At 36.8% G+C, this 72,089-nt stretch overlaps 1 pseudogene; it reads left to right on the forward strand.

Annotated features, from left to right (window-relative positions):
- Positions 1-33,470: 33,470 nt before the first annotated feature.
- LOC145985086 (cytochrome b-like) lies at positions 33,471-44,193 on the forward strand (annotated as a pseudogene).
- The last annotated feature ends 27,896 nt before the right edge of the window (positions 44,194-72,089 follow it).

Below are 72,089 nucleotides of genomic sequence, written 5' to 3' on the forward strand. Positions count from 1 at the left end.
TCCTTTCATCACTCATCCTCATATTCGCAAATTAGCCAAGAGGCACAAAACGCGAAGTAAAATAAACTAAATCAATCAATCAATCAATCCATTTTAGGCTAAATGTCTACGTTGTTAGGTTAGGCAGGCTATCTATGTATGCACTTGCACAAGGTAGCGAAACTGTTGTGCGACAAGAAGGACCCGTGCATTACTCTAGAAATCGAAACTTCTCAGTTCTTTGTTTCGTACCGTTCTACAGGCCCGTAGCTAGAGGGGGGCAACTGCCCCCCCTGAGAGCCTCCTTTGCCCCCCTGTGAAAAATACAGAACACATTCCTACCTGAAATTCTCACTAATGTTTAAAATTATATCATGTGTTACTCTAGCAACATAACAAAGACACTAATTGATTTTGTGATTTATTAGGGTGTATGGGATTCCGTATAATGTCGTATCAGGATTGGGGGGGGGATTCCCTTCCAGATTCAGACTTCGGGAAATGATTTCACAATTTTCAGTTTCTAGAACAGTTGTAACATTTTGAGTAGTCTTGTATTAATGGTGCCGAATTTGTTCAGATGTTTTTTCTTGGATGTGTTGCTATGATCTTCGAACTACTTAAATTTTTGTTTCCCAAGTCTACCTTTTGGTAATAGTGATTCATGTGGTAGAGGGAGGGAGTGGATATTTGAATCTTGTTACTTAGCGTTGCTTATCTGCCACTTCTAGCTAATCGCAATAATGAATGATGACGTGAAATTGATGAAGAGACACTCACAGACAGTGCCGCAACCACAGGGGGCAGGGGCCATATTCCCCCTCTCCCGACCTTGGACGGAAATTCATTCTAGGGGAAGCAAACATTGAAGTAAAAAACAAGACTAGGAGAATCTAAGAATAGTAGGACAATTGGATACTCATGATGGGATTAGTTTTTACTTGTTCCTTGCATTTTCTTCCAGACGGCCAAGGGTACTTGCAAGGGGGACATAGGGGCAATTGCCCCCCCCCCTTCGATTTCAAATTTTATACAAATAAAAATACATTTCGTAAAATTTTCTTGCTCGCTTCGCTCGCAATTTCTTCTGTTCTTATAGTCCAAGTTCAGAGCCAAAGCTACGCGTATATGGGACGGCGGGAGTCGGCCCTGGGAGCCAAACGATCTATATGAAAAAAGAATATTAAGAACAATGCCATAGCGCTCCCGTAAAATTATTTGCGCCCTATTAAAACAATTCCTTTCTATGAAAGTTAATATCAAATATTGATTTTGACTAGAGCACGGAAGTTTGGCAAAATGCCTCTTTTTATCTACTGCATATATTGATAAAATTTTTCCGGATATACGTTTCTTATGTTGTTCCGAATGTTTTGGAAGCCTTTTCATTTTGCCTATTTTGCCTATTTGGGACCCCACTGCCTATTTTTAATTATAATGCCTTTTTTTTGCCTTTTTCAATGAAATTTGACATTTTTTTAAAAAAAGATGTGTATATAAATTATTTTTCTCCCAAAAAACGTTGTTGGCATTTATTTTTCTTCCGTTTATTTTGTGAATAATTTTCGCCTTATTTAAGTAATATTGAACTCACGCATGTTTCAACATTGCTGAAGGAGAAAAGTGTGAGAAAAAAGTATTTCATGCTGAGTCAGGATATTGCCTTTCGGTTAACATTTCTTGTGCATGATTGACTGCTGAAGTGGACAGGTTGATTTCGAACACAAAGAAAATATTTCTGAAATCTCCCTCTCGAACCCGAAAATTTCAGGAAGTTGCGATTGAGCTTAGTTTACCTCAGCAACCAGTCTTGACGAGATAGGGAACCTGGATATCAGCAGCTATATATTATGCTAACAACCTTCAAAAAATCAGTGAGGTGATCGATGCTCTTCCAGAAAATGAAGCGGCTTCAATTCGTGAAGTGAAAAAACTCCTGTGCTATTCAAGTTTACTTTTGCACATTATGGTGCATTGCCAGAGACAATTACAATTATAGCATCCATGAAAATCTTCGAGGAATCTATGCAGCAGATGATGGAAGTGCCAGGAGAAAAGGGGTCAGCTGTTGCGGAAAAGTGCAAACGGCTAGTGAGTGCAAATGAGGACTTGAAACAATTGAAAACAATTTGTGATATTCTAAAAGGTGAAAATGCTGTTACCAAAATGAGTCCAGCTACATTAGCTTGTTATATGTATGCTCCAATAACTTCTGTCGAAGTAGAAAGATCATTTTCTATCATGAAAAACATTCTCTCTGACAGACGACTATCAATGACTGTTGAGAACTTAGAAAGCACCTTGTAGTTATGTGCAATCAAGACGGAGAAAATTGAAATGCTCTTCCCAATTTAGATTTTAACATTTTGCCAGAAATTATAGATAAAAGTAAGCGACTTCTAAATGTGCCTTTTTTCGGTTTATTTTGCCTTTTTTCATTTTTAGTGCCTATTTACCACATTATAAATGCCTTTTTGCCTGCCTATTTTAACGAAAATAAATGCCTGAACTTTCGGGCTCTGATGATGACACTGTAATCCAAGAAGTCATTGATCAATCAAGGGATTCTTATTTGTTTGTCAGGTGTCGAAACATGTATTTCGACTATAATATAATACAATTCACACAATATTTTGCAAAATGGTTAACGTAACCAGTAAGCAAACATTGTCTGTAGGGATGCAAGTGTCTCCCCTTTGAAGGAAATAGAGTCCGTGGTGGACTAAGGGACCCATGTTTTAATGTTTTAGCAAGATCAAAAAAAGTATTACAATTTTTTAGACAATTCATCAAAGTGCAGGTAATATGTAACCATTATTATTTAATTAATTCGATTTTGCTTGTAGAACACAACACAATGGTGTTGTTTGATTATCGTTAGATTCTTTTGTGCGTAAAAATCTTGCATACTGGAAACTAGAGGGAATCATTATGAAGCATGATTTATAAAGGGCTCCCTTAATCAGTTCTGCAGAGAGGCCCAAAGCTGTTGTTAGTCATCAATTAACATTATCGACCTGTAAATATCAAGTAGGGTGGAGGCATATAGTGGTTCGAATCCCACTTTAAACTGTAGGTCGTCCCAACTAGCCTTAGTGTGCATAAAGTGGACTTAAAACACCAAATCAATCAATTACAATATCAAGTAGGTACAGTCCCTATTAGCCTATTTATGTTAAACTTTATATTCTTTGGCAATCTGGAAAGGTCATTATCGAAATATTATTATTTGACGTTGCTCGAAGTTGTTTTTTTTTTTTTGTTCGTTGCAGTTTCAAGATACTATCCCTTTTCTGTTACTTATAGCTTTTGGGGGAAAGGGGGCAAGTGCCTCTGTGTACCCTACCATATCTGCCAATGCGACACAATATATTAAAAATTTGCCTCCCCTAGGAACGACTTCGCCCCCCCTACAAACAATTCCTGGCTATGGGCCTGCCGTCCTATAAGTTTAAGACTGGTGGAAGCTGGAAACTAATATCTAAATACACAATGCGTGATTTTCATCATGACGTGATTTTTTTTTCTCTTGCGATACGATTAATTGGTTTGTATAACTGAATGAAGCGCAGACGCTTACTTTTGGTAACATAATTTTGTACTTTGGAAAGATAAATTGATCTGGAGAATCTATTGTGTTATGAGACTGCAGGTTGTTTTCTGCTATATAAAATGTTCAGGCAGCAGGAAATATTTCACCCTGATTTTTCCAGGACGAGGATTGTAATTCTGTAATATAAAGTTTCTTGAAATTTAGATGAATATGAATCCTAACCCACTTCAGCAGTGCTGGAAAAAGGGGGGCTATTACCCCCAACTTCTGTCCCTGCAGTAGATGTGTGCGGATTGAGAATGTTCCACGTCCCGAATGTCGCGATTTAAAGAATTTCCCGTCCCGACCTAAAAAATTCTGTCCCGTACACCCTTACACAAAGTCGGGACGAAATTTTCCGAAGCTCTGAAAATCTCGAATTCTACACGTCATTTTCAACTTAAGTGATTATTTTTGCAGTTCTGGAATAAAAACAAACAATTTCCGATAAGTTTCAGACACATTCAATGCAGAAAACGTCGAGAATTAACAACATTTAAAAATGACCATTCGGTATTTTCCGACTGCTCGGAATGCATAAAAGTCGGGAAGTCATTTCCCGAAGTTGGGATCGGGACGGGAATTATTTTTCGCGATCCCGGTCCCGACTATTCGAGATCCCGCACACCCCTACTTATCTCCAAAGGGAAATAAACTGTCCTTGCCGCCACTGTATTTCAGTAATATAAGTTTCATAAAAATGAGTATTTTTTCTTTAACGACTTTAACTATAATTTACTGGGAAAAGGTTGTATTTCCTTTGTTTGAAACATGTTTAAAACAAGTTTTTTAAACTCATGTTTAAAACAAGTTTTTTAAACTCATGTTTAAAACAAGTTTTTTAAACTCATGTTTAAAACTATGTTTAAAACAAAAAAAAACATGTTTTAAACAAAAAAACACAGTTTGTTTTGTTCTTTTTTTTTAAAAAAAAACACAAATTTTGCCAACCCTGGCCACAACCCTACCTAGAGGTGTGGAGATCTTCAACTAGTAATGGAGTGACGTGGGGTCAGCACATCGAACCCTCAGCTGCTATAGGAGATTTCCCAGACTGGGTTACGCTACTCACTTGTAGGTCCTCAACTTTCTCAGGATGGTGGGTTGCCACCAGTCGTATACACAGGCTGAAAATCCGGAGACTGAACCCAGGTGAACTCAAGCCCATAAGAAAAAAATGTGTGATGCAAGTCTTGTTAATATATTACATCACATTTAAGTTTGGAAAACAAGTACTGGCTATATGTATACAGGGTGATTGGTAAATCGACCTATTCCTGGAAAGGGGTAATACTAGAGCACATTTGCAACAAATTTGACCCTATGCACTGGGGGTCGGAAATCAATGGGTTTCGAGTAATTGCAGTTTATAAATTTTCGTGACATATTCCGACTTGCGACCAAAAAAAACTATTAATTGTGACAAAACTACTACACCCTGGGCACTTAATCGACATGTTGCTAATAGCTGACGAATGAGTGACTACTGGGAAAAGAATTCATGCTCAAAACTCCCATACCCACAGCGTAAAAATTACGGAAAAAACTTCCTCGTTTCATAAGCTCTCCAAAACGATACAAATATTGTCAACTGGCACACGGGTTGGGAGAAAAATCTGAATAAAAAGCGGAGAAGGCGCGTTGTAGACTCCCATCATCTGACAAGAATTCTGTGGACGGACGAATCCAGATTCGACCGCAATGGTATTACGAATTTTCATAATGCGCATTTTTGGTCATAACCCCAGAAAATCTAAAGAAAAGGCTCACCAGAGAAAATTCTCACTAAATGGGAATCATCCACAATCATGTGATCGGGCCGTTCTATCTGCCACAAAACCTAAACGGCATTATCTACGAAAATTAAGGGAAGAATTGACGACGCTCCTGGATGATGCGCCGCTCGCCACAAAAAGGGTTTACCAACATGATGGCTGCCCAGGTCACTATTTCCAAGGTGTGCGACAGTGGTTGGATGACAATTATCCCATGAGATGGGTTGATTGATCGAGGCAGGCCCGACCCCCTGGCCGGCGAGGAGTCCGGATTTGACGCCAGCAACTTTTACATTTGGGGTCACATGAAAGAGTTAGTCTACAGTACACCAGTGGATTCCCAAGAAGAGTTGAGAGAGAGAATTGTGACAGCCGCCCAATACATAAGAGACTTGAGTGTCAACGCGAGTCACTGTGTCTGAAGTACGCTGATGGCTGCGTGCTTGCATACGTAACAGGGGAGGCAATTTCAACAGGATTTGTAGTTTTCGTAACAGTTAATTCTGACAACCTGGAATCATGAGGATCATTTCACTCATTTTCGTTCCTTTATTTCTCACAACCGACAACTTCTTTTCACTTTACAAAGAGTTCTACAACGCACCTTCTCCGCTTTTTATTCAGATTTTTCCCCCAACTCGTGTGCCAGTTGACAACATTTGTATCGTTTTGGAGAGCTTATGAAACGAGGAAGTTTTTTTCCGTAATTTTTACGCTAAGTGTGTTACCATTTTTTTGAGTAATCCTCTTCGATTTAAACGATAATTTCCATATTTCTTCATGACGTGTGCTCCAATGACTGTTTTTTCTGTGGGTATGGAAGTTTTGGGCATGAATTCTTTTCCCAGTAGTCACTCATTCGTCAGCTGTTAGCAACATGTCGATTAAGTGCCCAGGGTGTAGTAGTTCTTTCACAATTAGTAGTTTTTGGTCGCAAGTTGGAATATGTCACGAAAATCTACAAACTGCAATAACTCGAAACCCATTGATTTCGGACCCCCAGTGCATAGGGTCAAATTTGTTGCAAATGCGCTCTATTATTACCCCTCTCCAGGAATAGGTCGAATTACCAATCACCCTGTATATATATTATTCCAGTATATTTCATACCTACAAGCCCCCAGCAGATTTGTGATGGTTTTGTTAGATGAATAGCGCTAATGTTCCATCAGTAGTTTTTAATAATACATTTTATGTTTTATTCTTATTTCCTGAGACGAAATCTTCCATTCCTGTCTTTTCTTTCCCTGGCATTTTCAGCATCAAATCATCAACCTCTCTGGGTAGTCCACTGATATCAATTGAAGAGAAACTGAATGCATTTGTCTTTCGTTTTATGAGTCCATAGACAGATGACTAGAAATATATTCGATGGTAAATCACAAGTGTTTACATCTTACGATTGAATATGGTACACAAGGGAGAAAATTGCAGCCGATTCTCCTATACTAATACTAGACATTCAGTGACGGCACCAGAAACAGTTGGTGAACTTAATTACTCAACTCCGTACTCAATGTATTTCAACGACATATTTAAAAGAATATATATATGGAGAGTTTCTGATGTGAACCTGCTATGTGTTTGACTCGACATTTAGTCACCAAAGGTTTTTAAGTTTCGTGCGAGTTTCCATTTAATGAATTCCATCTAATCATCATTCATTCTCGCCCTCACCATTAGCCTGAAGCGGCACGAATGCGACGTAAGAAAAGAACAACATGAAATCTCTATTGTTGATACTTATTAATTTGTTGGGCAAAATTAAACTGGCATTTAATGTTATGGTGCGATATATTGTTATTACCAAGTTACAAGCAACAATGCTTGACATTTAGCAATGACGGTCGTTTCTAGGTGAAAGCTATGTGATGTGGAAATAAAAACAACTAAAATGAACACTTTTAAAAATATAAAAATAGCCACAGTACTTCGATAGCACAAGAAGGACAGAGGCGTCACTCCAAAATAGCCATTGTGAAATGGGATCAGCCAACACAAAGATCATGAATAACTTTCAACCATTTATAGTGGAACAAGAACCAACCAAAAGGGCACAAAAAAGTTGGAGGTCGGTGTAGAAAATGATAAAAGAGACAGGGTAAGAAATTACACATTTGAACAGCGGATGGCGGGCGGGTTAATCTTAAAACATTGTAATTCTTAAAAGAAGACAGTTGTTAGGTACTTCGGTCACGGTGTCCCACCGTGGTGTTCCAGCGTGGTGTGTCATAGTGGGACTACCAAAATCCTGCTTGTTGAGCATGTTAAGGAATGCTAGCTTGTAGTAAATTAAAGAAAGTATCATGGGATGGAGGGCGGGACGCGTTGGGAACACCGGGAGGGTTTGCATTCCTTTCTGTGTTCGCTCCACAGAAAGAGGAGGAGCAGTTGCCCTTGCTGAAATTCAGACTCGACGTGATGCTCGGCTCGAAGGGTACACAACCTTGTATTTTGGGTGACCGAACCCTTCTCCTTGTGGTGGGCATAGGATGGTAGAGGCATGGTGGGCATACGGGGGTATGAAATCTGCTTAAGTCAGCGCACACTTCATGTATATGATCATACCATTTCACTAAAATAGTGGAAACGAAAACAACTGCTTTACTAGGTTTTTACTGCAAGACAAACTTTCTTTGGGTAGGAGGGTGGGATTTCGTTCATTTCGTGAAATTTTTGAAAGTTTAAATCGTTTAATATATTCTAAAACAAATTTAATACTTATCTGAATGTTAGCGACAATGTTTTTCTTCTAGCGTGTTATAGCTATAAACTGGACATTGACTATAAAAATAGAAAATAAACACGTCAAATATACAAATTCCATAAAATTCCTCGGTATTTGGATACAGGAAAATCTCAACTCGGACATACATATAGAGCACCTAGCAGGGAAATTAAGCAAAACCATATATGGTATACGAACCTTAAGAGCCATAATACACAGGGAGACAATAAGAATAACATATTTCAGTCTTTTCCAGTCACAACTAACATACGGAATTGTATTTTGGGGGAATGTTAGAAACAGTGCAAAAATTTTTATTTTGCAGAAGAGAGTAGTACGAATTATGGCAGGAAAGAGAATAAATGAACCATGTAGGAAAATCTTCAGGGATCTTGGCATTCTACCATTACCTTGCCTATATATATTACATTTACTGTGCTATGTAAAAGAAGATATGTCTAGTTTCTCCAAACGTATCAAGTATCAAGTAGAGTCCAGCACAGATATTTCTGCCGTGCGATGCGCGATAGAACTAAAGAAGCAGTGTTGCTAATGGAGCAGATAGAAAAATCGCTGCAGTGCGCCGATGCACAGCTGTTACGTACAACAAGGAAATTAGAGAATTCAGGTCTCTCTAACGTTGAGTTTTAAACGTCATGCATTATACCAGGACTAGGATTAATATGTACTAACAAGTGGCTTTGTATGTAGCTACATACATATGGACTAAAAATTCGCAAAATATGAACTAACACATACGTAAAATTACCAAAAATGCTGCAAAGAAGACTTCTTCAAACGATTCCTTATTTGAGTGATTTCAAACAAAATAAAAAAATATTATTTTTCATTGCATTAATGCACTGGTGGCGTTCTAACTGTTCACTCCCAAAACCCGTATACACTGGTACGGAACTGCAACGGCAGATAACAACATGCCAACGTGTTAAACCGCGACAATTGGACCACAACACTCCTCCTCAAGCAGTATTATTATTTCCTCTCTGTGATCGGTGAAAGTCGGTTGCCTTTGTTCTACATTTACAAACGATGCCGGCTTCCACAACAATAACAAGTACATATACTGCCACTAGACGATAAGCTGCGCGGCTTTTTCTTTTGCTATGAACCAGGGCTGGCGCTAGTTATTTTGCCTCCCCGGCAGATGCCGCTCCATTTCGACCCCACCCCGCCATTACGCAGCGACGGGAAATTGAAAATCAATATATTCCTAAGTAAAACATCAAAATATAAAATAAATAATGAGACTTCGGTAACACTTTACTATACCGGAGACGGATTTCTTCAAATTTACAGGAGAAAGTACTTACGCAAATCATTTTTTGTAGCGTTGTTGAAGTTCGGGAATGTAGTTTTGATCCATTTTAATGCGAATGCATGTGGTTTTCTACGAAAATCTATTTCCGACGCGCTATTGCTGCTGCCGCCATTTGCTTTCTGCACAATACGCACTATTGCTGCTGCTACAAGCCGATGTTGTCCGTATATGCTAAATTTAACGAAAGGAGTGCTAATGGAACCTAACCTAACAGGCCTAACCTAACCTAGTAGGCATACTTCGTCCCCGTGATGGTTCGTGGGGCTATCGTGAATTTTTGGGCTAACGTTAGTACCCGTGGATGGTTTGTGGGAAATAAGGAACAACAGTAAGTACTCGTTAATGTAAGAAATATACATTATTTTCGTTAGAAATTCATTATTTCACCTAAAGAAATGTTCCGCAATGCAGAATAGTACGTTAGCAATGTAAAAAATTGCGAAATAAATAATTGATAGGTGTCTCCGGTACAGTAAAGTAGTACCGAATAGTGATGTAACAGCACGTATTCATTATCTATCTTACGTGTACTTAAGGTCCGGAAAATTTGTACAAGAAAAAAACTGTTCTGGCAAGGAAATTAATGTTAAATAGATAAAGAATTGAATATTTATTAAATATATAAAAAAAAGATTGTTAGATCGTTGAAGAAAAAGTAACGTCCCTGGTGATATTTTATGAATGTTACGTTATAAGCAGTGGCGGATCCAGAGGGGGAACAGGGGCACGTGCCCCCCCCCAAAATGCTCGAGCAAATTATACTCGTAATATGTAATTTACAAAATTAATATAAAAAATCCTATTAATTATGTGTACACTTTTAAAAAACACGTTAAAAATTTCTGAGTGCCGAACATCATTTGAAGTTGGTGCCCCCTGTGCATTATTGAAAGTTGGTGCCCTCCATACACCATTGAAAGTTGGTGCCCACTTGCATCGTTGAAAGTTGGTGCCCCCGTATGCCGTTGAAAGTTGATGCCTCTCGAACATCGACTATGTTTCTTTCATAAATCGTTTGTAAAGTTTCTCCCTGTTCTTTGTTCCGTCATGAAAGGATCAAAGGGCGTGAAAGAAAGGTTTAAAGTGCATTATCCTACCCAACACTATAGCAGGTGGTGCGATCAGAACTAAGCTCCCACTTATTTAACAATGTTCTCATCTTTACTTTACATTGTTTACTCATCTTGTAAGGATCCGCCCTGGATCGTACTTGGTTCGATGGGTCTATTGAGCCTCGGCTTCACACTCAGTATCGCTTCGGGGCTTGAGTCTCCTCGGCTCAAGGTTCGGGTTATTCCGGTTTCTTCTATCCTCGATGTAAGGTCCCTCGTAATTCTAGGTCAAAGGTTCTCAATGTACTTATAGATCTTGACCAAGATTCTATAAGCAATCAACAATCCTTTTTCCCACTAGGTTCTGTCGATATCCAGTTAAGTATCCAACTTCCTATTCTCTTTTCAGCCTCTGACCAGAGAACTGAAAATTAATCCGTGACCACAGAATAAGAAAAGGTGTTCCCTGACCAGGGACACAAACGTTGACTACCAACAGTCTATCGACCGATCCCGAATTCTGGTATATCCTAAGACAATCACAATCCTCTCAATTATATCTCCTGACCAGGAGCATAGAACCGAGAGAACATAAGCCTTCTGACCAGAAGAGCTAAGAAATTGTCCTAAGCTAATCCAGAATAAACTAATTCCTAGTAGCGACGTGGAAGTAAGCGCAGAAATACGGGTGTGAAAAGAAAAGACGGTAATACGAGTTCCGTATTTATCTGGAGTTCGAATACAAAAGGCCACGGGCCACCGAGCTTCGCTGCTTATATAGGATTTCTCGGTGCCGTGAAGGATTTACCAACTTTTATCTTTACCTCAATTTTACATTACAATAAAATACATATTAATAAAATATCAAAGAGGAACATAATTAGCTACATACAGAAATTACTATTTTTAACCTTTTGTGAATATTAAATATGCAAAATAATTTTAATTGTTACACTCAGCATTTAATTTGACTAGGGAGTATTGCTTCTTCCAACTCCCCTCTCTCCCTGCAACGGCCACGCGAAAAGACAACAAAGAAAAGAAAGAAAGTTTAGAACGTTAAAATGTTAAGCAATTATTTTTTTTTAAATACAGGTTTTGTCTTGCGCGGGCATAACTTTCGTTTACCTTAACATAACTAAATTCTGATTACACCGTCTTGCAGTAAAAGAATCAGGGATTAATATGATATTAGTTAAATTATTGTCCGCCAAGGGACACGACAGATATAGCGTGGGGAAGACAGCCTAATCTTTCGTTTTTTTCCCGGTTTCAACGTTTACATAAAGTTGAGTCTGCCTGGCTTCTACACAATAGCGATTGCTTTCTCGCATTGTTGTCCCCGATAATGAAATTCCAGCTCAGCTTGCTGGCAGAAAGAAACAAACTCTTTGAACTTATATTTAACATCTGGATGTATACTCTATATACGAGGTGTGTTTCACTTTTCTTGGTAATTAACCATTAACACCCAAAAATTATAAATACCAAACAAAAGAAAATATTAAGTTTATATACATCCTTGTAACGTGAACACTGCTACACGTTGCAATTGCCCCGCTTCCTACGAGAAAATTTGAACAATTTTCTCTTTCACAGAAAAATTGTGAAAATTTTCAAAACTTCACTTAATGTTCATAAACAATTCACTGACAACTCTTGACGTTCCACACTAGTCACAAGAAATCTGGCTTTCTCCGAGTATTTCTCTCCGTCGTTCCTGGGAGCAGGTGAACTTCTTTAGGTTCTGGTAGTTAACCCGATCTACAGGCTCCTTTGTAGACGGCTGCAGGAGAAGTGCGGAGTTGTCCCTCATCTGGGTAGCGATGTATGGACCGACGTACACCTCGAAGAGTTTGGAGATGGTTTGGAGACGACTGGAGCTCAGCTTACGGTTCTTCACTAGGACCAGATCTCCTTCCTTCAAGATCAATGCTTGTCCTTGATTCTTCACTCTTCTCTTCTTCTGTTGGGCTTTTTCTCTCCCTTGAGCTTGATATAATTTAAAGGCCCAAGTCGTCTTCTCATCCTGTGGTACAGGCCAATAAAACCTTTCATGAGGTTCCTCCGGGATGGCTCTATTGAAGAAAAGTTCAGAAGGAGCATATCCCGTAACAGAGGAGACGGAATTGTTTAATAACCAAACCACATCATTGATGAAGGTGGCCCAACGAGTATGCTCTCTGTAGCAAAACAGCCGCAAAAGACGGACGACTTCTTGGTTAATTCTCTCTACCACATTACTGCTGGGATGATAGGCTGTAGTGCAGACATGAGTAATGCCCTTCCTTCTCATATACTCGCTCCAGGTTGTCGAAGTGAACTGGGTACCTCGGTCTGAGAGGATGACTTTTACTCGAGGATAGTGAGCAAAATACGTCTTCTCCAATAAGTTCACGATCTCCTGAGATGTAGCTCTCCTCAGAGGATAGGCCGAAACGAATTTCGTGCCAATGTCAACGACGGTAAAAATGTAGGAGAACCCATGGGAAGTTGGTAGCTGGCCTATAATATCAATAGACAGCATCTCATGAGGATCCTTGGGTGAAATGTGAAGCTTCTCTCTCAGGATTCCTATCTTATCCATTTTTGTCTTGGCACACATCTCACAGTCCTTAACATACCGAATAACATCTCCGGATAGTTTGGGCCAAAAATATCTATATTTTATTTTAGCTTTGGTTTTTGTAATGCCAAAGTGTCCTAGGTTATCGTGATTTTCTCTAAGTATCTGCGAAACAAATATTGCCGGCACACAAAGCTTCCAAATAATGGATTCACCCTGAACTCTTCTGAACAATAAACCTCCATGTAGACAATAATTCTTCCTAGTTCTACCTTGAGTAATGGTATCAGTCTCTTCTGGAGCTTCCAAGATGCTCAAGATGCTTTGAAAAAACAAGTCCTCCCTCTGAGCTTCAATCCACTTCTCCAGTTCCTCAGTTTCTTCCCGTTCTTGCCAAATATAGTTCACCTTAAACAGTGTCTTCGGAATATCTCCTTCTGGTGAATCGGACACAGGATACCGGGAAAGAGTGTCAGCTATCTCATTATCCTTTCCTCTGACGTAAATAATCTGGAATTGGTAAGCCTGTAATTTCAAAGCCCATCTAGTTAACCTGCTATTAAGATCCTGAGAGTTTTTTAACCAGACGAGTCCCTTGTGGTCTGAGTATATTTTAAATGATTGGCCTTTTAGATAAACCGAAAATTTCTCCACACCAAAAATGATGCTCAGACACTCCAGTTCATGGATGGAATAGTGTCTCTCATTGTTTCTCAACTTTCGACTTGCATATTGGATAACATTTACAATTTTCTCGCCACCTTCTGGTTCTTGGAACAATATGCAGCCTAACCCTTTAGCAGAGGCGTCGCACTGTAGACAAAAGCTTAAATTAAAGTCTGGCTGAGACAAGGCACCAGTAGTAACTAACGTAATCTTAATTTTCTGGAACGCCTGTTCTTCCTCTTCACCCCAGCTCCACTTAACATCCTTCCTTAGGAGGTGACTTAAGGGTTCTACATCCTGTGCTAATCCAGGGTAAAATTTTCTTCTCCAATTAGCAAGACCTAAGAACTTCCGGAGGTCTTTCCTACAAGTCGGTCGAGGAAATCTCAAAATGGCTTCATTTCCAGCGGGGTCAGGTTTTACTTCCTCTCCTGATACTATATGCCCTAAAAAGCGAATCTCCTTTTTGACAAAATCACATTTCCTTAATTTAATGGTCATTCCACATTCTCTCAATCGTTCTATGACCAATTGTAAATGCTGTAAATGCTCTAGAAGCGTCTTGGAGTGAACAAGTAAATCATCCAGATACGCGGTCAGATACTCCTCACTCTCTGGACCAAAATATTTGTGCATGACTGAGACAAAAGTGCTGACCGCATTCGAAAGTCCAAAAGGCATCCGAGTAAATTCATATAAGCGACCTCGATAAGAAAAAGCGGTGTATTTTCTGTGGCTAGGGTGTATTTTTACCTGAAGGTAGCCAGACGCGAGATCCAAGCTGGAAAAGTACCTGGATCCTCGGAAACGTTGCAAAGACTCATGGATGGGTTCGACGGAACTTCTTGGAACTATCATTTTGTTGTTGAGCTGGCGAAAATCAATGCACGGGCGTATTTGTCCTTGAGGTTTATCCACTACAATTAAAGGATTCAAGTAGGCAGAATTCGAAGGTTGAATGACTCCCCATTCCTTCCATAGATTTAGTTCCTTTTCTAAAGCTTCACGCTTGGCAACAGGGATCGGATAAGGCTTCCTAAACACTGGCTCTAAATCCTTCAACCATATCTCACACTGAACGTCTCTAGCACAGCCAGGTCTTTCTGAAAATACATGGTGATATTTCATAAGCAAATGGAACAAACTATCCTGTTCACTCTTGGACAAGAACTGACTTTCTTCAACCTTTTCCCTAATTTTATCTTCACTGGCACTCCACTTATCCAACACAGCGACGTTTACTCTGGCTTCCTTGCCTCCGTCGTAATCTATATTAACAGTGAGCGGGGTGCAGCTACTTTGCAGTGTCAACTCGTTCTCCAACAAACAGATATTGGCTCCATAGGGCTTAAGAAACGGCTTGCCCAGTAAAACATCAACACCTAACTTCTTTATCACAAATACTTCAGTGTTCAACTCCTGGTCTCTAAATTTAATGCTAATATTCCTTCTCCCACAAATCCTTATCCGATTCGAACCGGTTACTCCAACTATTCGAATTTCTGGGTCCTTCTGTAGTTTCATTCCCCTGTACTTCTCAAGTAGTTCCATCCAAATGTCGAAATTTAACAACGAAGCCTCGCTCCCAGTGTCGAGTAAGCAAACGACAGGAATGTCTGCAACCTGAGCTTTAACTTTGGGCGTACTATGGAAAGTAGTTAATTCAACAGACCTCTTAATCCCTTCTTCTACAGCTTTCTCTTCTATTTTGGTTAAGGAGTAGCTGTAATGGATTTCGTAAGCCCTGTTAAAAGTTTCGCCATTGGATACTAATCGTTCCTTACTACTTCCTTGCCCAAGCGGAACGGAACTTAAGCAAGATTCCCATTTAAACCTTGGTTAGTGGGAACTACTGGAGCGCTCCAATAGAACTGACGAGTCTGATCAACGGCTTGTTGTTGTTCAAATGTCCTCGGTAACTCTGATTCATATGTCTGAGATCCTGAAGTCACGAATTGCCGGTTAGGAGAATTATAGACTCTTCTTCGAGGAGGAGATGCTGAGTTTCTTCTTCTCTCGACGTAACCTCCTTCTGGTGCTCTCGTCTCGGGATCAGACCTTGGTTCTTGTCTATTAGGACGACTTCTATACCACGTCCTTCCTCTAAACTCCCTAGTTTGACGGTAACCATTATTACCTGTCCTTGGTTCCTCATGGTTACGGACGTTGTTGTTAATATTTCTTCCCGCAGGTCCGTGGTTTTCTCGGATGACTTGTCTCACTGCTGTATTTCTCTGTATTGGTTGCTGATTTCTAAACCTTCCATTATTACTGTTCCCAGCTTCATTTCTCTTGAACCAATCTGCTCTCCAGCTTTCGGCCTCCTCATTCACTTCATATCTCTTCAGGAATGCCGCTAACTCTTCCATTGTCTTTGGTGGGTTAACGAGGCAAAGTTGTCTGACTTTATAAGACATCTGTTTAATTATCAAATTCAAGACCTCACTTTCTATGAGTACTGGAGAAAGATTCTTAAACCCAGCATAGATTCCCCACGCATACTCTTCCATGGTTTGATTGGAGCCTTTAGTGTACTTTCTATTTCTCAAGACGTCCAATTGTCTTTGTTTTGCTTCCTCTGAAGCAAATGTAGCAGTGAACTTTTTACAAAATCCATTGTAGTCCCTAAACTCTTCGTAATGAGCCTGGAACCAATGCTCGGCTTGTCCGGTAAACAATCTGGATAGTAACTGGAGACGATATTTCTCTGGAACTTGCATAAGCTCAAAGTTAACATTTAGTTCCTTCAAGTACTTCTGTGCACTTTGAGCTTCAATGTTACCACTGAACTTAGGGAGTTGATTTAAGTCAGATATTCGAGGTAATTTGACATATCGTCCTCCGATTTTTTTATCTAATTCCGAATCTGAAGATGGAGTTGAGTTCCTTCCAGGTTTCCGCCTCTTCCGACGAATCCTTCCCGGTGGTCTTTCGTCCTCCGAAGATGAATCACAAGAAGGTCTCTTCCGATTTATTTCTGTCTTTGAAGTTTTTCCAAACCTTCCAGCATCAGAGTTTCCAATGGAGGTCACAACTTTACTGTGTTTAATTCTTTCTTCCATACCTCGAACAATTTGATCTTCCACTGTAGGCCTATCATTATTCTTCCTTGAGATCTTTCTCTTTCTCAGAGGTCCACGTGCACCCTCACTCGCAACGTAATCTGACGTCTCTCCAGCTGACTGATGGTTATCAAAGCCATAAGGTGACTTAACAGCGGTTTCCTGTTGAGTTGAATCTACGCGAAGTCCTTGAAGTCTGTCTCTCAAGGAGCTTATGTTTTGTTGCATGTTTAATTTCAGCTGACGTAACTCGGTGGCCACACAAGTGTTATTCTTTGCAATGTTATCAACATCTTCACGAACGCTGGTTATATTGTGGGTTACTTCTTCTCGGAAGCTGGAAATACTAGTATTTATCTCTTCACAAAAAGAGGAAACCTTACTTTCTCCTTGACGTAGTTCTTCACCAAAATTCTCTAACCTCTCGAAGCACTCAGCAACCTTAGAACTTACTTCCTCATTTTTCCCTAGATAAGCAGTCATCTGTTCCTTAATCTCGGTTACACTCACTCCCAGAGTGTCCATGGAACGAGTAATTCCTTCTATTTCACGCTCTCGCTCAACTGTAAGCGTTGTGTGGAGTACCTCCCACTTCTCATTATTTTGGGACAGTTCCTTGCTTAGAGTTTCATGCAGCTGTTTCCACCGTTCTCCATTTTCCGATTTATCAGCATGTCGCTTTCTTTCTTCTTCTGCTTTCTCTTCTTGTCGCTTTCTTTCTTCTTCTACTTTCTCTTCTTGTCGTTTTCTTTCTTCTTCTGCTTTCTCTTCTTGACGTTTTCTTTCTTCTTCTGCTTTCTCTTCTTGTCGTTTTCTTTCTTCTTCTGCTTTCTCTTCTTGTCGTTTTCTTTCTTCTTCTGCTTTCTCTTCTTGTCGTTTTCTTTCTTCTTCTGCTTTTTCTTCTTGTCGTTTTCTTTCTTCTTCTGCTTTTTCTTCTTGTCGTTTTCTTTCTTCTTCTGCTTTCTCTTCTTGTCGTTTTCTTTCTTCTTCTGCTTTCTCTTCTTGTCGTTTTCTTTCTTCTTCTGCTTTCTCTTCTTGTCGTTTTCTTTCTTCTTCTGCTTTTTCTTCTTGTCGTTTTCTTTCTTCTTCTGCTTTCTCTTCTTGTCGTTTTCTTTCTTCTTCTGCTTTCTCTTCTTGTCGTTTTCTTTCTTCTTCTGCTTTCTCTTCTTGTCGTTTTCTTTCTTCTTCTGCTTTTTCTTCTCTTAATATACTCCAGAACTGTTGCCACCTATTCTCTTCAGCAATTTTTTTAGCTTTCTCTTCCGCCTTCCGAGCTTTCACCTCTGCAGTCTTCTCGATTTGACGTTTTCTTTCTTCTTCTGCTTTTTCTTTTTTTCTTTCCTTTTTTTCCATTTCGGACCAAACTGTCAACCACGGAGGAAGTTCAATAGCAGGTTCCTTATTCTCATCTTCATTGCCCTGGCAACCTTTACACAGGACGACATCTAAATTTTGTCCTTCCACGGTTTCAGACTCAAATTCGCAAACGAAATGCTTCCACTGGCTGCAGGAAATGCACCTAAATGCCCCCTTATCTTCATCTTGATCGGAGCAACAATCAAAGTGCAAAATTCCGTGTTCCTCTTCAATCGTCGGCAATGAATTGCGTTTAGACTTTCTTGTTGCCATCTCGATGTTTCGTAATTTCGGAAAAATCACCTAATATATACTTCGAGCCCCAAACGTTGCAGCGCCACTTGTAAGGATCCGCCCTGGATCGTACTTGGTTCGATGGGTCTATTGAGCCTCGGCTTCACACTCAGTATCGCTTCGGGGCTTGAGTCTCCTCGGCTCAAGGTTCGGGTTATTCCGGTTTCTTCTATCCTCGATGTAAGGTCCCTCGTAATTCTAGGTCAAAGGTTCTCAATGTACTTATAGATCTTGACCAAGATTCTATAAGCAATCAACAATCCTTTTTCCCACTAGGTTCTGTCGATATCCAGTTAAGTATCCAACTTCCTATTCTCTTTTCAGCCTCTGACCAGAGAACTGAAAATTAATCCGTGACCACAGAATAAGAAAAGGTGTTCCCTGACCAGGGACACAAACGTTGACTACCAACAGTCTATCGACCGATCCCGAATTCTGGTATATCCTAAGACAATCACAATCCTCTCAATTATATCTCCTGACCAGGAGCATAGAACCGAGAGAACATAAGCCTTCTGACCAGAAGAGCTAAGAAATTGTCCTAAGCTAATCCAGAATAAACTAATTCCTAGTAGCGACGTGGAAGTAAGCGCAGAAATACGGGTGTGAAAAGAAAAGACGGTAATACGAGTTCCGTATTTATCTGGAGTTCGAATACAAAAGGCCACGGGCCACCGAGCTTCGCTGCTTATATAGGATTTCTCGGTGCCGTGAAGGATTTACCAACTTTTATCTTTACCTCAATTTTACATTACAATAAAATACATATTAATAAAATATCAAAGAGGAACATAATTAGCTACATACAGAAATTACTATTTTTAACCTTTTGTGAATATTAAATATGCAAAATAATTTTAATTGTTACACTCAGCATTTAATTTGACTAGGGAGTATTGCTTCTTCCAACTCCCCTCTCTCCCTGCAACGGCCACGCGAAAAGACAACAAAGAAAAGAAAGAAAGTTTAGAACGTTAAAATGTTAAGCAATTATTTTTTTTTAAATACAGGTTTTGTCTTGCGCGGGCATAACTTTCGTTTACCTTAACATAACTAAATTCTGATTACACCGTCTTGCAGTAAAAGAATCAGGGATTAATATGATATTAGTTAAATTATTGTCCGCCAAGGGACACGACAGATATAGCGTGGGGAAGACAGCCTAATCTTTCGTTTTTTTCCCGGTTTCAACGTTTACATAAAGTTGAGTCTGCCTGGCTTCTACACAATAGCGATTGCTTTCTCGCATTGTTGTCCCCGATAATGAAATTCCAGCTCAGCTTGCTGGCAGAAAGAAACAAACTCTTTGAACTTATATTTAACATCTGGATGTATACTCTATATACGAGGTGTGTTTCACTTTTCTTGGTAATTAACCATTAACACCCAAAAATTATAAATACCAAACAAAAGAAAATATTAAGTTTATATACATCCTTGTAACGTGAACACTGCTACACGTTACAATCTCTATTAGATATAAGATAGAACAGTGCTCAAGAGTTTGATAAAGTCATTCAGGAAAGTAAAGCACTTGCTGAAGAGCTGAATGTTGACGTAAAAATCCCAAGAATTGCACAGAATCAAAGACATAGGTCAAATATTCCCTCAAAGCATGTCATTGATTATTTCAGATGTGTTATGTTCATCCCTTTACTGGATTATTTAATATCTGAATTTGATTATAGATTTCAAAGAAACCAGATTGAAGACTTAAGCACTCTACAGAAAGTAATTCCGAAATTCAATGTTAAATAAGATGACCCAGCTAAAGATATAATTGAGGCAGCTAAATTTTATGAAGATGATGTGCAGTCTATTTTAGCATTAGAAGGGGATCTCAAGTTATGGAGACAATTCTGGTTATTGGAAAAATCTACCCCAGATAATCCAGCAGAGGCGTACAAATTTTCTTCCTTGTATCCCAACATTAGAAGTTTGCTTCGCCTGTTGTGTGTGATTCCAGTCAGCTGAGCGTTCATTCTCCAATCTGCGGAAAATCAAGACCTACCTTAGATCTACAATGGGTAATGAACGATTGATTGGTTTGGCTCTCCTGAACATCCATAGAGACAAATACCAAGAGAAACCAGAGGAGGTTATTGACATATTTGCAAGGAACCATTCACAAAAACTGCAGCTACAGTATTTGTAGGGCGAGTTAAATGTCTTTAGTAAGTTCCAATTATTTGACGATTGAAAAGTTAAACTGGTGTCCAAATTACTAGCAGCTTTATCATGTATCATGCATGTTACTGAAAAGGACTCAGGTGCTACATTAAACTAATTATAAAGCAAAAAAGAATTAAGAAATGAAGTAAAACAGACTGTTTATAATATGAAAATACTCCTGTAACTTGTGAGTTTCTGTGTTCGTGAGGAATACGCTATTTTTAATATATTGTCTTTATTTTACAATGTAATTTTTAAATATATTTGTTCTTAATAACTTGGCCGCATCTACAGATGACTGGAATTGGTACTTACAAGAAATATTAAAGTATAAAAGACTTGTTTCACCATGGTATACTTTAATTTAAAGTAGTACTGTAATCTTCATTAGTATTTATGTGTACACTTTTGGAAATTGGTTCCCGCCCCAAAAACTGAGTCCTGGGTCCGCCCCTGGTTATAAGTAGTAATTAATCTTACACAAATCTACTTTGCCACGATCATTCAAAGTAGTAATTACAACATAATCTTTGTCTTCCAATAAGTTTTGCGGAAATAAATAAACATCGTTTAAGGTGCAAGTATATTTTCATTATTTAATTTTAGTTATTTTATTATTTCATTATTTTCATTTTTTGATTTTCGTAAGTCTTTCGGGGGTGGTCCGGACCCCATGGACCCCCCAATAATACGTACTTGATAACATTCGACTCTCAATGTGACGAAGAGACATAATTATGACACTGTAAGACTTAGTGCTTTAGGTTGAACGTGTGTTTTAAAAAGGGGTGTTCAAGCGCCCCTTTGCAGCCCCCTGGCGCCGCACCTGTTCGTATTGCAAATTCCAATATTGATTGATATTCTTCTTTCGATAGTTTGCCGAACACAAAATACATTACATTAAATTTTCATACAGCTTTGCAATTGAATTATTCACTATATGTATGCCACCACTAGGAAGCAGTCAAATAGCTATTTTATTACATTTATTATTCCAGGATGAAGCTGGTGAGATCCCCGGAGAAGATGTACACAGTGGCCTGTGACAGCAAGAGATGGCTCCGAGACTTTCTTCGTGAATTTATGTATTGAGAAATGTTCTCAAACACCCGAGAAAATAAATAAAACTCTCTTCATTGGGATGTATCCTTCTATAATTTAGTTAGACCTTACACTGAAAAAAAAGAAAAGAAAAAAACTGGTGTTATAGTCCCAGGATCACTTATTGCAACCATTTATCTGTGTTACTTTTAACTGAGGTTAAACGTTGGCGAAAATGTTCTGTGGTGTCACTTTAACATCATTTTTTTACAGCGTGTAGAAATAAGCTTAATTACACGGTTATGAGCAGTAGTAAATCTGGTAGACTTGAAAATTGGAAAATTTAGAACTGAGGCTACATGTTATTATTTTGTACACGTTTTTATCCACTGATATAGTCGGTCTGATGTTTCAGATTCACTATTAGGCTAAGAGGTTGTACAGTCGGATGCCTAAGTATTATCAAGCAAATTGTCCATCTTCATGTTAATTCTCTTTGTCTTACGCAATGAAAGTTTAAAGAATATTTAAACAAGATGCCAAACAAGCTGTTGACAACCTTGCACAAGCATACGTAAAAAATCCACTCCTTCAAACGCATAGGATGCAAGATAAAAATTAATTAAAATAGTAAGGGACAATTTGCAAGGCAGTAGTTATGCATCCCACCCTAGTCTATGATCCTACTGTACCCTAGGTCGAACTTCGTTCTCTCTTTTTCTGTTTCAGTTATTTTAAGATGCTTTTCTACCTCTTGAGTTAGACGACGATAATGAACTATGAAATGGATGTAAGGATAAACACAATGATATATTCATACCTTAACCAAGCTTCGAAAGCTAGACACTCTCCCACGCGAAGGCCTCTTGAAGGTGATAATTGATACGAGACTCTCCACCTTAACATTGAATTTCTGCACTCAACTAGATTTTGTGTGCTCAATCCACTTTTGCTTCTGACGGTACGTGGATAATTCGGTGCAGTGGCGCAACCAGGGGCGGAGGCCAGGGCAGGCATTGAACCCCACCCAACATTGGATGGAAAACAGTTCTAGGGGGGGCAAACATTGACGGCTAAGGGTACCTGCAGGAGGCAATTACCGCCCTCAATTTCAAAATTTATGCAAATACAAATTTCATGCAAATAAAAATATTTTTCGCAAATGTTTGTTGCTCGCAATACCTGCTTTTCTGTCTTATCAATTTCAGAGCCGTAGCTAGGGAGCTGCGAGAGTCGGCACTGGGATCCGAACAATCGAAATGAAAACATTGTAAAAGAGAGAATACTATGGCACCCCGTCAAATTATTTGCGCCCTATGCAATCAATATTGATTTCAGTCTGCAAAAAAATTGCATCTAATTTTTTTTTTGCTCACTTCGCACGCAATGTCTCACTTTTTTCTGTAATGCATTGTCAATTACTAGAGAGAGAGAGAGAAGTAGTAAGACCTCTTAATTGAATTCGTCTTAAATACATGAACAATTATTTTGAGGAAAAGAAGCGGTCACATTTGAGGGACAATTTATATAATTTTTGCTTTTGGTTTATTATGAGATGAATGAATTGATTGTGTAATGCATTAAAATAATAGCTATATGTTGTATGTATATGTATCAAAGAAACTTTGCATACGTACAGTCACGGACACTTCTGGCTTGTAACGACCTTATTGAAGAAGCACTGAAGCAAGCCATCCATGTCTGACCACCAAGCGCCTTGTGACTAGACAACCCAACCAGCATTGCAATTCTGCGGCTTGTATACCAGTCACGGGTATACATCTCTGAAAATTGAGTAGTGATGCCAAAGAGAAATACGAGATGAGGATTGTCGATCGTAATGTCTCGTGTTCTCGACATGGAATATTACTTGGTCCACGTTACGTTCCATTATTTAATGTTGTTTGGGAACGAATCTGACGAACTGGGTTTATATTTTCACTCTTTGCATTACAGTAAATTCCATATTTTACAATTATATTAATGCTTTGAACGAAAATAATGCCCAGAAAAACATGGAACACACGTTTACACCATTCTTCTCACACACATGCACGTGAAAACAAACACACAAAGCTAAGTTTTAACTTCCAAGTGAATGTCCAAATAACAGTAAATGGAGAAGCACGATGTGCGAAACATGGGATTTTTCACAGAAAGAATGCGTCTATTTGTGACATAGGTGGTTTCTATTAATAGACAATGAAACAATTATGAGAGAAATTAACATGCATTTTCGTCTTCAGGTGTTGAGGAAGGAAACAGACTGACTGGAAAAAAGAAAACATGGTGCTATGATAGAGTGTTGGTTAGCGTACAGAGCTTTCATCAGTGAGGTATCCCCACCAAGGACAATTTTTTTATTCTTTTCAATTAGTGAAGAAGTATGTAATATTGGTTTCTAGGCATTTTGACGAAAGGATACGCTTCAAATTTGTTAGTTTAATCTGTATTTTCATTCTTCTAATAAGTTATCTTTCGCAATGGGATATAGAGATTCTCTATCTAGGCGATGGATATCTTCTCAATGGTTACGTAGCTACGATTCTCCAGTCCCTTCCACCCACTTGTCTTATTTATTTACTTCATTTCATATCTAACGAAAATACACAGATATAATTAGAACAAGAAACACACCTCTCGTCGAAGGTTCCAGACTCGAGTTCTGGCTTTTTTTTTGCGAGGGTGATTGATTATTCTTGTGTGTCTGTTTATCATCTTTGTCAAAAAAATATTCCTCATTATTGCCGTGATTAACCTAGGGAGAGACCAAAGCGACTGAAATAACAAAAGTACAGAAAATGCAAGACACATCTGCCTAGGCATGTTATACCTTGGGAATTAGCAATCTGAAAATTAACTTGCGTTTCAGTCGACTACTTGCGAAAGAGTTTTGTGTTGTCCCCTTTGGAGTGTTGGTTATCGTGTCGGACTAGCATGCGGGTAACCCGAGTTCGAGCCCCGCGGAATTTTCGGAGTATGATCAGGAATACTTGGAACATCATTAAGTATTTTAATCCGTATGGAATTAGGCCAGCCAGGAAGTTTAATTGGAGATGATCAAATCTACAATGTAATTGTAACTGCACACGCATTTATTATAATTTTTTTCATAGTAATACCCATTATAATTGGGGGATTTGGAAACTGATTAGTGCCTCTAATAATTGGAGCCCCGGACATAGCCTTCCCACGATTAAATAATATAAGATTTTGATTACTACCCCCGTCATTAATTCTACTATTATCAGGAAGAATTGTAGAAAGTGGTGCAGGAACTGGTTGAACAGTGTATCCTCCCCTATCTGCAGGAATTGCACATGCTGGAGCCTCTGTCGATTTATCAATTTTTTCATTACATTTAGCAGGAGTATCCTCTATTCTAGGGGCAGTAAACTTTATTACAACAGTAATTAATATACGAACTATAGGAATATATATAGAACGAGTACCATTATTTGTATGATCAGTAGTAATTACTGCAGTTCTACTGTTATTATCACTACCAGTTCTAGCAGGAGCGATTACTATATTATTAACAGATCGAAATTTAAATACCTCATTTTTTGATCCATCTGCTGGTGGAGACCCAATCTTATATCAACATCTATTCTGATTCTTTGGACACCCAGAAGTATATATCCTAATTTTACCAGGATTTGGAATAATTTCACATATTGTAACTCAAGAAAGAGGTAAAAAAGAAACATTTGGAGTCCTTGGAATAATTTATGCAATAATAGCAATTGGATTCCTAGGATTTATTGTATGGGCACATCATATATTTACTGTAGGAATAGATGTTGATACGCGAGCATATTTTACTGCAGCTACAATAATTATTGCTGTACCAACAGGAATTAAGGTATTTAGATGAATTGCAACACTACATGGAACACAAGTTAATTACTCCCCATCAATATTATGAGCATTAGGATTTATTTTCTTATTTACAATAGGGGGATTAACAGGAGTAGTATTAGCAAATTCATCACTAGATATTGTACTACATGATACATACTATGTTGTAGCACATTTTCACTATGTACTGTCTATAGGAGCAGTATTTGCCATTATAGCAGGACTAGTACATTGATTTCCACTATTTACAGGAGTAATAATAAATCCAGATTGGTTAAAAATTCAATTTATCTCAATATTTATTGGAGTCAACTTAACATTCTTTCCACAACATTTTCTAGGATTAAGAGGAATACCACGACGATATTCGGATTATCCAGATGCATATACAATATGAAATATTGTTTCAAGATTAGGATCAATCTTATCATTTACAGCAGTAATTATTATAATTTTTATTACCTGAGAAGGAATAACAAGCACCCGACCAACATTATTTAATCTACAACAAACATCATCAATTGAATGATATCAAATGTCACCTCCTTCTGAACATACATATTCAGAACTTCCAATACTACTTACTAACAATTAATTTTTAAGGTGGCAGAGAAGTGCATTGAACTTAAGCTTCAAATATAAGGAGTATCCCTTACTTAAAAGTGGCAACCTGAAATCAAATAGGACTACAAGATAGATCCTCCCCATTAATAGAACAAATAATATTTTTCCATGACCACACAATATTAATTTTAATTATAATTACAATATTTGTAGGATATTTAATAGCATCATTATTTAATAACAAATTAACAAATCGAATACTTTTAGAAGGACAAACGTTAGAAACAATATGAACAATTATACCAGCAATTACCCTAGTTTTTATTGCCCTACTCTCTCTACGTTTATTATATTTGTTAGATGAAATTAATCAACCTTCATTAACTCTTAAAACTATTGGGCATCAATGATACTGAAATTATGAATACTCCGATTTTATAAAGGCAGAATTTGATTCATATATAGCCCCAACAAATGAAATATCTTTAAACTCGTTTCGATTATTAGATGTAGATAATCGAACAGTACTACCAATTAATATAGATATTCGAGTACTAACTACATCTGCAGATGTATTGCATTCATGAGCCATGTCATCCATAGGAATTAAGATAGATGCCACTCCAGGACGACTTAACCAGGCAGGGGTAAACATTAGTCGAATTGGTCTATTTTTTGGACAATGTTCAGAAATTTGTGGATCTAATCATAGATTTATACCAATTATTGTTGAAACTACAACTCACAAATCTTTTATTAATTGATTAATAAAAATTATACAAGAATCATTAGATGACTGAAAAGTAAGTAATGGTCTCTTAAACCACAAAATAGTAATATAACAACTACTTCTAATGAAAAGAGTTAGTTAATATATAACATAGGAATGTCAAACCTAAATTATCCTTATAGATACTTTTTTATCCCACAAATATATCCATTAAACTGAATTATTTTATTCACAATATTTATATTAATTTATTTTTTATTTCTAATTATCAACTATTATAATTATAATAAATTATTAAATAATAACAATTTTAAAATAGAAAATAAACCAAAAATTAAATACTGAAAATGATAACAAGATTATTCTCATCATTCGACCCAACATCATCAATTATAAATATACCACTAAATTGAATAAGAACATTCTTGGGATTATTAATAATTCCAACCCCATTTTGATTAATACAATCACGAACCTCTATGTTATATAATATAATAATAGTAAAATTACATGAAGAATTTAAAACATTTTTAGGAATAATTAGTCACCAAGGAAGAACTCTAATATTTATTAGTATATTTTCAATAATCTTATTTAATAATTCAATAGGATTATTACCCTATGTATTTACTAGATCAAGTCACTTAATCTTTACCCTAACTCTAGCCCTACCAATATGATTATCATTTATGCTATTCGGGTGAATTAATAATACAAAATATATATTAGCACACTTAGTACCGGAGGGTGTCCCAGCACTATTAATACCAATTATAGTAGGTATTGAAATGATTAAAAATCTAATTCGTCCAATAACTCTATCAGTACGATTAGCAGCCAACATAATAGTTGGACACTTAATAATATCAATAATTGGAAATACAGGAACAATATTAGAAATTATTGGGCTTTCAATACTAATTTTAGCACAAATTATACTAATTATTATAGAAACAGCCGTAGCATTTATTCAGTCTTATGTATTTGCCTTATTAATTGCTATTTATTCTAGAGAATCAAAATAACTAATGTCAACAAACCAAAATCACCCATATCACTTAGTAGATCAAAGTTCATGACCAGCAACAGGAGCCATTAGAGCAATAATATTAACAACAGGGATAATTAGATGATTTCACCAACAAAATATAGTACTATTATTAATAGGAATAACAACTATACTCCTTACAATAATTCAATGATGACGAGATATTTCACGAGAAGGAACATATCAAGGATTACATACAAATCAAGTTATAATAGGACTACGATGAGGTATAATTTTATTTATTATTTCAGAAGTACTATTTTTTGTATCATTCTTTTGAGCATTTTTCCATAGAAGTCTATCCCCGACAATTGAACTAGGAATATTATGATCACCAAAGGGGATTACTCCATTTAATCCAATACAGGTACCTTTATTAAATACAGCAATTCTGCTAGCCTCAGGAGTAACAGTAACATGAGCCCATCATGGACTATTAGAAAAAAACCATTCACATACAATGCAAGCACTTATATTAACATTAATATTAGGAGTATATTTTACTATTCTTCAAGTATATGAATATTATGAATCCCCATTTACTATTACTGATGCATTATATGGATCCACATTTTTTATAGCAACAGGATTTCACGGACTACATGTTATTATTGGATCAACATTCCTAGGGGTATGCTTAACTCGACATATCTTATGCCATTTTTCACCAACACATCACTTCGGGTTTGAAGCAGCAGCATGATATTGACATTTCGTAGATGTAGTATGATTATTCCTTTATATTTCAATTTATTGATGAGGTAGATAATTTACTTAGTATATTTAAAGTACACTTAACTTCCAATTAAAAAGATTATAATAAAATAAAGTAAATAATTAATGTAATCATAAGTACCTCATTATTAATTATAATAATCACATCAATTGTAATAATATTATCCACACTACTATCAAAAAAAATAATTACAGACCGAGGAAAAAGATCACCGTTTGAATGTGGATTTGACCCAAAATCCTCAGCACGAATTCCATTTTCTATAATTTTCTTTCTAATTGCAGTAATTTTTCTAATTTTTGATGTAGAAATCGTATTACTATTACCAATAACAGTTATTATTACTAATTCAAAATTAATATATTGACTATGTATTAGACTCCTATTCCTATTAATTTTACTTTTAGGTTTATATCATGAATGAACCCAAGGATCACTCGAAAGAGCATGCTGGAGTAATAGTTAATAATAGCATTTGAGTTGCATTCAAAAGGTATTGAATAATTCAATTTACTTTATTAAGCAAGAAGCAAAAGCAATCAGCTTCGACTTGAATAAATTGGTATATATTACCCTTGCTTACTTGACTGAAGCCAAAGAAAGGCGGCATATTAATGTTAATAATAAAATTAGGATTATCTCCTCAGTTAAGGGGTATTTTATTAAGTGGGGGCTGCTAACTTCCATCTTTAGTGGTGAAATTCCATTAATACTCTTCACGTTATTTCTTTAGTATAAAATTACATTATCTTTTCATGATAAAGCTGGACTTTAAATAAGTTCAAGAAGTGCTTACAGAATTATTTTATTCTTCCTAATAACTTCAATATTATGCTTTATTATAAGCTATATAAACACACATAAATTATTAATAAAATTACTATTAAAAATGAAAATATAAAATAAATATTAAAATAGTTAGAATGTATTAGTTGGATATTTAAAGAACCACTCTTTATATATTTATATACTCCCTGCCCCCCCATAAGTTCACTTCATCCATAATCAATAGTCTTAATATATAGATCTCCAGCAATAAATGAACTACCAATTAATCCACCAGAGGATAAATAAGGTAAAAATCATATTCCCCCTAATAAATAGTATATTATTTTATTATTAAAAAATGGATAAACTTCGAACAAGAAAGATGTAATATTATACCCAATTCACCCTCCTAATAAAATACAAATAACTGCCCCTATCTTCAAATTAAGAGGAATAATAACAACAAAAACAGAAGGAAAAACTAATCATATTAATCCAGAACCACCTACAACAGATAATAATAGTAAGCCTAATATACCTTTAAATATACCTCACCCCCCATCATCAGAAAAGAATTGGAATGATGTACCTCTATAAGATTTACCAACTAAATAATAATTTAATCGAAAACTATAAGCTATGGTTATACCCGTAGAAATTCATAATAAAACAAATATTACTAAATTAAAAGAAGATATACTTAATATTTCCAAAATTAAATCCTTAGAATAAAATCCAGCCAAAAATGGTATTCCACATAGGGCAAGGCTAGAAATTATTATACAAGAAATAGTTATTGGTATTTTATTAATTAAGCCCCCCATACAACGAATATCCTGAACATCACCTATAACATGAATTACTACGCCAGCACATAAAAACAATAAAGATTTAAATATAGCGTGCGTCAACAAGTGAAAAAATGATAGCTCCTTTAATCCCATAGATAATGTTAATATTATTAATCCAAGTTGTCTTAATGTAGATAAAGCAATAATTTTCCTTAAATCATATTCAAAATTAGCACCAACCCCAGCTATAAATATAGTTAGCCCCGACAATAATAAAAGTAACCTACCAAGAACAGTATATATCAATATATCTCCAAAACGAATTAATAAATAAACCCCGGCAGTAACCAAAGTAGAAGAATGAACTAATGCAGAAACTGGGGTTGGTGCAGCTATAGCTGCCGGCAATCATGCAGAAAACGGAATTTGTGCACTCCTTGTTATTCCAGCAATAATAATAAATCTAGTAATTAATATTATATCAAAATCAGAAATTAATCATTAATAATAAATATAATTTCATCTACCATAGTTTAATATTCAAGCAATAGATAATAAAATAAATACATCACCAATTCGATTGGACAGAGCAGTTAGTATCCCAGCAGAATAGGAACGAACATTCTGATAATAAATTACTAGACAGTAAGAAACTAATCCTAGGCCATCCCATCCTAAAATAATTCTAATAATATTAGGAGAAATAATTAAAAACATTATAGATCCAACAAATAATAAAACTAAAATAATAAATCGATTTATATTATATTCTCCCTCTATATAAGAACCTCTATAATTAATAACCATAGAAGAAATATATATAACTAAACCTATAAAAATTAAAGATATTCAATCAAATAATATTGTTATAATAATTCTAGAACTATTCAAATTAACAATATTTCATTCAATAAAAATTGTAACATCCTTAATTAAAAATATTATTCCTAATAATAATAAAATTATTCTACTAATCAATAAAATAATTGATATTATACTTGTAATAAAAAAATTAAAAACCATTGATTTAAGAACTTTTAGTTACCACTAAGTCCACAACTTACTATTCTACTTAAACTACTTAAATATTTTAAATTCAATGAAATACTGGAGAACAAAAAATAATTAAAAAATTTAATGGAAATAAATGACAAAATAATAATAAATATTCACGAATATTACTTCTTCAACAAGAAAATACACCAGAATAGTATATTCCATGCTGAGTATAAGAATATAAATATCAAGTATAACCAGCACTTAAAAAAGAAAGTAATGCAACACCCACAAAACTAAAATAGGATCACCCAATAATTCTATTTAATAAACTAATTTCACCCAACAGATTAATAGAAGGAGGGGCAGCCATATTAGTAATTCTTAATATAAATCATCATAAAGATAATCTAGGAATATAATTAATTAATCCCCTATTAATTAATATACTACGACTACCTAATCGTTCATAAGTAATATTTACTAGACAAAATATCCCAGAAGAACAAAGACCATGTGCTACTATTAAAGTAAAACCACCATTTATCCCTCATGCTCCTATAGTTATAATCCCTATTAAAACAAGACCTATGTGTGCTACAGATGAATACGCAACCAAGGCCCTTAAATCAATTTGACGTATACAAACAAGGCTAATTATTCAAATTCCAACAACTCTAATACCAAATCAAAAAATATTATATTTAATAGCTAATCTCTCAATACAAGAAATAATTCGCAAAATCCCATATCCTCCAATCTTTAATAAAATTCCAGCCAAAATTATATATCCGCTAACTGGTGCCTCAACATGAGCCCTAGGTAATCACAAATGAACCAAAAATATAGGTATTTTTACTAAAAAAGCAAACACCATTCTAATATATCAAACAAAATAATTTATATCAATATTAATATATCTAAATATATATATGTATAGACCACCCACCTTATAATTTAACATAAAAATACCAATCAAAAGAGGTAAAGAAGCAAGTAAATATACCCCCGCTTGTACTCGCTCTGGTTGATATCCTCACCCTAAAATTAAAAATAAAGTAGGTACTAATGATCCCTCAAAAAACAAATAAAAAAAAATATTCTTATAAAAGTTAATATTAATAATAATAATAAAATAATTAACAAAAATATAAATCTACAAGGATAAAAATAAATAGATATAATACTATTTCTAGCCACTATTATTAAAAAAATAATTCAAATACTAAGTAAAATTAAAGAATAAGACATCACATCTAATCCAATAAAATAACCAGCCCCCCATACTCCGATACCAAATCACACTATTAATAAAAACAAAAAACAACCAAAAACAATAGAAATTTGAACCACCATTCATAAAGAACTATTAAATCTCAAAAGGATTAAAAATATAAAATAAAAAATATATTTTAACATTTTAATAATACAAAAGAATTAAAATAATCATTACCGTGAGTACGTGTAACTGATACTATAACAGATAGACCAAGAGCTCCCTCACATACACAAAATGAAATAAATAATAAACAAAAATAAGCTTCTTCCTGATTATCAATAAAATAATAAGTTATGTATAAATATAAGGATAACACAATAAATTCAAGTCTTAATAGAGTTACTAATAAATGCCTACGTTGAGAAATAAAACATAAAAATCTAATAAACAAAATAATTAATATAAGTAATACTCTTAACATAAGTTTTTATAGTTTAATAAAAACAATGGTCTTGTAAATCATAAATGAATTAATAATTCTAAAAACATCAAGGAAGATATAATTATATCATCATTAGCTCCCAAAGCCAATATTTTTATTAAACTACTCCTTGATATTAAAATACAATTAATATTAATTATTATTATATTATTATTAGCACTAATAATACTATATATAAAACATCCACTATCTATGGGGATTATACTAATTATACAAACTGTTACTGCATGCCTAACAATATCAACATTCCTAAAATCCACATGACTTTCCTACGTATTATTCCTAGTATTTTTAGGAGGAATACTAGTTCTATTTATTTACACAACAAGACTTACACCAAATGAATTATTCAAAATAAGAACAAAAATAATGACTATGGGCATAACCCTAATGTTATTATGTTTATTTATATTAATAATGATAGATCCATTATTAACCCCCTCAATACTACAAAATGTAGATACATACACAACCTGAAGAAATATACCCCCCCTACCAGGAATAAAATTATATAATGAATCCATCATAATAATAACTACTATAACAGTAGTATATTTATTTATTACGTTAATTGCAATTGTAAAAATTACTAGACTTTCACATGGGCCTCTAAAAATAATTAAATAATTACAAATGACAAAGCCAGCACGGATTTATCACCCCCTACTTAAACTAGCAAATAATGCATTAGTGGACTTACCAGCCCCACTAAATATTTCCTACTGATGAAACTTTGGTTCACTTATAGGAATGTGTCTTTCAATCCAAATCTTAACAGGTCTTTTTTTAGCAATACATTATATTTCAAGAACAGATTTAGCCTTTTCTAGAGTAATACACATCTGCCGAGATGTAAACTATGGATGAATACTACGAACTATTCATGCTAACGGAGCCTCCATGTTCTTTATTTGTATATATTGTTGTAACCCCGTTTTCCTGGGGTTAGAGAGGTACAGGGAAGTTTCATTTAAACATTTAGGTAGAGCTTAATAATGTTTGATGGCTGAACCTGCTCCGTAGGAGGGTAGAGATATGGAAAGTTGGTGAAAAGGTTATTCACGCTTGTTCATACCTGGTAGATGTGTGTGTTGTCTTGTCCTAATGCTTCTCGCAGACCGAATCGTGACAGTTCCAAGGTTCTATCCAGCGACCCTCAGTTCACCAAGCCAAGCGATCCCTTGCGCCTTGTAGCATGCTAGGCAGCGGTAACTCCGTGTTCCATCGTCGTAGTTAGCAGTGTAACGTGTTGTAATCGGACTAGTTATCCATGTAGCGTCGATGAGTGTCAGAATCAAAAGAGAGCTAGCTCCGGGTAGGAGCTTGCTTTTATCATTATAGGCGTCGAAAGGTTGTTAAACCTTTCGAACGCGGTAGATCCTGTTTAGATCCACGCGTTTGCCTTTCCAGTTCCTGGTTTTTACGGAAGTTACAAGCTAGCGCATTCTTGGGATCACTCGCTGGTCGGACAAGTTCAGGAAATAAACAAGTGTGAATATTAACATGACGAGGTTTTCTCGGTTTAATGGTCTCCATATCTCTACATTCCCCTTGTTGAAATAATCGAACCACTCTGTGATGGTCGACTACCTCGGCCGGAGTAGGTTATATTTAAAAATTATGATTTATTAACAAATCAAACTCGTAAAAAAAAAAACCAATACAGTAAATCACTAGAAGAATCGCATCACCATAAAAAAAATGGAAATCACCAGAAGAGTCATATCATATCGTGGCACCAAACACCGTTGAGAAAAAAAATAGAAAAACACGTAGAATAATAAAAAAAAATTAAATTGTAGGTCATAGCCTCGTATATACTCAAAAAGTACGAGCACAACAACTAAGTTCTGAGGCATGGATAAAATAATTACTTAAGTGTAACACTGAACTAGTTTTGATTGAGTGATGACAGCACAATAATAATAAAAAAAAAACACACGTCAGCACAGTGTGAAGAAACGCCGGGAACCGCAAGCGGTTGTATTTACTGTTTGCTGAGTTCAAAGTACACTCGGTGGAACATACACAATGCTGGGCGGAGCCTTGAGGTATGTTACCTATGGCAACTCTGTAAACTGCATGCCGCCATAGGCTGGACGTGCTGTGCAGCTGACGATAATAAAAAAAAACACAAAAGAAAGAGACGTATCTCTAATCCAATATGGGTAGCACCCATGGGCACTAACTTTGGCACTGTAAATGACATATGTTTGTATTAATTGCGTGTGCCTTACGGTACTTGAAGTAGCTGAGCACCGGAACACTTGTAGCCGATGTAAGATAACAATAAGTATCATGTGTCGTCAGTAAACAAGTGCAGGATGCACGGAGTGGGCGTGGCCTGTCGATGAAGATCGCCGTGACGTCAGCGAAGTTGAGTCTGGAAGTCAAATTTGCGATGGCGCTTTGGGTCAAGAGACGTCCTGGGTAAAGCGCTCCACGTCTGGGTCGCGGCGTAGGAGACGGAAAAATCAGCCATGGGTCCAGACGGGAACGGGTCCTTGTTGGTGCTGGAACTCCACAAGATCGTTGTTGGTCTCTGCGATGAGCCTAGGTCTGTCGCTCGATGGTACAAGCCGGTGGTCGTCATGGGTCCAGGAACATCCGTGGCGATGAGATAATGAAACAAGCGTAAAGGGAAAAATTAGGAAAAAGCAAAAGGTAGTGGAGCAGATTTACAATAAGTGATGACGGGTTATAAAATCGATTGAAAAGGGACTTTCAGTTAAAACTGGTGAATTATTTTGGGGGGGAGGGGAGGTAATATCTGATTTGAATGACGGCGAAGGGGCGTTATTACTTATAGGATGTAGAGTTTTTAAGGGGACCTGTTTTTGATTAACAGGTTTACCATGTTGTCGGGAAAGTTCGCCGGGGGGGAATGGGGGGGGAATAGGTGGAATAATCGGCCTAGCCGGATTAGGGGCCGGGGGCGACGGTGGCTTGACCTGAGGTGCCGGAAGTCGGCGTCCTTTCGAAAGAATGGTGGTACATTGAGTGGAAATATTTATTTGTTTCGTACCAGAGATGAAAGGGGTCGGTGGAAGAGGGGGTGGTGTGGGAATGACTGTTGTCTCCGGGGCATGTGAAAGTGATTGTAAGGCAATTGGGGCACTGATGGAAGATTTCGCTAATCGTAGTTGGGGTGTGGTGACAGGTGATTTGGGGGAACGACAGCAAGATATTATTAATAATGCCAATAAAATAAGTATGCCAAGAAGAGCTATTACGATGGATGCGATAATAGCATAATGAGCTGGAGACATCTTGTTTGTAGGGGTCTGAAATGAGAAAAGAAAGGGAGAATTCAGCGATAATAGAACGAACTAAGTGATTACGAGACATTTCCTTCTGTAATATGTGTAAATGTCGTTTATAAAAGCAATTGCAAGAATTTTACGTGTATTGTGGACAAAGGTTTAAGCGCCTTCGATTCGCTGCTAATAAAAAAAAATTGAAAAAGAAGTGAAAAAGAGTAAGTAATAGATTTGGGTAAGAGTTCGTTGAAAAATACAGTAGATTGTAATTTCATGGGATATGAGCTATACCATGTTGTATGCTATCAATATTGGAACTATAATATTAAAGAAGAGAGTGGGAACATTTGCCTATTTTATTATATGCTTTATTAACATATTTAGTGCATTGCAGCTTTCAAAGAAGCAGTTCGCGGTACACCTGAGCGTAAATAAAAAAAATTGCTATGGCCAAAAAGCCAATTGTTCAAGCAAGTTCTACGCAGTTCATTTGTTCTTTAGATCATTGATCTTGTTCTATCTTAGTTCATTCGTTCTTTATTTCTTTATTTCTTTGTACTTTTTTCTTCATTTGAGCGTATATGTACCAGCAAATGGGGAAAAAAAAATATTTGCTAGTTAGGATCATAAACACACTAAGTACTTATTAGTCAAATCAGCTAAGTGATATGTTCTGACTATTACTATGCGTTTAAACGCAAAATATAAAATAACATTAAAATATCTGTAAAAAAAAGATAATTATTAGGCAAGAGATGTATTATAAATGTTCCGACGATTGAGATAGCATTCTATAATCCTGGTCTTGTTAAAAATAAAAATAACCATGTTGTATTAAAAATAAAAATGAGTTCGTTCTAACGCAGAAATGCAGTGCGTGCACGAGAAGTGGAAGGAGGGGGGGAGGTGGATGAGCATGAGAAAATGCTGGATCATGCATGTACAATGTACGCAACGAGGAGCGAGGAGGCTAAAGCGAGTGACAACGGAATGGCGTGTTAATGAATGTTAGTGGGGTTATCATGGCACTAGTCGTAGCGGGCTTTGAGTCTAGAAATAGTAATAGTGTCAGTCTTTTGTTTACTTCTGCCGTCGATGAAAGTTACTTCGTAGGAATTCTCGTTAACTTTGCGAAGAATAGTTCCTTTGTACTTATAAGAGGACGCAAAGGCTTTTGACACGCCTGGAGTTGGAGTGGCATCTAGAATCCATACATGTTGTCCTGGTGAGTACTGTATTTGCCTAGAAGTGCTGTCTGCGTACTTTTTCTGCTGTTCGTAACGCTTGTTCAAGTTGTCATGTGCGGTCTTTCGTATGGAGGTCAGGAGTTCAAGTCTCTGTGCGTTCGTCTGGGAAACATTGTCGGGGTTCGAAGGAAGGACAGCGTCAGCTAAGATCCTTGGGTTGTAGCCAAATAAAGTAAAATACGGGCTCTGGAGGGATCCAGAATGGATTGTAACGTTGTGGCTGAACGCTGCGCTAGCTAAATAGTCACACCACGAAGCCTTCTTCTCTAATACAAAAACTCTCATAACTTTCTTCAAGTAACTAAATGAACTTTCAACTAATCCATTCGTGAAATGGGCACAAGTATCTACATATTTTAGTTGTACGCCTGTAAGATTAGCTAACTCTCGTAAGAGTAAACTTGAATTGGGTGTTGAACGATCTAAATAGATCGTCTCTGGGATGCCATGAACTAAAAAGACTTTCTCAACTAGGGCTGTTGCTATGTTTTGTGCATCGTGATTAGCCAAAGGAGCTGTAATTACATACCTTGTACAACTATCGACTACTGATAGGAAATATTTGTATTTGTGCGTTTTTGAAGAGACTAAAGGACCACATACGTCAATATGAATTCGTTGGAAAGGAATTTGGGCTGGTTGAAATGTTTGCAGCGTATGCGGTTTAGAACCTTGTGGTTTCTTTGAAATCTGACAAGGGATGCAATGTCTAACCTTATCGTACACAAATTTCTTCATATTAGGGAAGAAGTAGCGCATAAGCATTAAATTATATGTCTTTTGAGCACCTTGGTGACTTCCGTTCATTTTGTGTGCATGAATAAGGTCGAAAACTTGATTTCTTACTGCATGAGGAATACAAAGTCTATCCCTATTACCAGTTTTGATTTTATTAGTCCTATATAAGACTCCATTTTTGAGTACATAAGAATACGAAAGCTTTTCTAGTTTAGGGTCACTAGCTTTATCTTTGTTTTCTAATACATCAATAATGTCTCTGAAATAGGGGTCTTTACGTTGTTCTGAACTAATATCAAAATCTGCTGCTTGTGCATGAAATACTTGATGAAAAAATAAGTCATCATCATCATCATCATCATCTTTCTTGTCAGGATTAGTCTTGTCAAGCGGTAAACTTGCACGGGAGAGTGCATCCGCAAGTTCATTTTTACTAGCGCTGACATGCCTTATTTCGAAATCAAAATTCTGAAAATAAAGGGCTCTTCTTCCTAAAATAGAACTATGGTGTTTAGTTGAACGAAGATAGGATAAGGCTTTGTTGTCTGTGAGAACCACAAAATGTTGATTCATAAGAAAAAATTTGAAAGTTTTCAAAACATAATATGCACCTGCAATTTCGAGTGAAAATGTGTCAGCTCTTTTCTCTGTGTCTGTTAAGGCTCGTGAACAATAGGCACATGGATGTAAATTTCCTTCGTCATCAGGCTGTAACAGCGATCCTCCGATGCCAATTCCGCTCGCGTCAATGTATACATATGAGGGGCGTTTAGGGTCATAAGGGCGGAGGATAGGGGCGGACGTGATCATTTCTTTCAGTGTTTCGAAGCTTTTCTGGTGTTCATCAGTCCATTGAAACTTAACATTTTTTTTAAGAAGCTTAAATAAACATTCTGTGGGTCCTGCAAAACCTTGCACAAATCGTCGAATGAAATTGACAAGTCCTAGAAAACTACGAAGCTTGCGTTTGGTGGTAGGGGTGGGATATTCCAAAATAGCTTTAAGAATGTGTTCTGAAATCTTAACTCCCTTTTGAGATACCAAATTACCAAGGACTTTAACTTCGGTAAAAGCTAGCCTACACTTAGAGGGTGATAATTTAAGGGATGCTGTTCGTAACTTTTGAAACACTCTGTCCAGTATGTTAAGCATGTGTGGGAGATTTGAACTGTAAATAATAATATCATCAGTGTAAACAGAAAGTTCTGAACTGTCTATTCCGCTAAGGGCAAGTTCACTTACGCGATTCATTACACCGGGGGATGTTTTCAATCCCTGGCATAACCTAGCATACCTAAAACTACCCAGATTGTTAATAGAAAAGGCGGTAATGTCCCTAGAACGCTCTGTTAATGATACCTGAAAGAATGCACTGGACAGATCTAGAATTGAGTAATATTTCTTTCCAGCCATCTCTGTCATGATGGTTTTTATGTCTGGGGATTGTAAGGAAATCGGAGCTATTATCCTGTTTAGGTCGCGGAGGTCAGAGATAAAACGGTAAGTCCCATTGGGTTTCTTAACTAATAGGACTGGGTGTCGATAGGGACTCCCTTCACAGCGTTCTATAACACCTTGGTCTAGTAATTTCTGAACTTCCTGTTTCATGGGTTCTCGGTAATGAAAAGGAATAGGGTAGGTTTTGGCATACACTGGGGTGTCATCTGTCAGTTTGATATCATACTCCAAAACATTAGTTTTAGTCAATTTATCCCCTGGCCAGAGAAAAATATCTGCATACGTGTATGCGAGCTTTAGGATTTTTTCTCTTTCTTCTCGGGGAATATCAGGGTTAACTGTGAGGAGGGAGGGGTCAAATTTATTTTGACTGTCACTAAGTTGTTGCTTTACTGTAGTATTTTCATTACAAGAGTATGAAAATGCAACATCTTCACTTTTTTCCCAAACGGAAGTAACGTCAGTTAAAATTTCACATGTCGATATTTCGCCTACTATTGTGTCACTTTCCAAAGTGATTGTGGTTTCCGTAGGGTTGTGTATGTGAATGACAGGTGACTGCGGGTTTACTGCAGCATTGGGAAGGACTACTGGATGCTGGCTCATAAGGGAAGCAGATGGGGTAAAAAGTACAGGCTTAGGGGTGTTAGGTGTCGTAGTGGTAATGTTCAAATTGATATAAGTCTTGGATCGTGGACTTAACTGAACTGTGTTTGAAAGGGTAGCTTTTCCCTCATACACATTTACATTTTCAATTTGGGTAAATATGTCATGGGACAGTTGGTGAGTCTTGTACTTTGATCTTAAAATACTATAATTAGGAGTACGTCCTAAATGACAAAGAGTAATTGTGTTGTCTTTCAACGACATTTCGCACTTCTGCGTTCGTAAAAAGTCATTTCCTAAAAGGGGAGGGACGTTAGTTGAATCTACTATTCTAAATGGGTGCGAATATTTACGCTTTCCAATTATGATAGGAAGAACGACAATTTCAGACACACTCAGTTTCGATCCGGACACACCTTGGATTGTGGATTGTACTTTGTATGTTTTTCTTTCAGTAGGGAGAAGATGGGAAGGATAAATTGAGATTTGGGAACCCACGTCAATAAGTAAATCTACCTGTTTTCCTTGTATGCTACTATTAATAAAGTATAGGCCATTTCTCTCAATTATAGGAACTTTATCTAATCTGGTATTATCTTCGATTTCGTTCCTGCAAGTCGAAGACGATTTTAGTTTAAAACACTGTCTCGTTGTGGCTTGTAAAAGCAGTTGTCGCTCTCGTGATTATAACGACCACAAAACTTGCAGGCTTAGGTATTTGCATCGTCGCGATTAGCCTGATCTCGACGTTGAAACCTCTTGTTACCATTACTTCTGAACTGGCCTCTTGAGTTCGATCGAAAGTTACCTCTGTGATTAGCTCTAGAATTATTATTATTTCTGTAGGAAGAGGACTTATTATTCCCCTTGTTGAAACCTCTGTTATGTGCGTTTTGATTAGCCGTCTTCGCAAATTCCAGCACATTTGAGCAAAGATTGAAGAGAGAACTCGCATTGATCTCTTCGTTCGAAAAGAGAGACATGCTCGACATTTGTGACGAGAGTTTGTTTATTTCGTCACCAGAGGTAGCACTTGGAGCGTGTTCTACTCTGGGTACGGCTGGTATCGCCGCGCAGCGGGCACTATCAGAACTCGGTATATGATACATTCCTTGATACACTGTGTGGGAACTATTTACAGAAGCGGGATTGGACTGTAGACTTTGGACTTGATGTGTCAATGGTGGGAGAGAAGGAGATGGACATTGGTTGTATGGTACAAAGTGCTGAGTCAAGGTGTGAGAATTACTGGGGAGGGGGGAATAGACCTGTGCATGCGAACAGCTGTGAAGTGGTGACGGGGTGAATGTCTGGGGCAAGCTCGCCTGAGCGATGGCCTGATCAATTTCCAATTTCTCTTCCAACATACGGGAATTAATTAATGACTGCTGGCGTTCGAAATTCTGTAGGTGGGCAATTAATTCTTCTGTTCTAGCAAAATGTTTGTTGGTTAAACAGCCAATGTATTTGGCTCGCAGTCCCGTGATGATATAAGAGAGAGTTTGTTCTTCAGTGGCGTTCGGGAAGTATTGCTGGACTAATGCCTTTTTAGCAATAACGTAGGTGTGAATGGGCTCGGTTACCACCTGTTTTCTCTGGAGAATTATCTGTACAGGATCTGCTGACAAGTATGATCCCTTAAATAGCGTATTTAGCTCGTCTTTGATATGGGTGTATGTCAAGTCTACAAAATTGGGTCGTTTCTGTATGTCATGAAAATAAGTTAAAGCGGTGTCAGTCAAAAATAAAGGTAACATCTCTTTTCGCTTAGCTTCCGACCATCCTGCGGCATGTGCTACATTTTGAAACTTGAGGAAAAATGAATCAATGTGCTTAGGGTCATTTCCGCTAAATGGTGCCGGGTATAATGCAGTTGGAATTGGGGTGGCCATGTTAGTGGTGGGAATTTCTACAGTTAAGTGATCAGAGTTATTAACAGTGTTAGAGGAAGTTGAAACGGGAGCCGGGGTACTCGCTAAGGGTTGGGGTTGGTTTTTGTTGGGTGTTTGTAGTCCAAGGACAAATTGAGGGTAATTTCTATTAGCAGACCTTAACCGTGTTAGTGGAGGGGAGGGAATTGGGGATAAAGGTCGTGGATTTATTGGATTTGCCGTGATTGCAGTTGCTAACTCTATGATTTGGTCGAGGGAGGAATCTAGGTGTTCGTGCAACGCTATCTGTGACGTATTCATAAACGAAGGTTCGTCGTTCTGACCAAAGAACAAATGAAAGTATGGGTATACAGTTATTTACGTCATGAATATATCGCTGGTCAAATAAGTATAAGCAAGTGTTCTCATTCCTGTGTGAATGATGCTTGAATACATGTTATGCAGAAGAACTAGATTTTGTTGAAAAAGGGAGAGGCTCGGCATAAAAGAAAAAGAGAGGTTGTTGTCCATAGGGTAATACACATAATTGTCACTGGGTCTGACGCATCTTAAGCGTACTGTGGGAGTATGAGTTGGAATTACTAAAAACTTACTTTAAAAATGCTCCCAAAGTGGGGGGGGGGAGAATAATTTAATGTAAAGCAATTAGTACAGGAGGGTACTTAATTGCAAAAAGGGCCTGAAGCACCTCCACCATGTTGTAACCCCGTTTTCCTGGGGTTAGAGAGGTACAGGGAAGTTTCATTTAAACATTTAGGTAGAGCTTAATAATGTTTGATGGCTGAACCTGCTCCGTAGGAGGGTAGAGATATGGAAAGTTGGTGAAAAGGTTATTCACGCTTGTTCATACCTGGTAGATGTGTGTGTTGTCTTGTCCTAATGCTTCTCGCAGACCGAATCGTGACAGTTCCAAGGTTCTATCCAGCGACCCTCAGTTCACCAAGCCAAGCGATCCCTTGCGCCTTGTAGCATGCTAGGCAGCGGTAACTCCGTGTTCCATCGTCGTAGTTAGCAGTGTAACGTGTTGTAATCGGACTAGTTATCCATGTAGCGTCGATGAGTGTCAGAATCAAAAGAGAGCTAGCTCCGGGTAGGAGCTTGCTTTTATCATTATAGGCGTCGAAAGGTTGTTAAACCTTTCGAACGCGGTAGATCCTGTTTAGATCCACGCGTTTGCCTTTCCAGTTCCTGGTTTTTACGGAAGTTACAAGCTAGCGCATTCTTGGGATCACTCGCTGGTCGGACAAGTTCAGGAAATAAACAAGTGTGAATATTAACATGACGAGGTTTTCTCGGTTTAATGGTCTCCATATCTCTACTATATATACATGTTGGACGAGGAATATATTATGGATCCTATTTATATTTTCACACATGATCTATTGGGGTTATAATTATATTAGTAACAATAGCAACAGCATTTGTTGGATATGTACTACCATGGGGTCAAATATCATTTTGAGGTGCCACAGTAATTACTAACTTACTCTCGGCAATTCCATATTTAGGAACTATACTAGTTCAATGAATTTGGGGTGGATTTGCAGTAGATAATGCTACACTAACTCGATTCTTCGCCTTCCATTTTTTATTACCATTTATTTTAATAGCAATATCCATAGTTCATCTACTTTTTTTGCATCAAACCGGATCTAACAATCCACTATCTATTAATAGTAACATGGATAAAATTCCATTCCATCCATACTTCTCCATAAAAGACACATTAGGATTTACACTTATAATTTTAAGATTAATACAACTCTCATTAATATTTCCAACAACCCTAGGAGACCCTGAAAACTTTACCCCTGCAAATCCACTAGTAACCCCTGTACATATGCAGCCAGAATGATACTTTCTATTTGCATATGCCATTCTACGATCAATTCCAAATAAGCTTGGAGGAGTAGTAGCACTAGTACTATCTATTATAATTTTATTTATTATACCAATACATCATAAAAGAAATTTTCGTGGACTAAAATTTTACCCTTTAAATCAAGTATTATTTTGATTAATATTTGCAACCTTTATCTTATTAACCTGAATTGGAGCCCAACCCGTAGAAACTCCATATATTACTACTGGGCAAGTATTAACAATTATATATTTTATATATTTCATTATATCCCCGGCAACCCTACTACTATGAGATAAAATTTTAAAAAAATGACTTCTTGACTGAAATTTTAAGTGTATGTCTTGAAAACATAAAATAGAATATAAATATTCTAGAAGTCTTCACATTCTAATTATTATGCAACTAAACATAAATTGATACAATCAATCCCCTAAAACCAACAAAAAAAATAAATAATTTAAAGAAACTGGAAGAAAACTCCTCCAAGCTAAATATATAAGTTTATCATAACGAAATCGTGGTAGTGTACCTTGAATTCAAATATAAATAAATCCTAAAAAAATAACCCTTAAGTAAAAAAAATAAGAAAAGTGGTATCCCCCCAACAATAAAATTCTAAATAAAACACTTATAAATAAAATACTAGCATATTCAGATATAAAAATTAAAGCAAACCCCCCAGCACTATACTCAACATTAAATCCAGAAACAAGTTCAGACTCCCCCTCAGCAAAGTCAAAAGGAGTTCGGTTAGTTTCAGCTAAGCAAGAACTCAATCAGGCTAACGCCAACGGTATAGCAATAAAAATAAATCATAAATAATCCTGAAAAACATTAAATAAAAGTAAATTATAACCACCAATTAAAAAAATAAAAGATAATAAAATTAATACCAATCTAACCTCATAAGAAATAGTTTGAGCAACTGCTCGAAGACACCCAAGTAATGCATAGTTAGAATTAGATGATCACCCAGCAGATATTACTCTATATACTCCTATTACTACAACATAAAAAGAAAAACACCCCCAAATAAAAATTAAATAATAAGGTGCGATATGGGAAAACAACTCAAACAACCAAAGATAAAAATAAACTAAAAACTGGAGACATATAATATGGATAATAATTTCTCAAAGTAGGTAATGCTTGTTCCTTAGTAAATAACTTAACTGCATCAGCAAAAGGCTGAAAAATACCACAAATTCCAACCCGATTAGGTCCCTTACGAATTTGAATATAACCTAATACCCTACGCTCAAATAAAGTAAAAAAAGCAACTCTAACTAAAACACACACAACTAAAATAATAAAAGAAACAACTCCAATAAATAAATCTAATATCATCCACTATAAAAAGAAATTTATCTTCATTATTGAATTCTAAATTCAATGCACTTCTCTGCCATAATAGTAATTATTATTAATCAATATCACATATATAATATAAGTATTTGGTCCTTTCGTACTAAAACACTTTTAATATTAAGAGATAGAAACAACCTGGCTCACGCCGGTTTGAACTCAGATCATGTAAGAAATTAAAGGTCGAACAGACCATCAAATTTGAAATGCTACACCCAAATGATATCTTAATCCAACATCGAGGTCGCAACCCCTCCTGTCGATAGGATCTCTCAAGAAAGATTACGCTGTTATCCCTAAGGTAACTTATTCTTTAAATCACTAAAAATGGATCCCAAATAACAAAAATTATTGAATATTAAATAAAAAAAGAGCTAATTATTATCTTCCCATCACCCCAACGAAATATTATTTAATAATATGTATAGTTATACTGCTAATCAAAACATCATTAAAATAATATAAAGATCTATAGGGTCTTATCGTCCCCTTAAAAAAATAAAGCCTTTTCACTTTAAAGTAAAATTATATATTAATTAACTAAAGACAGTCTATTCCTCGTCCAACCATTCATTCTAGCCCCCAATTAAAAGACTAATGATTATGCTACCTTCGCACGGTCAAAATACCGCGGCCATTAAACAAATGTCATTGGGCAGGTTATACTTCATATAAAAACCATGAAAAGATGTTTTTGATAAACAGGCGAGAATAAATTTTGCCTAATTCCTTTAATTAATTAAATAAATATACTAATAGAATCATAATTTCAAAATAAAACCAATTAAAACATATAATTAAGTAAGAAAGTAAAACCAAACTAAATTTTTAATAAAATTTCAAATAAATTGTAACAAAATTACAAAAATTAGCAATCTCCAAACCAATAAATATAATAGTTTATTATAAAGTTATAACCAACATATTAACTAGAAGCACATCCCCCTAGTCGTAACTAAACATTAATATTATAATATATATTAATATAAAAAATATTAAAATGTAAAGCTATATTAAATATAATTCCCTAATAACTAGATATAAGGTAAGTCGAATAACATTTTATTACAAGTAGCAATTTTAACAGAAAAATATAACACTTTTACCTTAAAATTAACCTACTAGCCCCTCACCCTTCGAGAAAACAGAATATTCAATTAAAATTTAATCCTCCCTGATACAAAAGGTACGATTATTAACATCTCCTATAATAAAAATCAATATTTCATATATTTAATAAATCCCAACACTGTACTAATAATCTATAACAAACTAATTCATATATACTAAATATATAACTAACCCCAATAAAATTCCTTTTCATACATAAACAATTCATAAACAAAATTCAAATAGTAATAAAATTTCTATCAAAATATGCCGAATCGCACGACTAACTACTCAATGTAAATGAATATTCTAACAGAAATATTTTGATACTATTCAAACTAGGCACACCTTCCGGTACGCCTACTATGTTACGACTTATCTCACCTATATAAATGAGAGCGACGGGCGATGTGTGCATGCCCTAGAGCTAATAAACCAAAATGTTATTCTAAAAGAAAATTACAATTAAATCCAATTTCAAATATAATTACAATATATTATCCAAATCAACATAATGTAACCCATCTCCACCCACTAATAAGCTGCACCATGACCTGAAATACATTCCAATAGAAAAAAAGAATATATATATTTAAATATTCAAATTACGGCGGTATACAAACTGATATTTTACAATAATAGGTCAAATAAAACGCGGAATATCGATTACGGGACAGGTTCCTCTAAATAGAATAAAGCACCGCCAAATTCTTTGAGTTTCAAGATCATAACTAATACAACTCAAACCAAATTCACAATGATAATAACAGGGTATCTAATCCTAGTTTAACATATCACCTTTATAGAATTAATAAAAATAAAGAACAAATTATATTAAAAATTTCACCTAATAAATAAAATATAAACAACCAAAAATCAATTATTACTACAATTAAGCCAACAACTCTCCACTTATGTCCCCACGTCTAACCGCGGCAGCTGGCACGAATTTAGCCGGACAAAATAAATATTAAAAATTAAAATCCTGTAATCTAATTTACATTAAAATTAAACAAACCTACACACTGCGAACTAAATCCAAATATACCGTCTCAACCCATAAAAAATTGGGGTAAATTTTTAGTCTCTTTAATAAATACATATGTAAAATTTAACTAGGGAGATTTAAGCTAGAATAAAACTTTAGTTTTAAAATATAAAGAGAGGTTCCTTATTATTAAATAATATGTATTATATTAAACTAAATTATAATTAGAAATTATCTCACGAAAACTTCCCCCCTTTTTATTTTTACTCACTTTCCCGCTCTATATAGAACACAATTTTTTTTCCCTCAAAATTGTGTTGTATATAGATATATTAACTTCTTTTTTTCTCTAGGTTCAATAAGTATTAAAATGACATGTTAATTAAGTCAATTACTTTAAGTTAGACTACAAAAACTTAAAAAAAAATTGGATAAAATTAAAAACAATTCTGAAGCATTTTATATTATTTAATAAATAGGTTCTACTTATTAATCATAAGAATAAAAGTCTAATAAATAATATTATTAGCCCACTATTATATTTTTTTTATAAATAAGATGTCTGAAAAAGGATTACCATGATAGGGTAAAGTATACATGAAATTTAACATGTTCTTATTAATTTATTTTTATAAATATTGTAATAAAAATATTATATTTATAAATATTAATATTTATAAATATAAATATTAATATTGCAAAAAATGACGGGAAAATGCCGAAAATCGGGGAAAATGATCTAAAACCTGACAAATGGCAACAAATGCAAAAAAAAATCACTTTAAAATTACCTTTTTTTGGTTCTAGATGAAGTGTAATATTGAGTATATTTAATGGGCATCGTGTCCGAAATGTCAGAAAAATTATGACATTTCATCAACTTCCGCTCCCTATTTATAAGTTGTTTTAAGCAAAATTCTCCATTTTTATTCTTTCCATATATGATATCAATATCACATTGCAAACAGTTATTAATGGTTTCTATGTCATTTGTTGAGAAAAAAAGTTTCGTATTACTTTAGATTCGAACATGCAAACGCAAGTATCAAAGTATTGCTTTAGACAGCACTCATGATTTTGAAACGTGGAAAGGTAATCATTTTACGGGAAACGTGAAAGTTGGTGTGTGTTGACAGACTGTAGCTACTGCCATATTAGCACTGACAAGTAGGAAGCGTTCTCAATGATCACGTGGCTGCATGTTTTTCGCTAATAAATAACTGCGTTTTTTCAACACATACACAAATACATCGTCGCTTCGGAACATCAAATTTTCATCTTTGCTGCTTTCAGATTACGAACATACGAAGTGGCATGCAATTCAAAAGGTTTTTGCAGAAACCTCAGTTTTATAAATAAGGTTGGATGAAATTAGACAAAAAAAAAAACTTTCCTTCCGGGGGGCTCGAACTCGGGTTACCCGCATGCTAGTCCGACACGATAACCAACACTCCAAAGCAGACAACACGAAACTCTTTCGCAAGTAGTCGACTGAAACGCAAGTTAATTTTCAGATTGCTAATTCCCAAGGTATAACATGCCTAGGCAGATGTGTCTTGCATTTTCTGTACTTTTGTTATTTCAGTCGCTTTGGTCTCTCCCTAGGTTAATCACGGCAATAATGAGGAATATTTTTTTTTGACAAAGATGATAAACAGACACACAAGAATAATCAATCACCCTCGCAAAAAAAAAAGCCAGAACTCGAGTCTGGAACCTTCGACATGAGGTGTGTTTCTTGTTCTAACTATATCTGTGTGTTTTCGTTAGATATGAAATGAAGTAAATAAATAAGACAAGTGGGTGGAAGGGACTGGAGAATCGTAGCTACGTAACCATTGAGAAGATATCCATCGCCTAGATAGAGAATCTCAATATCCCATTGCGAAAGATAACTTATTAGAAGAATGAAAATACAGATTAAACTAACAAATTTGAAGCGTATCCTTTCGTCAAAATGCCTAGAAACCAATATTACATACTTCTTCACTAATTGAAAAGAATAAAAAAATTGTCCTTGGTAGGGATACATCACTGATGAAAGCTCTGTACGCTAACCAACACTCTATCATAGCACCATGTTTTCTTTTTTCCAGTCAGTCTGTTTCCTTCCTCAACACCTGAAGACGAAAATGCATTTTAATCGTGCTTCTCCATTTACTGTTATTTGGACATTCACTTGGAAGTTAAAACTTAGCTTTGTGTGTTTGTTTTCACGTGCATGTGTGTGAGAAGAATGGTGTAAACGTGTGTTCCATGTTTTTCTGGGCATTATTTTCGTTCAAAGCATTAATATAATTGTAAAATATGGAATTTACTGTAATGCAAGGAGTGAAAATATAAACCCAGTTCGTCAGATTCGTTCCTAAACAACATTAAATAATGGAACGTAACGTGGACCAAGTAATATTCCATGTCGAGAACACGAGACATTACGATCGACAATCTTCATCTCGTATTTCTCCTTGGCATCACTACTCAATTTACAGAGATGTATACCCGTGACTGGTATACAAGCCGCAGAATTGCAATGCTGGTTGGGTTGTCTAGTCACAAGGCGCTTGGTGGTCAGACATGGATGGCTTGCTTCAGTGCTTCTTCAATAAGGTCGTTACAAATCAGAAGTGTCCGTGACTGTACACCATCTCCTAAACCATTCCTCACAAAGCGAAATTGCAAAGCAACCAGGGGTGCCCACAGGGAGGGATTATGGCCCAGACTGCGCCATCGATATTTTTGAGGGGATTTAAAATAAAATAATATAAAATTCAACATTTATATATTTTTCTAACAAAATATAAAAACGTTTACACCTTAGGTGGACCATATTTAATCCATAGATGAAAAAAAGTAAGTATTTATAGGCAGGGGTGCCCACAAGCGAGTTTGTGGACGCACATTGCATCCACCCATTTTTGGGGGGATGGGGGATTTTTGTGATGGAAATTTGATGTGAAAAGTTCAGAATTGGACACAAGTGGAATTACGTTATGTACTAACCATTGCTGTTATGTACGAGTAAATAGAAATTTGCAGATGCCAAGGGAATTGTAACAGGTAATATTATCTGGGGGCAATGCCTTAAATTGACACGTAGATTCCTGGCGGGGGGGGCTGTTGAGAATTAAACGTTAGGGGGGGACAATATCCAACTATTGAATATAAGCGTTAAGTCTTAGATTATGACGGGAATTCTAGTTGAGAGGGAGCATTAAATTTGAGGGGATATCAAACTCTTGTGTATTGCTATTACGTCTCAGACTGTTGCGGATAATCTGCTGTTGAGACTGAGAATTATTAGTATTTTTCTTTGTAGGGGTAATATCTACTCTTCAATATATCAATATTGAATATTAAATTTGAGGGGAAAATATGAAGCTAAAGGTGGTAAATCTTAGATGGTCAAGGGCCTCCTCGATGGCGTAGTGGTAACGTCGTCGCCTTGTAACCAAGGGGTTCCGGGTTCGATACCGGTGGAGCAAATAGTGGTTTGGATTCCACTTTAAACTGTAGGTCCAGTCTCGATTAACCTTTATGTGCATAAAGTGAACTTAAAACAACAATTCTTAGATGGTCAATGGATGTCTGTAGTAAGGGGAAGGGGTCGAACATTATATTTTAGGAACTACATTCAACGATATGCTATGCACACGTTTTCGGTGCCGAACGTCCAAAAAGGAAAGATGGAAACTATGGAAGTATTGACACCCCATTAAATTAATAACCTTGCAAGCCTGTAAAGAAATGGACATAAAAGTTTCCTTGCGAGCGATTCTAAAAAGGATTTTATGAGGTGATTGCGAAGATATATATTATAGCTGGCCCGCACAGAATAAAGAATATTCTCGATATTTATTACTAATATTATTTCTTAAACTATAATGCTTAGTGTAACGGAGATTGGGGGAAGGACAGTTTACTTTTCCTTGGTAGACGAGGTCGTAGTGCAGGGGCAAAGTGGCAAAACTTGGGGAAGGCAACTGCCCTCCACGTCCTCCGAATCGCCGCCACTGTATATTCTCGTCCCGATCTTAGGCATTTCTAGACTTCTCGTGAAACAATAATTTAATCTGTCACATGAACAAGTCAGTGTTTGGTTAACAGGTAACTGCAGTAATTTATTTGGTTTGCCAGATTGAATTTTCTTTTTTAAGTTGTGTAACAATTTGTGTTAAATCAAGACCATCTTGAGGTTCAGGCCACAGCGCTCAGTAAAGACGTCATCATCTGGAGGCGATCGTCTTAACGCTGTAAACTCCTTGTCGTAATTTTACCGTAGATAATTAAGGTATATTTATTTCTTTTATGAAGTTAAATTTTGACATTTACCCTCCCGACGAATATAGTTAGAAGAAAAAAATATAATATTGAATATTTACACCAAAATTTTCATTCAGGAAGTCACTATGGCCACCACAAAAATTCCTACCATAGCACAAAGAAAGAGTTGAAAACCGTTAGAAACTTCCTGGCGGAAAAATTTAAACATTGTATATCTTTGAAAAATATTATCGGGAATATTGGTCAGCTACAATAAAACTCGTAACCGCTTTTCTATGAACTTTTGTATGTAAAATCAATTGATTAAATAAAACAAAAAACATGTTAGGTTGACCGTAAACTTTCGAAGTTACCTAATCAATTAAATTGTCTTTAAGTTTACCCATAATTAATCAACCAATTAATGCAGATATTCTGTGTAGCTATACAATCTCAATACAAATCCTTAATTTCTATATTCTTGCAGCAAAAGCGAAAGAAATTGGTACAAGGGCAATGTTACATTTCTGTGATAAAGACTAAACCTAAATCATTTGTCACATTGTAATTTCGATCCTATTGACTTTATTGAACGAAAGATAATAAACAAATTGAATCTTTTCATTGTCGTTAGTAAGATCTGTGACAATAACTTAAGAGTTTCATTGAAGAAAAAAGCAGATTAATATTTCCATTTTAACGTTCACTTGGGGAAATATACATTTGGAATATTTCCTTACACTGATTTTTACATTTGTTAAAAAAAATCGTGAAGAATGTTAATAAATTATGAAACAATAAACATTATCACTGATTTAATAATCAAAGTTACGAACATTGAAGCTTCACAAGGACAAAAAATAAAAAGCAGTTCATATGGAACAGTTTTAAAAATTTAATACATTTGTGGTTCATATTAACATAGCTAGGTAACAAAATGCTTTCTGTGTGAAAACATTTGTATTTGAAACCTAAGTGTGGAAGCGGCCCCGGCGCCTACCCAGCGTCGAATAACATGGGTACCTGGGGGAAACCCTGGGGGGTAAAGGCGGTCAGGGGCGTGATGCTGATCACATCACCCCCACTCACGACCGGATCAAGAAAGTGTGGGGCGTTACCCTCACACCCCCTATACGCCTTCATGGCGTGGTGCTATGCACAGGGGAACACTTTACCTTTTCTTACCTTCTTATTTGAAACCTAAGTAATATATTCTTGGATAGTTTTACACACGAATATTTCATCGAAGTTCTTGTTACACATCGCAACTTTGTATTTGAATGTACAACATATCTTTCATTAGCCTCCGATTATCATAAAGATGCATAAAGCGGGATAAAATAAGAATAAATGTTCACATGTATCAACTTTGCTCCGTTGTATAGCTTTCTTTCATTAAGCACATTTTGAAACTGAAGATTTGTGTAAATAATATGAATAATTTATCGAATGCTTGCATAAAATTTACACTAACAAATTGCTTTGGTAGACGTAATATTAACCAACGTTTGTAATTCAGGGTAAATTATTTGATATTTCTAAAAAAATGTTGACATGTCCACATTTACGAGTATATTTGATGCCTATTCCGGACACATAAAATGTTTACATCATGAACTATTACTCTTATATATTTTTTAGTATAAAACATTTGTTACTTGTAATTTTTCGTAGTGACTGAATCACATGGAATTCCCCTAAAAATTTCTCATTTTTTACAACATCTTGAAGAAATGTGAAAGTTACTCTTACCTTTTTCATTGTAATTGCCTCTGCAATTGAGTACCCAAAACTTATACACCATACCTCTTCCACATTTAAGCATATTTACACGTCATATAAACTCGATTACAGTTCTTAAATTTGCATTACAATTCCATATTCACTGAAAAGGTCCAACATTGATTCCGAAGAAGCAAATCAAACATGGTGGCTATCTCGCCTCCAGTTGATGACGCTTAGTCACGTGACCGGAGCAAGCCATGAGGCTTTCACATTGAGAAGGTAATGGTTAAATACGCAAATTGTGGGTCTTTAAAATCTAATTCTCCACCCACAAACACTATTTAAATACATATTTATATAATTTACTTTATGACATCTAGGTTTCCGCTAATTCGAAATTTCAACAATTAAAAAAATATGGGCAATTTAACAGGTATTCAAATAACAATACATTATTACGTATTCATCCAAACTATTTTTGGGGGGTAATGAATGCATGTTCTTGGGGGAGGATGGACACCCTGATTTGGGGGGTCGGTTCAAGTATAGTGTCAATAAAATGAAGGCAACCCCAACCTATCAGTGATCACGAAATATAACTATCTGTGAACTATTTCGATCATTATTTCTTCATTCCGTCATTAGTTCCATTGGTCAACTGACTTATGAGACACCCTGTACTTCTACAATTCGGACTTTAGACTCTACTATACCTTCATACATTGAAATGCAACACATTCCAGCTACTGCTACAATTCATGAATGAGAAACAACCTTTGGATAGAGCTTTATGTTCTTCATAATATTCATTAGTCTCAAATATTGTTCCTTAGATATGCAGATTTGCCCAAGGCGTACGTTTTTAGCATTCTGGCTATAAGTTGCTCTGAAGTACGCAGATGAACAACACCTCGAAAGATCATTTCTTTAGTAATTACTTCCGGGTCATATCCTAATTCCATCCTACTAACAAGGTGTAAAAGTTATGATAATATAGCCTATGTACAACTATTGTTTTTAGGTTTGAACTAGGAATGAAAATATTCTAATTTCCTCCTCTTTCCACATTATTTTGTTTAACTTTTGGCATCGATTGTGTAAAATAGTTGCAGAAAACATTAATGCTGTATTCTCGTATACTCATTAGAAAACTTCCATTTCTATATGAAAATCAGCATTTTCAAACCTCTTTAAGTGAAAAATTACAAAAAAAATTGAGTGATTATGAACCATAACTACGCTGACATATCAAGACATAAGCATTTTTCTACTCGACTTCAGGTTTTCACGTTGTGCCCTTTTTCATATGTAGATAATACAACACGTTCCGCGAATTTTGGTACTTATTGTGTTTACTGAACATTAATTCTTGGTTTGAATGAGTACAGACTATACGTCTAATTATAATACAAGCTACCGTATACTTACTTTCGTTTTCATGTTGATTAAATTTTGGCTTTGAGAATTCTAAAAAGCCAAACAATTCTGCAAGTATTCACACACAGCAACTTTTTTCTTTGCCATTTTTGTAAGATAAACTCTACGGAAACGACTATCACGTGCGCATTGTTGCACTGTTGTATTATAGTAAGCAATGCCGGATCTACAACCCGCAAAACCCTTCAGTTTCCGGGGAACTCGGAGAGAAGTAAGCCTTTAGGGGTCCTTAGCCATTGACATAGTAGAGGGTTCGTATATGTGTATCTAAAAACTAAACGTAGTTTCTCAGGAGTACAGAAACGAATACAATATACAAGGGTCGTTCAAGGTTGACCGGCACTTTTATTTCTGCAGAGGAAATAGGTATCAGAAGAAACACCAAACTATGTCAGTTTTTCAAAGTATTCTCTGTGCGCGCCGAGGCACCGTTGCCATCGTTCTGGCAGCTCCCGAATTCCTTTGGCGTAGAAAGAACTTGGTTGGTGTCGTAGCCACTGGAGGACATCGCTCCGCAGTGCTTCGTCTGTCGTGAATTTCTTCCCACTCCATGCTGCGTCTTTTGGTCTCTGGGGTTCAATTGTGCAACTATGTTTAATCACACGAGATGATGGATTGCAACAATTCATCACCTTCTGCTCGAAACCGATTCAGAAGCTGTTCACAGACCGTCCTGCGTGTCCACTTCTGATCGAATGTCAGCTGGTGGGGAACCCACCTTGCACTGCACTGATTTTGCGGAAGCGTAAGTGGTCGTGAAAGATTGTCTCAACACTCCCGACACTGATATTCACCTCGGCAGCAATATCCCGCACTGTTACTCGCCGGTTCTCAAGAATAATTTGCTCAACACGTGCGATATTTACTGGTGTGACTGCAGTCGGGCGAATGTGTCCATGCGCTTCATTTGTCACCAGCTCCCGTCCTTCGCGAAACTGCTCACACCATTCGTACACTCTTGTCCGCGACATCGTTTGTTCACCATACTGTGCTTGCAATCGTCCGAAAATCTCAGCTGGTTTCACTTTCTCCTTCACGAGAAATTTGATTACACACCGCTGCTCCACAGCCACAGACACACTGCTTGCCGCCATGTTCGCGCAACTGCTGCGCATGCACGGAATACGTCATGCCGGGCGCTAGTTACTCGCGAAGGAATACATTACGTCTAGTGTTGCTCACGGGACGGGACATGTCCCGTCTCGTCTCGTGTCTCGTCTCGAAAACGAGACGAGACACGAGACGGGACAAGCCTTTTGAAATTCGAGACGGGACGAGACGGAATGCCTTTCTCGTCTCGTTTTCGAGACGAGACACGAGACGGGACGGGACGGCTTTTGAAAAGTCTCGTCTCGTCTCGAATGTCTCGAAAAAATAAAAGCAAAATTTTAAATCAGTTTCAAATACTTGTTTGCTTGGAATAAAGTATTTCAATTAGGAACGTTGCTAAGCGTGTATTAAGTCAATAGAAGACTATTCTAGAGAGAGGCAAGAATGAATACCTAAACTTATTTCCTATACTCTTTCGAAACACAGCGTTACTCCTCATTTTTTTTTTAAAAAAAAATATTCCAGGTTAATAACTTTATGTTACGATAGTACTCCAGATACTAATACAATTCTGAATAACATGAAGTAAAAGGGCAGGTAGAGAAGGTGGAAGGAGGAGCCAAAAGATCGTGCAATGTCTGCGTCCGAGGTTTATCTTGTAAAAATAGTCTCAGCTCTATAGGTTGGAAAGATAAACGGACCGACGGATAGGTTTATTTTTATTATTTAATGTTTACATCAAAGGGTGTACAGAAGTGATTGTTATTAGGAAGTAGGAAAAACATTGTGGGAAACATGGCAGTACAAATTGATAAGGAGTTGTTGGGAAAGTTATTAAGGAGTCCAAGATATTAGCAAGACTAAGAGAAAGAAATAATTAGGGACAAATAATCTTGCATTATTCCACTCCGAACAGCTCAGAGCTAAAGAGGAGGAGAAAATACGGGAAATTTGGAAAGAACTAATTTGGTGATTTTAGTGTTTACAGGGAACCACGACAAGATTTTACCACATGATTATTTGCACGGGTTGCGAAATTATTAGAATGTTATGGAAATTTCGGATATGTCTTTGTTGAGAAATTTCTTGTTGTTTCCCTCAGGCATTCTGCAGGTGGTTGGATTCGATTTTTTACGTCCGTTTGAAGAGTATTTCCAATGGTTTTTTTTATTTCTTTATTTCTTATTTAAGGAGAATACTATTCCTTGGATTGTAATAACGAAATACTGAGGCTGATATAGAATAGATTTTCAATGAAGGAAGTGCACTAAGTTCTGTATAATCTTCGTAGAAGGAAACTTCGTTCTATGAGGGGACTTCCCGATGGTACAGTGGTAGCATCGTCGCCTTGTAATCAAGGAGTCCCGGGTTCGATACCCGGTGAAGGCACATTGTGATTTGAACCCTACTTTAAACTGTGGGTCCAGTCCTGATTAGCCTTTCTGTAAATCAGATGAAGGAATGTTGTAGCTGTTCTTTTCATTCTGTAAATTTAGCCTTCAAGTTTATGAGCGAAATACATGTAGTATCTACTGTCTACATTTTCACTCGTTATTAAACACATTTCACAAAGTAGTTTTATCGAACTTCACAGGGAAGCTGACAGCAATGTCAGGGTGGTGGGAGCTTGTTTACGACCAGGGTGTATTCCGAAACTATTTTTCGCCGTTCCCCACTGACAAAAGTTTCGCTTTGAACAATGGACACCGTTGCTTCAGGGGGCAAACACCAAACATAGGGCGAGGTTGACCTGCAGTAGCGGGTACGTGCCATAAATCCAGGCCTAAAGTAGGAATGAAAGTTGATGCAAGGGAGGGGCAATAAAAATTCTGTAATTTGCTTTGCTTGCTGACAGGAAGTTTTGCAGGAAAAGCTGAAAAGGAAAACGGCAGACTTTGAATGAAAGAGGGACAGTGAACACAAGTTATTTGTATTAATCGCCGACACACAAGCTTCCATTTCGAAGGTGAGGCTATCAGCAGCGAAGTTATTAGAGGGTTGGAAGCAGTGACGACGCCAGAGGAGGCAAGGGGACGCCCCATGTCGGACACTTCGCCCCCCCCCCCCCCGGGGCCCTCCAACTGAAGTTAATTAAATATCGAATAATAAGAGAGTTCATTTATAAGAGTATGACGATTTTCACCTTTTCAAAGTGGTGTATTCTGCATGATATCACTTTTCTGCTTATAATACCAACTTGATTAACAAATATTAATTTGCTTCGTCAAAGATTCGAGCGCCGACCTGGACATAGGTGATTTCTCATTCATTTATGTCCTGTAATAGCCGAGATTAACCTAAGTTTTAACCTGTCTTAAGAACTGGGAAAAAGTGTTGAATGTGGATGATTTTAAAACATCACGAATATTTTCAGGACCACAAGACATCATCTGTAGTACGGGCAAATTATTCTAATCGTGGTCGTTAGTGACAACGCTAATTATTAAAAGACATTCAAAGTTGATTCAAGATTTATTTGGTTGGTTGATTTGGCGTTTGAAGTCCACTTTATGCACAGTAAGACTAATCTGGACTGGACTTATAGTTTAAAGTGCCTCCACTGGGTATCGAACCCAGGACAAAGGTGATCGGAGAAAAACCAGACACTACATGTCAGTTGTTGTGGATTCATCGTGGTTTCTTACTATTCAGGGACTTGAATTTCGAGATGATGAGTCTGAGGAAACCTTAACAAAGGGAATTTATTCGATACTCTTGAAGTTAATGAGGGGATATTATTTGGAAATGTATTGAACGTGAACCTTAAAATGCAAATTACACTTAAAATTCGATTCAAAACATATCGCGGGCAGGTAAAAGAACGCTTATTAGGATTTGCCACTCTTCAATCATTAGATGCAGGTTCGCTCTTTCTCGTACATATCAAAATCGAAGAACTTCTTCCCACGAACTCCATAGGTGCCTGTAATTGGGTAGCACAGACATACGTTGGAGTGGTAGAGTAAGAGTAAGTATTGCCAGGGTCAGAATATTTCTTGAATTATGAGATAACTGTAACCTTTTCTGATTTTTTTATCCTGTGATAACATTTCCCTGAAAGGTGAAACACAAATTTTGCCCAAAACTCTTCAGCGTTACGAAGATGGTTGTCCTTAAAATCTTTGAAAAGGCTTGCTCGAAACAGGATGCTGGATGCAAACTGCCTCATTTGGCTGTTCTTGCCATTGAGAAGAAATGTCAAGTCCTGAACGTACCAAAGGTGCGCAATGTGTTCTCCAAAGCACATAGAGCAGAATTCTCCTACAGGAGAATTGCATTTCACTAAGTGCCTCACTTTGTTTCTAATACTTAAGAAAATTCATTTCTTCCAAAGTCACGTTTATTTTGCAAGAAAATTAAACTCTTAGAAGCATTATTTTCATCATTTATATTATTATCTTATAACTTAAATATTTATATCAGTAGTTTCATCTCAAGAAAGACGATGAATTATAAAATTATGAATGTCTTTCAATACTGAAATAGGCCACTAGAGACAACGCAACTTGCCAATAAAAAAGAATTAATGTTTTTATTAAAATGAATCATGTGGAGATAAACTCGTAATCAAGAAGTAAATTTAGGCAATAAACGTCCACTCTAAATAAAAGACACACACAAAACACCATACATGAATATAATAATAATTATAACAATAATAATTATTATTATATAAGTATATATATGTGTAGTGTTTTAGGGCGTTTTAATGTGACTGCCCCCTTACAATATTTTGTTGCCCCCTTCCGCCCTCCCTCCGTCACATTTCCCTGGCGCCGTCACTGGTTGGAAGTAAATTTATTAGGACGAGGAAAGTAACATTAGCTGTTCACAATGTTGCACCAAAGGACGTGATATGTGCTACTGTTTGTGTAAATTATAGGAAATTTAAGCAAAAAATTATAATTGTTGAGACTTGAGAGTTGTTTCCTTCATTTGATCTTAGGAAGAGGTTTTCTGAGACAGAGTGGGATTATTTTACACATACATTGGAAAGGGTGGTTGTTTAAAGATAGAGACGTATTTTGCACATTTTTTAAAAGTTCAGATAAAACGAGAATTTAGCCTTACTGTTATGAAAAGAAATAACGCAGTACAGGGAAATAATAACTTCACATTTTTCGCACCTGGTGGGATGCAACACAAGAGTATTGCAGGAAGTCTATGAACGAGGATGAAGAAGGATATGTGAAATTTGACTTACCTGCGGGTGAATTAGTTTATTCTAATATTCTTAAGGTTGATATATATTTTTTTTTTTAAGTCCACTTGATTCGCAAATAGGCTATATCGCGAGCCGACCTACAGTTTAAAGTGCGATCCGATCCACCTTGTGCCTCCATTGAGTATCGACGCAAGGACCCTTCATTACAAGACCCCGACGTTATTACTACGCCATCGGGGAGGCACGAGGCACCCAATTTACACAAATATGTTCATTCCAATAACACGTTATATGCATAATCTGATAATGATGCATCTAAACATTGAAGTTGGGATTTTTATAACTTCAGGAGGCACGGCTCTGTAAACGTGCGATATAAAATTAATGCAGGTTTGCCTTCCATACGTGGTGGTTTTGTCACGTTTCTTCGCTTCGTAAAACATACACTTTTGCAGGAAATTCTTCTTGCATCCTCCTGGGGCCTTGCTCTAGCTAAACAAAAAGTATATTTGTTTAGCATAATCGAGGGTTACATATTCCTGCCGAACTTGCTAGAAAACAAGGATTCTATTGGGATCATACTGCTTTGAATGACAGTATCAATGAAGTTTTATGTACGCTACTACTTATAATAATGAGCATAAAATTTTAATCAGGAACTTTATTTTTCGTCAACTGGATGTAACATCTTTTTTTGTTATTCAGCAAATATTCAATTCATCACCTTTTTTGACATTAATTTTCTTGCCAGGACAGCTGTTTTTATGCAGATTTTGACGATCTTAACTACACGTAAGCTACATATTAGCTAATATTCGTGCTGTTATATTACTATTCTTCTACCATCTTTGTAACATGTCATGCAATAACAATAATAGAATTGATTAATTTACATATTCAAGTGAATAGACCTATGAATTGTATTAATGCATTAATTTAAACATTTGCTTAATTGTTGTCGTTAATGTTATTATTATCATTTTTTCTGAAACACTTGGCTCAGACACCCTCCCCCGACATATATTTCTAGATGCGTGCCTGCCGAAGGATAAATTAGATCAAGCGGTGGTGGTACCGGACTTAGAGGCTAAAGGGAAAACAAAGAAGTATGTGCGTCATAAGCTGGGCATAAGAAACAGCACAATATCACAAAGAAACACTTTTTGAAACTTATGTCATAGAAGATGTTTAACAATATTAAGAACAATAAATGCTTTCTATTTGTAATATACTAAATATTGAAATTTTAAATAGTCTTTTGTGTTCGTACTACACATTTAAAAACTTTTTTTGTTGCTCTCCAGCGCCAAGCTTAGAATTTAAAGAAAAAATGTACATTTTCATAGTGCATGGAAGTTCGACATTCAGAAAGAAAGAAGGTCTATTGGAAAACATTTCAAGACTTCCAAAAGGTATAGCAATAATGAAAAAGAGCACTCACTTATACCGTGTTTGTTACAACCTGTCCGGCTTCCCGCGGTAGCTGATCGCTGGCTTTTCTAGCATAAACCAAGCGGTGTTGTTGCTGAAGACCGCCTGAACTCCGTGCTGGGGAAAGCCAAAGCTAGGCAGCAAATTAAAATACGCAACGTGGCAACAACGTCTACGTAAGCTCCTCCTGGCTTCCATTCGCTCCTCGCTGCCCAGCAGACGACTTTTTTCTCGTTTCTCATTGGCACCAAAACTGTCGAGCGATCGCTAGCGCGGGAAACGGGACAGGTTCTAACAAACTTGGTATAAATGTACGATGGATAGACAGTTGTATGAAGCGAGAAAAACCACAAAGTAGATTTCATAAGATACCTAGCAATCAGTGACCAACAAACTGTACTTTTAATATTAATGTCCTCATGATTAACGAACCTTATTTATTCTCACCACGCAATGGGTAAAATATTTGGAGCTTTATCCCAGTTTCCGCAAAAATATTTCGTGTTTCTGCTACTTTTGACTTTTGTTGGCATGATATCCCGGATCACTTTTACGAGACGAGACGGGACAAAACGAGACGGGACGAGACGAGACGAGACAGAACCCTTCGAGACGGGACACGAGACGGGACAAACGAATATTTTCGAGACGAGACACGAGACGAGACAGCATTTTCACGAGACGGGACGGGACAGACCGAAGTCTCGTCTCGTCTCGTCTCGTGGGCAACACTAATTACGTCACCCGCACGTTTCATCATGATCCGGCTATTCATCGATTTTTTACGTACGAAAGTCCCGGTCAACCTTGAACGACCCTTGTACACAGTGAAAGTAAAGTAAAGGTAAAGTGAAAGTTTCCTGTGCATATAGCACGGTGCCATGAACAGTGGCGGCCGCCCATAAGGACGATACAGACGCCCCACTGCCGTGTGTAACCACAAGTGAACAGACATTACATTAACATCTATGTATGGTTTTCGCATTATCTGCATTGCAAATATTTCGTTCCTCACAGATCGTTGGGTAGTCGGTTTTCTTTGTTTTTTATCGCGCGTAGTTGTGAATAGTGTTGCCCACGAGACGAGACTTTGGCCTGTTTCGTCTCGTGGAAATGCTGTGAAATGCTGTCTCGTTTCGAAAATATTCGTTTGTCTCGGGACACATGATCAATCTCGTCTTGTCTCGAATTTTTAAAAGCCTGTCCCGTCTCGTCCCGTGGGCAACACTAGTTGTGAAGTTTGCAGGCCACTGCGGGAATGCGAGACTTGGCTCTCGCAGCGAGAGAAATCTTGCGCATGCACTTTTCGTCCCTGTCAACATTCTCTAGTGAGGCTGGGCGAGGAGCGAGGCGAGGCAGCTGGGAAGAATAACACGCATGGGAGGACCATAGCTGGGAGGACGACGGTTTTCGTCGTCCGAAATCCCAGCCCCTACTGAAGCTGCCCTCTCTTCCTGGAGAAATGTAAACAATGAAGAGTTGCATCTTTGTCTGTAAGCGACTGTGTGACTAATTGTTAGGGTGAGATGTGTATGTATCGGTGAGTTGATTTTTTTTGTTACATTGGACCATCTGTTGCAACTCTACAATTGTACGTTTCGCTCTAACTGCAATACTACCGTAATATTGGTGGTCGCATCTAATACTCCAACAGAAAAGCAACACAAAATAACATAATTCAATCAACTTCACAGCATTTCTGATCCTCACTTTGTTCCATATATTCTGCTACTCCCTCTCCCTTAGAAAAAATCCTGGCCAAGGGCCTTGTACACTTCGCAACATCTTATTTGACCGCCCCGAAAGAATTCTAAGTCCCGAAATCGTAAACTTAGCAACATTGCACTTCGGCTCCAGGTGAGAGTAGCCAACTTTGAGTAGGTCCTTCCACTAGACGAAAAACACTGCTGTGATAGGTTTCCGATTTAACACTTTCCATGAACTTAGAAACTATAAACCGCTATTATAATACACAATCAAACAGAAATAATAAATTGGAAAAAGAACCTTGAAGGATATTTACGATTCTGCTTGCTCGACTTGAAATTTTGTGGGTTTGAAACACTGAATAGAGTATTTCTCCATCTGGAGGAAATTGCCATCAAGTTTGTGCAGAAAGAAACAAATTTGTGAGGAGTTTATGCGACATTTTATTTACAATACCTTGCATAATATCGAACAGTTATCAAAAACATATATTTTACACGACTTGTCGAGAAAATGTGCTTGAAACACAGGAACGTGGGAGTCTTCATAAAGGTCAACATATTTTTAAGAGTATAACGTCATTAAGTTAACGTAGAGCAGTTGGTTAGGCGCTGCTATCCTTATTTTTCGTCAAGCGTGAAAGGTCGCCGGTTCAAATCCCACCCTCTCCTCTTTCTTTTTTTTATTTTCTTCTGTTTGCTGAACAGATACCGTTGATATTAGAATATTTAAAAAATGAATCCGATGCACACTTGAAGGACGTCCCTTCTGCGCATATTTTACCTTAGGAGTTGGAGATTTCCAGGATTTAAAGTTAAAACTTTTCTTATTAATTATTGTTCTTATGTTGTGTTAACACACACATCATGATTAATTCACAAATCATATATATGTATTCAGGATGCAAAATGTAATGACACCTAAAATATTGATTATTTGGTTTCGATATACTAAAAGAAGATATACAGTTATGTTAAGTAGTGATGTAGTGCAGTACTGTAACGAAGGAGAACGTTTAATGAGTTCAAATTGCTAAGATTGGTAATTTTATGTCCGTTCCTTCGTAATTATTGTTTTCAATCCCCTCACCACCATCTTACCGTGCGTCTAAAAGTAATAGTAAATCGCTAATTAATGTAAGTAAATTGTTATTGCGACGAAGGTCGATTCGATACGAAACTACTAATAAGTATTTATATAGTGAGTGACAAACAAAAAATTCAATACCTCATAATGATCGTTAATTCCTCACTGCTTTGTATCTAAAATGTTTGTCTTCTTTGAACAGAAAGTACGAGTATCAGATATAACAAACTTTCCCCACTAACTTTGCAATATTCGAAACCACCATTACAGACTTAGCTCTATGTAACTTGATTCTGCGCATTCCACGTGGCATGTGACTTCCTCCTATCATCGAAGTAACTTTCTCTTACTATTTCCTTTCCTCGTGAAATACAGAGACCAATGTTAACTTTTTAGCACGGTGCATAAACTTTACACCCAACGATAAACTCCTGCCTAGGTGGAGAATCGAACCTACGACCTCCCTCGTGAATATCAAGCACGCTACCTCTTCTCCAGATAGATCATGTTAAAATTTGCTACCAGTTTGAAGAAACCAATTCACACATAATGTCATATCTATGATTTCCTCATGGCAATTTTCATGAGAAAACGAATTCAGATAAAATCGAGAATCGCTGAAAGGGAAAAATGATGAACATATCAATTGGCGTTTTGTCATATTACACATGTAAATTGTGTAAAAATTCCGTGTTTTGAACAAGCAATCGTTTAGTTAAGAAGTATGTTGTTGTTTGTTTAAAGTAGGAACGGGAGAGCGAAAAGGAATCATTTGAACCAGACCCCGTTTGACAAGAAACTTCAGCTTTTTTTCCAAAGACTGTATGAAAAGAGAGAGGAAATGGATATTCAACGTATGAAATATAAAATATGTTTGAAATTAAAACAATGGAAACCTTGAAAGATAATACTAACGAACTTCAAACTATGAAAAACATATTTTTGAAATATGAACTTGATTTTTTCTGTATTATAAAGTGGAGATATGGGACGATACGATCCCTCAGCAAGAGAATTTTAAGTAAGCTACCTCCAACTTTTTCAATGGTCATAATTACTAATTAGGGTCCGGAAGTTGATGAAAAATCAACTTTTTTCTGACCCTTAAAAACAATGCTAAACCTGATATCATGTCCGTTTCCCTTCAGTTAGAGCCGGAAAACACTTTCTATTTTACATTTTGTTTTTGCATTTTTCGGCCCTTTTTGGCTTTTAGTTTATTTGTCAGTATTTTTAACAGTTTTTGTTGCATTTTTACTTATTTTTGAGGTTTACTTTTCTCCTCTCCTGTTGTTTCGTGCATTTTAAATGCATTTACTAGTAAAACTTACATATTTAGATGTCTTGACATGGTCCTTTTAGCAAATTCACCATGAATCGAAAATACGGTCAATGGAAAAAGCATAATATTATTCTTAACTGAAATGTCTGGCAATGGATTAAAATACTTTGTCTGAAGATCTACTTTGAGGTTCTTTTTCTGGACCCTATTATCGCTTTAATCTGTAGTTTTAAAGTAAAATTAGTCACAATATTAAATGCAATTACACTCTGGTGTACGCGAAGCAGAACTGTATTTTCGGATGCTGGCCGACTACAGTATCATTCCCACTCTGAAAGGAGATGAATTGGTTGATTTGGTGTTTTAAGTCAACTTTATGCTCGGGACTGGACCTACAGTTTAAAGTGGGATCCGAACCGAGTGCATAAAATAACGTGAACCGTGTGGTGTAGGGGGATCGTTTGCTTATGGAATGGAAGATCATGGGTTCAAACCTACTTCTTTGCAAAATCTTTTTCGGGAAGTAAACGGCTATGGACGAGAATGCTTATCTACGTTTCTTGGATATTTCCGTTGATATTTATGCGATTTATGTCCAGTATTTCCAGATGCAGAAAGTTGACATGTAAATTCTTAATATGTGTTAACTTATAATAGCTGAATGAAAGGAAAAGTATTTCCTAAAATCCTGCCAATCACTGAAAGATTAAAAACATTAGTAGAAGCATTATTTGAGGCATGCACAGTGGCGACGATTATGTAGTGTGGAGAGGCAGATGACCCCGCACTATACTTAACATTATCTACCAAGGGAAAGGAACTGTCCTTGCCCCCCTCCCCTACCTTGCCCTATCAGTTTTGAAACCCAATCGCCGCCACTGAGCATGCATCGCATAAATATTTACAGTAATATCATATAATATTATATTACGTTATTAGAACACTTCGTACTCGGTAAATAAAAAGGAAAAAAATAATAAGGAAAGGGTGGGATTTGAACCTACGATGTTTCGATCTTGACGAAAACAGTAAAAAAACGAAAGTGCTGTCATCTAACCAACTACTCCAGGAGATTGCTAAGAAAGAGCTCAGTAAAGCACGTTAATCTCAGATGAAGCAACATTGTGCCGGAGTTTCGAACCGTTTTTCGCCAAGAACCAAAGAAAAGACACACTGCAGAATCGTGTGGTGTTGTGCAAGGTATCTTTACTAAAAATTTCGCATAAAATCATCATAAATTTGCCTTCTTGCATTCAAATGTGACCGCAATTCTTTCCAGGTGGATGAGAACCTGTTCAGTGTTTCACAATGCACATAAATTTCCCTATTTTCAAATTCAGAACGAAGAATCTTGAAATATTTTCAGCATTCGTATTTCCACTTAACTAGTTTTGTCTACTCATATATTTTATTACTGCTTTAGGGTATCTTTACTTTGTGGAATGTGAAAGAATGAAAGAAAATCACAAGAGCGTTTTCATTCAGGAAGAAGAAAAGTTGCAAAGTTGGCTACTCTTAGTTGGCTCTGAAGCGCTATGCTGCCAAATTTACGAATTCCGGACTTTGAAATTTTTCAGGGCGGTCAAATAAGATGTTGCGAAGTGTACATAGCAACATATTCAAAATAAATAGAGATAAAACACGAATTCTAGATTGATTTACTTTATTTCACTTCGCTTCTTGTGCTACTTCTGGCTAATAAGCGAAGACGATGAAATTGATGAATGGACACTCACAAACATCCATGCCCAGGCCAGGATTCGAACCCAGGACTCCTGGCGTTGTAGCGCGATGTGCTAACCACCCTTTTTTTTATTTTTTTTTATTTTTTATTTTTAAAGGAAATACCTCCTACACGGAGGTATCCCCCACCATTCACTCTTTTTCTCACTTTTACACTTTACAATTCTTACATTTTTTTTTGTCTCTTATCAACTAGACGAACACAAATACCCATGCCTTACCCGGGACTCGAACCCAGAACCCCTGGCGTTGTAGCGCGCTCTGCTAACCACTTCGCCACGGAGGTCGACAATCACTCCGCCACGGAGACCGGCACGAATGCAAGACTAATCACATATATTTTATTTCTCTGTGGTATATATATATAAACATATTTTCGTATCTGACCCCTCCCTCAAAAAAATCCTGTTTACAGGCCTGCTACGTAGGAAACTCTGTTTTCTTATCTGTCAATCATCGTCATCTTTGAGATTAGCCAAAAGTGGCAGAAAAGCGTAATAAAATAAATCAAATCAATAATAAAAAATCAATAACTATAAGTTTTTTGTTTCAATAAAACGAGGGAGATTTTAAACAACAACGTCTCTTAGCGAGGTTTGAACCTGGGACCGCTTGGAGTCTAACCCTAACTAGAACTCCACGTCCTTAATATACACTGGAACAACAATTTTCAGTATGCTGTCGCCTCAATATTGTAAATGTTGTTCGAAATTTATATTTGAACTTTCAATTTTATTTTGAGATCCTTTTTTCTTATAATGTAACAGCTTTCTGAGAAATAATTTTTAAAGTGGTGCAGAGAAACGAGAATATACGAGTTATTTCTTCAAACCTATATTTATGATTAGACATTATTAAAGGAAAATATTCAGAGGTTTCAACACTGTAGAACGCCTGTAATACAGTACTGAAATGGACGAAATTGTTGTGTATTGACGAAAATGTTACGTCCTGAAAAACTTATGGCATGTTATTTGTTATTGTATAAGAAAAATACGAAATATGCATAAAAGTTCGCAGACTGGTGAAAAACTAAAAAAACTGAAAAATAGATTCATAAAACATCACGTTAAGCCGAGTGGTTGTATAGATACTTGTAGGAGCTGGATGAAATCGTTATTTTTTTTCTTGAAAAGAGCCACAATTCTTAAGATCAACCACCAGTCAGTCGTTCCTCTTTCTTTGTATCTTATTTAATTCACACACATTTTTTTAATTGAGTTTAAAATAACAAAGAGAATATTACGAAATATTGCATATGGTGTTCACGTATACATCTGAGGAAAGCGTTTAGATGATAATAATAATAACCCGTGGCGCGAGGGGCAAGCCTTACCTATTGGCTGCGAGCCTCAATCTTTATCTTATCTATCTAACCTCAAGATGGTCTTGACTCAATCCTGCCAAGGTGGAAGATCAGCCAACCAGTTACGGGGTGACGTGTGGTCAGCACGAGAAATCCCCAGTTGTTGTTATAGGTTTCCATGACCGGGTTAAGCCACCTAATTTCCTCACGATGGTGGGTGGCCACCGATCATATTCACAAGCTGAAATTTCAGGAGAAAAGTTGTTGCCCCCCCTTTACCATCAGTAGCTCAAGCCCAAAGCCTGACATCTTACACCGCACGGCCACGGTATGGGAGAATTTAGAAAATATTTTTATTAAATTTAATTATTGATAAGTTTTATTTGCTGCATATGTCCCCTTATGTTCAATTAGGTTTGTTACTTAGGTTATGGACAATCGCAAACTTTTTGTTCAGTAGTCAATACTTGGTTCTAAATGACAGAGAAACGCTGGTAGAATTTCAAGCGTATACTATATACTCCCTCTGTCCCATAATTATAGTCCGGTATTCCAAAATGGTAGTACAGGAATGACAGACGAAGAGGCAGATGAAAAGCACAATTTGTACTGATCCTTGAGTAGTAATGTTGTATGGCTCATTCCCTTGTTTCATGTTCTTCTTCTGTATACACCAATGTCACAGTTTGAATATCGGGCAATTATTATGAGACAACAAACAAAGGTGTACCGGACAATAATTATGGGACAGAGGGAGTACGTATTTCTACGTTTGGAATGGAAACGATGAAGAAAATAAAATGTTTTTCAAGGGAAGCCACAATACAAGCCTGACTTGTTCACGTTCAAACGTGAGTCAAGCGTTCCAAGGCCGTTTCTTATCTCACAACACTGTGCGTGTAGACAGTAAACGGGTTACGAGAAGGGTCAAGAACTGAAACTCAACATGGAATAAGTACGTTTCACTGACGTCATGGAAATATATATCATGGGATGGAGCCGCCATGATTCCGAGTCTGCTAGGTAAACACTTATGAACTATGCTCTATTCCGCGAATCTCTAGAGCAAGGCCACGCATAACGATAGAGAATGAGAGAAAGCGAGTGGGCGGAGCGAACGCTGCTGCAAAGGATGGTAACTGCTGTCGCTCTCCCCCCTCCACGCAATCCCATGTATTCATTGGTCGAGCCCTCGCGAGTCACTATTTGCGCAGATACTTGCTTTCTTTCGCTCGTCCCAGGTATCCCTGGGACAGAGTTGTAATATTGAGGCGGGGAAGATTTAAGCGCAGTGGTTCATTGTAGAATGATCGGTTGCTCAAATACAAGTCTCCGCTTCTCATGTAATTTTCTAATAACAGATAGACGCTTTTTCTGCATACCAACGATCAAGCCCGTACCCAGGAATTTTTTGAAGGGAGTGGGGCAGATCCGAAATGCGTTGGTTTGACTAAGCCAAGCGTCAGGTTAACCTTGCAGCAGGTTTTCGCATATGTAGTTCCAAACGTGCGCGCAAGAACATAGTTCCACTGAGACGGGTTCTATTCCGACACAACTGCATACTTGCAAGAAAACAGTTATTTAATTTGTAATATACAGACAAAATAGTACATCCATTAGCAGGTATGGACTTAATTGGTTGCAATCACTGTGCAGACGAACTTGGAACCGTAGATTCGCCAACTGCAATGTGTAGTGCGTTGAAGAGACACTGAAACTTTAGAGCGAGTCGAGCGAGACTGAATGCGTTGCAGAACGCGTGAAATCGGCGATACCAGTGTTGCACATCCCACTATTTTAACCCTATGTTTATTGTAGAGCGGCGAGAATGGCTGAATCTACTGTTCAGCGCGCGGTTTTACCCGAATGTTATTTTGGACTTCGTCCGAAGGGAAATTTTCTTCAAAGACAAGCAAGTTGTTTTGAATGCATAATCCTCCTTGCGGCAACAAGATCAAAGTAAAACAGGGCGTGAGGTGATTTGCCGTCAATGTGCGCACGAATTGTATCACGGGTGTTGAATGATTTGCTGTTTGAGTTTAGCAAGAGGAAACGATTGTTTGTTTTTTGACGACAAAAGAATCTCCGCGGTATTAAAAGATATCGCAGTGAGAAGAAACATGTTTATTATTTGGACGAGACGTCCTTCAACTCGGTGGGTGGGGGAAGGGGGAATAAAACATGGAAGGATACCAGCATGCAAAACCACGCCAGGGCTGAAGAAACCAACGATGAGGGGAAGGGGGAGGCTTATTGTTTCACCCACTGGCGGCAATGAAAGCTTTGTTGAAGGTGCATATTTACTGTTCCAAGCAAAGAAAGGGAAGGGTGATTATCCGCAAGAAATGGACAGACCAAGATTTGAATCCTGGTTTAGTGAAGTGATTCATAAATTGAAACCAGAGTAATAGCGACAGACAATGCACCTGATTGTATATATCACCAATAACAAATGATGCTTTTTTGGTGGTATAACTTGAATTGCGTGTGTCTTACAGGAACGGATGTATTGCGGACGAAGCAACCACGTTTTTCATAAATGTATTTCTTTCTAAACCAAAAAAAAAAAAAAAATTGTCATTAAATTCAAGAGGGCCTATCGTTGTTTACTTTTATCTTTGTTCATTTTTATTTTTGCGTGCTCGAAATATACACACACGCTCTCATGTTTCGAAGATATTTCGCATTTATATTAAGTAATGACACATTTATTAAATAATCTATGCGCAGAAAGTACTTTTAAAATTTTATGTTTCAGGAGACAAAGAGAAGCAAAAATACATTCCACTTGACATGCATGCGGGTTTTGATGTGTTGTGCGGTTGGCAATACTGTGGATTTTCTCAGTGTCTGCGATGTAAGCAGTTCGGCGGTTGAGGAAAGACTGGCACGGAAGATTCTGAGCTCAGTTCTCGCGCGGATTGATACATAAAACCTGCTGCAAGGTTGACTTGACGAGCAGCTTAAGTTAGTAGTTTATTCTACATCATTTTCTGCCATATCTGGCTAATCGCGACGATGATGATGAATGAAGATGAATGAAGATGAGATGAAATTGATGAAGCAACATTCAATGCCCGGGACCTCATCTGTGCCGGAGCCCATGTCGCTGTGCTAACCATTCCACCATGGTGGTCGGCGAAATGCTGTTGAAGTACTAGATGTGACCACAAATGTTATGGTAATATTGCAATTAGAGCTAAACGTGCATCCAAAGGCTAAAGTAATAGTATGTGAATTGTCCATATTTCCATTCAGTCTACAATGTGCCTATTCATGGATTGAAATAAAAACGCCACTAAGCAGATGTCAACATTTGCTTCGTAAGAGTGTCAACAGAATCCCATCCCTTAAAACAACACAAGATGTAGAATACAAAAAATAATGAAAGTATTGATGGACACTTTGACTACCGTTTGCTGCACAATTGAAGATTTGTAATGTTGTGGTGGAAAAGTAACGTAAAAAAAATCAATTCATTCATGAACCCCCCCCCCCTCCCTAAATGGTTATAAAACTAAAAGTACTCATG

This window comes from Lepisma saccharinum, chromosome 3 (genome assembly GCF_977018435.1).
Source record: "Lepisma saccharinum chromosome 3, izLepSacc3.1, whole genome shotgun sequence".
NCBI lineage: Eukaryota > Metazoa > Arthropoda > Insecta > Zygentoma > Lepismatidae > Lepisma > Lepisma saccharinum.